The 67,706-nt window shown below is 40.2% G+C and overlaps 1 protein-coding gene across 1 annotated transcript; it reads right to left on the bottom strand.

The window, feature by feature from the left end:
- Positions 1–7,184: 7,184 nt before the first annotated feature.
- Positions 7,185–49,239, bottom strand: Casd1 (CAS1 domain containing 1). The gene is made up of 18 exons (XM_052173206.1): positions 48,635–49,239; positions 42,038–42,134; positions 41,373–41,493; positions 37,765–37,809; positions 36,289–36,351; positions 33,134–33,178; positions 32,581–32,704; positions 31,197–31,411; positions 27,933–28,355; positions 26,879–26,968; positions 21,512–21,631; positions 20,386–20,542; positions 19,020–19,099; positions 16,677–16,778; positions 14,730–14,870; positions 13,748–13,825; positions 9,506–9,598; positions 7,185–8,672 (listed from the first exon to the last, which is right to left on the bottom strand). Exons 1-18 carry the CDS (start codon positions 49,179–49,181, stop codon positions 8,406–8,408), a joined length of 2,808 nt encoding a protein of 935 aa, XP_052029166.1. The 5' UTR covers positions 49,182–49,239; the 3' UTR covers positions 7,185–8,405.
- Positions 49,240–67,706: the final 18,467 nt, after the last annotated feature.

Raw genomic sequence — 67,706 nt, 5'->3', positions numbered from 1 at the left:
ATGCATCTCTCTGCTTCCTCTGCAGATGCATTGTGGCCAGCTGCCCTGTGAGACTCCCGCTACGCCTTCTCATGGGGGTGCACAGTGCCCTCCAACTGTGAGTCAGAATAAACAGCTTCTTGATAATGTAGCTCCTTGTTATAGCAAGGAGAAGAATACCTAACTTGAAAGCCTCCTAGTTTAACATAAATACCTAATTTAAAAAATTTTATTTTAAGATCCATTTTAATAAAGTCAGTTTTAACATTGATCTATATATTATTTCATTTTTCCACACTGACATGATTGTTATTTAATATTGTGCGTAAATATCCAATTATGAATGTCTTATCCTTCTTCATTATTCTATTTAAAGATAGTCATTGACCATTTTTGTCCATGTACAATCTCTTTATGATTTCAACTTTAAATTGTGCCATCTGAGGGAGTCCTCCTGGCCTAGTTTCTATGCATAGGTGGGTGGCCTATTTGTAAATACTGGACTCAGGATTTCAAGTGAAGATTTCTCCATGGCTGATTCTCTGCAACTGAATGGAACCTGAGTTGAAGAGGAGAATGAAAAAGGACCAAAGAAGTAATGGGTACTTAGTTCTAGTTCCCTACACCAAAAATACCCACCACAGCTCTATCCTGGGTTTCTTCTCTTACACAAGGGAGGAAAATGTCAGCTCATATTAACAGTAAACCATAAAACCACAATGAATTTCAATTCTGTTTGCATAACACCGTCCACTTCAAACTCACCTTCAAACTCACTGCATAATTATACTGACTTTGGTAATATTCACCGATATGAAACTTTTAAGATTCTATTACCCCAGTTCATTAATGAACAATTGCCTGAGAAGGAACCTGATGCCAGTAGGACTTTGGATCACTCGATGGCATGAGAAAGCCCCTTGAATACATGAACAGATAACATGAACTATCTCACGCTGTTGATGTCTGGACTTGGATGAATTACCAAAGAAAATGGCACAAATCATTATCTTTTAAAAGCTCTCCCATAAGGTGGCATCCAATTATAGCATGTTGAGGGATAAAGCAGTGTTTTTGGTTAGCTTTGTTTGCAAAGGTTCATTTTTTGGCATATAATTTTCATTATAATTAATGCATAAAATGTTTTGTTGTCTTTCACTTGTTATATATGCACATAGACATTTCACAGTGTTACTATATATCTTTATTTTTTAATTTAAAATCAAGATTTGCTTTTGGCTTTTTTTAAAAACCAGTTCATTGATCTTTTCCACCTTCCTGGTATTTGCATATGCATTTCTCTACTTCAGCACTGGTTTTAGTATCACTTCCTTCACAGTGGTCTTTTAGGTAGTGTTTTTCTGATTAGCAATAAATAGTAGTTTTGGCTTTCACAAAAATCCAATCCTTAAAAAAATAGATGATGTTCTTGTTTATTTATTTATTTTCCCCCTTTCCATAGATATTTAAATTCAAAGAAATTGATTTACTACTGAAAGAAGCAATGATAAACAAGGAGGAACAGAGACTGGTAGTAACCAAGGTGGGAAGGCAAACTGTACTCTGCAGGGAGGCGGTGTTCAGTTCTGGTTGGAGTTTACCTTTGGGGACATGAAGAGCCCATCTGAATGCAACTGTCTATTTAAAACATTAAAGTAATGTAATTAACACTGCAAAAGCCAACTAGGGATCTCTTCAGTCCCTTGTCTCTGTCCCTAGGAGAAGCATCTTCTGACCTGTCTCATGATTTGCAAGTCTGTTTCCTTCCCTCAAAAATAGGGTAAGCACTTGGTGTGATGTAGCTGCATTGGCTGAGCTGTGACATTAGCAAATGGTGGGCTGAGAGAAGCAATGTCACGGCAGCTGGACAAGGGAGAGCAAATGAGAAGATAACTTCCTGTCTTCGGAAATAGGATCTAAAGGAGTCAGATACACGGTGAAGACTCAGGACACAAGTTCAATTCCCGGAACTTACATCCAAAAGCTCAGGTGGTGGTGCACGCCTGGAAGCAGACAGGCTAGTCTAGCTGTGCCAATGAACCCCAGGCCAATGAGAACCCTTCTCTCAAAACAGAGGACAAAGGGCTCTTGGGGAGTGAGTTCAGAGGGCTCTATATGCTTGCATACACTAACATGCGCATACTCACTCCCATCTCCTAGACAAGAAACTAAAATAAATAAAACCCAAACAATTTATAGACCCAAAATAATCCAGGAGAGGATTGAAGCTATTTTGGCACAGTGGTCACCCTGGGGTTGATGACAGGTAGCTGAAAGATGAATGTACTCTGAGAGAAGGCTGACGGGGAGTGTAAGATGTGTGTGAATGCGGGTATCAAAAGAGAGTTTGCATTTTTGTTATCCTTGGAGGGATGCACTTGCTATTTGCCAAGATGGGGAATGACTGGAAGGTTTGATTGGTCTGTTTCTACACGGTCAATACTAGGGATGCTTTGCTGGCTGGTTTTTTTTTTTTTTTTTTTTTTTTTTGTTGTTGTTTTGTTTGTGAGACAGGGTTTCTCTGTGTAGCCCTGGCTGTCCTGTAACTCACTCTGTAGACCAGGCTGGCCTCAAACTCAGAAATCCACCTGCCTCTGCCTCCCAAGTGCTGGGATTAAAGACGTGCTTTGCTGGCTATTTTAATGATCAGATGTCTTTCAAAACAATCAGAGAGAGCAGATGTATATGGGAGGTCTTGTTAAGGTAGAATATAAACTTTATAGTCATCAGCATACAGATGATATTCTAAGTCCAAGAAACAGAAATAAATGTCACACAGATAATAGGAAGATGGCCGCCTAGGCTCCAGGATAAGGACAGCAGTGGCCGTGGGATTTAGCAGGACAGAGGTTCTTGATTATCCTGACAAGAGCAGGTTAGACTGTGGGAAGTGAAGTGAAGACCCGGTGTTGGGTGTACAAGACCACAAGGGCAATCTTGTTTTAACATGGAAGAAATAAAGCCCAGACTTCTCAGTTGGTAGCCCTGGCTTTCTGTATCTACTTTGCTTGCTGCACCGCACATACAGAAGAGATGGCATCTTTACTGTGGAGTTGCAAGCTTTACTGAAGTACTGGGGTCTAGGAAGATAATGGGACAGAATGATTCATATTTGCATAGTTTAAAAAAGAAGAAGTATGTGGTTTCACAGAAGTGTTTAAATTTCTCTTTTTAAGAGAATCGGAGGCAGGCAAGTGAGAAGGTGCAGACAGAGCAACAAGAGGAAGATGGTGACTGTTTATGGTCTAGAATTCAGATTTTAGTGTCGGGTGGTAATGCAGAGAGCTTTGACAGTCAGCTAAAAGAAAACATTCAGTTCTTCCATGGGAGGCAATTATCATTACTGCATCTGTAATAGTTCTAGAAGAAGAAAAAAGCAACTATGTGCTTTTAATAGTATTTTTGAGATTAAACTTTAAAACAATTATCATTATTAGATAATACTCTAAAATATACATACCAGTAGAAATCCCAATATAGATGAGTTTTCAACATAATTCATCTTAAAGATTGAAATGATATACTTTTAAGTAACTACAAAATTCATATTTTTGATACATTCAGTTGTGTGTAAGTTTGTGTCTACACACACACACACACACACACACACTTTTTTAGCACAGACATAGAAGTCAGAGAACAAGCTGTGAAAGTTTGATTATTGTTCAGTCCCAGGGATCCAACTCAGGTCCGTAGGCACAGCAGCACACCTCAGCCCTGAACAGGGTTGCAAGCCCCAAGCTTCCTTTTAAAATATTGATTTATCTCATTTTTATTCTCCAAGATTTAAGTAGGCAACTTCTAATTAATCTGCTAGGGGTTTTATAATAAATAGCCTCTAACTTTTTGAGAAAAAGCTTCTTGTCTATACTTTTGCATGAATCTTCTAGGGAACTTATTAGTATTTTTAATTCATATGACACAAAACCCTAGAATAAATGTTATCGAATAAAAATGTTTACCAGGGTTTTTAAAAATGAATGTCTAAAGTTTTCATCAATCCTTATAGAAGTACTTCAAATATGACCAAGCTTTGTATGAATAACTTTTATAATAATTATCAGAATAGTTATGTAATTAGCAACTCATCAGGCTTTTTTTTGAAACAAAGAAAGCCCTCCCACTGATGCCAGACAAGGCCGTCCTCTGCTGCATGTGCAGCTGGAGCCATGGGCCCTCATTGGCTGGTGGCTTAGTCCCTGGGAGCTCTGGGGGTCTGGTTGGTTAATATGGCTGTTCTTCCTATGGGGCTGCAAACCCATTCAGCTCCTTCAGTCCTCTGCCTAACTCCTCCAATGGGGTCCCCTTGCTCAGTAGTACCATGTTTGGCTGTGAGCATCTGCATCTGTATTGGTCAGGCTCTGGAAGAGCCTCTCAGGGGACATCTATCTGGCTCCTGTCAGCAAGTACTTCTTGCCATCCACAATGGTGTCCAGGTTTCGTGGCTGCATGTGGGATGGATCCCCAGGAGGGGCAGTCTCTGGATGGCCTTCCCTTCAGTCTCTGCTCTACCCTTTGTCCCTGTACGTCCTTTAGACAGGAGTAATTCTGAATTGAAATTTTTGAGATGGGTGGGTGGCCTCATCCCTCACCCAGGTGCCGTGCCTACCTTTGGAAATGGTCTCTACAGGTTCTCTCTCCCTTTTGTTGGGTATTTCAGCTAATGTCACCCTTACTGGGTTCTGGGAGCCTCTTGCTTTCCTGGCATCTGGGACTTTCTGGTGGATATCCCCAATTCCCCATCCCCTACTGCTACACACCTCTGTTCAATTTCCTGGTGCTCTGTACATCTCCCCTGTCTCCTCCCACACCTGATCCTGCCTCCCCTTTCCCAAATCCATCCTCTTTCCCTCCCAAGTCTCTCCCTCCCTCTACCTCCTGTGATTATTTTGTTCCCTCTTCTAAGTAGGATTGAAACATCCACACTTTGGTCTTCCTTCTTCTTGAGATTCATATGGTCTGTGAGTTGTATCATGGGTATTCTGAGCTTTTTGCCTAATATCCACTTATCTGTGGGTATATACCGTGTGCGTTCTTTTGTGACTGGATTACATCACTCAGGATGATATTTTATAGTTCCATCCATTTGTCGGAGAATTTCATAAAGTACTTGTTTTTAATAGCTGAGCAGTACTCCAGGAAGCCCTTGGTCCTGTGAAGGCTCGATGCCCCAGTGTAGGGGAATGCTAGGGTAGTGAGGCAGGATTGGGTGGTTGGGTGGTTAAGCACCCTCACAGAAGCAGGGAGGAGGGTGATGGGATGGGGGTTTGCTGAGGGGAAACCAGGACAGGAAGGGGGATAACATCTGAAATGTAAATAAATAAAATAAGCAAGAACCAAGAAAGAAAGGGAGAGAGGGAGAGAGAGAGAGAGAGAGAGAGAGAGAGAGAGAGAGAGAGAGAGAGAGGAAGCTGTTAGGTTGGACAATGTAAAATTTATTTCTGTATATCAAAAATACTAGCATGTTAGCAATTTAATATTGTTCATCATAAAAATATGCCAATTTGGTTCTTCTAATATTTGCTAGATTGATAAAAATACTGAGTTACAGAGATTAGTTTCTCTGTGAGGAATTGCAAGCACTTGTTAATAGTATACCACTCATTTAGTGTCTACTACATGAAGTGTTGCTATTGTTTTTATGCAATGTGTTTATCTTCTATCTATCTATCTATCTATCTATCTATCTATCCATCTATCTATCTATCTATCTATCTATCTATCTATCTATCTATCTATCATCCATCCATCCTTCCATCTATCCATCCATCCATCATCATTATCTATCTATCTATCTATCTATCTATCTATCTATCTATCTATCTATCTATCTATCTATCTATAAAAGAATCTGTAAAAATTAAAAAGAAATACTCATATGCTATTATTAAAGTTAAGTTCATCAAGTGTAAAAGCTTCCTAGCCTTGAGATAGTAAAGGAATTGTGAAGGGAAAGAACACATCCATTAGAGGGGTGGGCATTATCTTACGATGGAGAAGTGGTATAACGAAATCATTTACTACCACCACAAAAGTGACACTGTGCTCTAACACAGGTAGAGAGAGAACAGGGGAGAAGGCAGGCTGAAATTTCAACAATTCTTTCTCAAGAAACACTAGGGGAAGATTTGACACAAGAAGCAGGAAGGAAAATTGAGTCAGCAAAGTAGCTTGAACGGGGAGGATGGTTTCCTGAGTGTGATTCCTACTAGCGAAAGTCTGAATTTAGTCTTCATGTTCTACACTCACTAGTACACAGAAGCAGCTTTTTATGGAGAATCGTGCCTGACAACAATCAGTATCTACACCATGGCAGGAATAACAATTCATTTACCAAACATAGATGCTATCCTTGTGGTAACTTGTGCAATACCCTCTTATACTCAGAGGATAGGCTAAACCAAATTAAATCTAATGGATTTCAAGTGTACATTAAACACACACACATGCTCACACACACACACACACACACACACACACACACTAGGTTTTAGTTATATTATTACATATAGTTCTATCTAAAAAAAAATTACAGCTTAATAAGGCATGCCATGAAGAAACAGGGCTTCTCACTCAAGTTTTCAGCTTGAGTTCATACAGAATAAAAAACTTAGCATTCTCTTGGGCATCATCACTGAAAGACAGTTGCCTCCAAACCGTGGAGAGAAATGGTCATCTCTCTCTTTCAATTGTTCCATCAGGAAGAGCCTTCCTCAGGTGATAAAACTTACAAGCTAAATTAAAATGCACTCTGTTCATTGGCAAGCTACACGAGCAAGAATAATGTGAGTACAGCGTTTGGAAGCTTTGATTTATAACTGTGCGACTGCCCGCTTCCAAGGCTGCTGTCTAGGAGGCGGAGCAATGAATCATTACAATTGTCTATCTGGGAAACGTCAAAAGATTAAGGAAAGGCAGGAGAAGAGAGAAAAAGAAAAGCATACTTCTGTCGAATAAATATTTCCCTGTTAATGGGAATGCATAAGTTGCATATAAGGTTTGAGAAGTATGAAACTTTAAAAGAAAGGTACAAATACACCATAATGCTCAAATTCCCTGCTTAGAAGACAGATTATCATCATAAGCCCTTAGAACTCAATTATTCCTTCCCAACTAGAACTGGGTAACTTGCCTCTACAGAATTTGATAAAGAGAGTGAAAAACAAAATTGATAAAAACCAAAACAAAAACCACACATGGCTTGATACTTTGCCAATACAAAAATAAGCATCCACTGAATGTTTATTTACTGTTTAAATTACTTCATATTGTCACACACTATGAACAGAAAATATATCTTACCACGCACAGAAGGAGAGCAAATAAGTGCAATGTTTTATACATTAAAAATCATAATCAGATCTGTACAACAGATAAATAAATGTATACCTCTAACAGTTAGCTTATAAAAAATGAACAGATCATTATTGTTCAAAATCAGCAGTTTACTTAAAATTCTACTACGGTCAGACATTTCAGTCACAGGACTTGGGACTTCACTATGCTGCGCAGGTTCAGATCCATAAATATTTTTTTTTTAAAAAAATGATGGCATAATAGGCAATACCAAATGTCTACAAAGAACCTTCCAAACATTGGAAATAATATACACTACTTAATTAGCGGCCAGCACACACTACTGGATTCCCAGGGTAGGTGTTTTTTTTTTTTTTCTTTTTGTTTTTGTTTTTGTTTTTTTTTTATCCTGGTAGAGGTTAGGAAAAAGAAATAGACTAGATTGGAAAGAAAATTTGGCCTTTTTAAAAATAAGCAACAACAACATCCACAATAACAAAACCTTGTCACAGAGCTTTAGAACAACTCTGTGAAGGGCAAAGAGCACAAAGATTTAGGCTTACATACCCGCGAACCACAGCTAGGAAAAAAATCACATCAGGAAACACACAGCGGATATGAATACATATGGGTTAAAGACATACGGTTTCTCATTCCAGAGCACTGCACATGTGACAGAAAAGAAGTCACTTCGGTACTAAGCTGTCTGTGAAGTAGTAGGTTCTGCGCACAGATGCAAATGCAATGATTACCACACAGTCAGAGGATATCAAGACACGCAGTGGTGTCACTAGGCTAATTTACTTATTTACGTAGGTTTACTAGAAAATCCATCATTCCCTGCCTTCATATGCTACCTATAATCACCTATAAATGGAGACACAGATCCGACAGAAAGTGTTTTCCACATGCACTCATATACAATGCATCCTGGTTCATTGTTTGTATGCATTTCACATTGGATAAACATAGTGCTTATATATACAATCACACAAGTTCAATGGACATCACAAAACTGTCCTGTTGCCAAATGTTTATATTTACAGTCATTAATATCTTTAGACCGGTGATTTTCTTGCCTAGGCAGATGCAAGTAAGCCCGAAGAGTTTGCTGATAGGACCTTTGGAGCCTACAGTCTTGATTTATCTTGAATGGAGGATAAGATGAGTAGTCCACCGAAGAACGCAAGTGTGCACACCAGCCTTCTGAAGAGAGATGGGCTATCTTTAGGAATAGCAACCTGTGCGAGGTCAGTGGTGATCTGAGAAATCTCATGCGCCACGCAAACGAAGATGAACGTGCTGACGATGATGTTGAGTGTCGGGTTCCCGGGGACAAGGACCAGGATGCCCCTGGTATCTGCTGCCAGCCAGATGTGGTACTGACAAATGAACAGCTAGGATGACAGAAACGCACGGTTAGGTGTGCCCAGAGCGTTAGTGAGTAAGTCATCAATGTTTCCCAGTTTAAACGTGTGATGATGCTTTACCTTGGGGGCTTTTTTGCCCATCTGATTCCCATACTGGTCCCAAAAGCCTGCTGTGCACCCTGCTGTCCTATATAATCCCTCTGCTAACTGAAACAATCAGAAGATGATTCCTGACCAGAAACCTTGGAGAAACTTACCTGCCCTATTTAAAAAAGTAACTCAACAAATCTCCTATTCTAAGAAGTTGTAACTGCATATGTTGTAACTGCAATATTGATCAGTAGAAAGCATTTTACTTTCAATAATAAAGGTCAGAGTCTGCAGAATGTGCTTCAGATCCCATGGCTTAAGTTAATTTAAAGATAATCTTATCTTTTCTAGCTCACACTATGATGAATTTGACTATCTTCCCACAGTGTCCAGTTATATCAAAGTTACATTTATAAACATTAGAGATCTCAATTCCAGCAATATTTAATTATGGAGATGAATATAAAGTCAAAATCCCCCCTGTGTGAATACATTTATATCTGATCTAATACTTTTCTTATTCGAGCATCCTAGCTGTGCTCAAAAGCTTGAAAGAGTCTGAAGAATGCACTGACAGTTACCTACTGCTAGCTATTGTGAAAAAAAGTCTTTAAAGACATTCTCAAATGCTTTATGGTGGTTCAATGTTACTGTTCTACCTAGAATGTAACTTTAATTTAAAAAAAATGTGTCAGGTTTGTACATTCACACACACACATATATGCATGTGTACACTCAGCTGTTTGTGATAAAGCAAAAAGAGTACCAACCTCTAGTGAAATTCTTCCGAACCAAGCAAAAAATGAACTGTAAATGGAACGGGCATATCCAGGGATGTTCCTTATCAGGATGAAGGCTACGATCTATCAGGGAAACCCAAAAAGGTAAATATGAACAACACATTTATTCAAAAGAATTTGAGTGAAGCCTAAAGGGTGGCTTTATCATTTATATTCTTGAATTTGATATAGACTTTTTAATTGACAAATATTGGTAAGGTATTTTTATTAGAGTGGATGTAAGCTGGGCTTCTCAACTTATGATCTATATACTGAAGAGCAGTGTGGATTGAGGTTACTAGGAGAAATGCTTTACTTTATGCATAATGAAGAACACACCATTTTAAAGTTTTGCTTCATTCATGAAGTGTCTGCCCGGTGGCCACTCTTTCTCTTTACATTCTTCGAATGCCTTGTTTAGGTTTGGATATGAAGGGTTCCTAAAATGGATTTACCCACTGATCGTTTATGGTCATCCAGATGGTCTATTGCTTGATGGGGCTGAGGCGGAGATAGCAGATCAAGGGGCCCGCCTTCGAGTACACAGATTCTCCCTGGGCCTTCCTTTCTAGTTCTGCCTCTTGGCCCTAGGGGGGAGTAGCTTTGACAGGCCACATTCACGTCAAGGTGCTCTGCACCATCACAGCCTGGATGCTCAGACTTACAAACTCCTCTGAACCCTAGCAGGTCCTGAATGAAAGCCAGCCTTTCCTCCTTGCAGTTGCTCTTCTTGATTATTTTGTCACAGTGACAGAAATTCAATGAGCCCAATCCTTCCTCCACTGACAGGGATGTTTGTGTGGGAATATGGTCAGGTTGCTGCAGCGAAGCCTCACAGATGACACCCATCTTACCCAGCATTCACATGCAGGAGCTTTCTCCTGATTTTTATTCCAACATAATCTCCAGTTCGGGGGCTTCTAACTTGTCACCCAACTCCCATATCCTTTTGTACAAGTTAGAACAACCTTCTTTGCATTTTTAAAACTTCGAATTCACAGTCTCATATCCAATAACCAGTTTATTAAGCAAAGTGCTATCCTCAGAATTCATTTTCTTTTCAAAGGAGCAAGACATTATACTTTTAAAAAAAGAGATTGTATTTTCATCATTATCTTTTCAAAACTTTCTCCTATCAAAGGGTTGGGATACCATTTAAATGCAAGAAAAGAAATTATACTGAGTGACATCTACCCCAAGCTTTGCTCACGAGATGTGATTCTCTGGGAAGCATAGTCGGTAAGGAGGTGAAAGGAGGCATGTGGCTAATCTGACTGGAAGGAACTCTTGGACCGTAGCAATGGCATCCAAGAGCTATCACCCTGTCTGTGCAAGTGTCAGAGCTTGAAGAAAGGGATTGAACATGGTCTGATTTCTCATCAACACAAACTGGGATACAGTATGAAAACTTGTGTGGGTATTTATTGAGGCAAACACTGAAGATCTATAAAGAAACTGTCTATGTAGTTAACAGCATAAGCATTACCCACTTAGAAGCAAAGATCAAGAAGGGGAGACCTATGTCTATTTATTGTGCTATTATAATTAGCAATGTACCATAGGTGTCATGTAAAATACGAGAAAGATGGCTATATATGCATGCAATCCGTTAGGCTGAGCAACACAAAATCTGGGAAAAGTATATAACAAGCCATTCCCCCTCTTTCTATCTGGGATCTACCATTTCCCTAAGTGTATTTCATCTCTTCTCATATTGAAGTCTTATGTTTTATCTTGCATTTAATAAGTAAGGGAGAGGGAAAAGTCAAAGAAATAATATCCATGGAGAGCACACTTGAATTCTGGGAGGCCATTGTTAGTTTCAAATGAACATAATGGTGTTTAAACTTGGGTTATTGTTTTAACTTTCTGGGTACTATAACAATCATTTTCTATATATTCTCTGTGTATAATAGCAGTTCTATAGCTAGTCACTGTTAGAAATTCTTATCAAGTTTGATAGGCAAAACCACAAAGTTCAGATTCAACACCTGACACTGGTTGGGGGGCACACTCAATGGTAATATGTTTGCCGAGACTGGCCAGACCGTGGGTTTGATTCCTTGCATCACTCACTCACCCACCCACTCACTCACTCACTCACCCACTCACTCACTCACTCACTCACTCACTCACACATATGCTATTCATCTATATTATACATATATCTATAAATCTGTCTCTGACTCAGCTTCTCAGGACACACACACACACACACACACACACACATATACTCTGTTCATATCTAAGAGCAAGCATGCAGTCAGGTTGGAAGGATGTGGCTATAACATTTGATGTTCTTAGATGATGTTGCCATTCACAAGGTGGAACAAATAGTCTTAAAAAGAAGCAAACATCCAGGAAAACTAATGCTTACTTTAGTTCATATTCCTTGTCCATTCTTTTGCATTACAAGGAAGAAGCTATGGTCTTCCCAACAAAGGTAACTTCAGATACATGAGCCTGTGGAGGTGGCTAAGTGGGGAAGAGTTGGTACTATTCTGCTTGCAGGCATTCTCTCTGTCTGCTCTTCCTAAATTGTTCTGTCTACTATACTGTGAGTGCTAATGTTCCCTCTCATCCTGTGAGTCACAGCAATGACATTTTATAAGTTGTACAAAGAGCTATTGGTAGGTAGTGCCATTGTCAGCAGAAGTATAAGAAATAGCATTCAGAGACATCACTGAACACTTCATTACTAATCGTGTCTAGAGAATCCTTCACTGGTTTGTTCTGCCATCCACAGAAGCTGAGAATAAACCAAACATTCCCTGCACTGAAGAATACTCAGGGCCTAGGAGACACTCCAAAAACTCTCAATGACACTCTGGGCTGAACTACTCATCCTTTAGATTTTAAGACACAACTTTCTTCAAAAACCCTGTTCTTTCATCAGTAAAAGTTAGGAAAAAAATCCATGTTTTCAAAACAATCTGTAACTACTGTTCACACACTGATGACTGTATCCTATGATGACTGCAAACCTTCTGCTTGGTAGGTCCGATCTGAGTACAACACTCTGTCCCCTTTTCGGGCACTATCCCACACATCTTTATATCTAGGCTCTCTGAGTTCCAGTTCTGGTCCCTGTGTAAAGTTCCTTGAATATGCCATGCTCCCTTTCACGATAGGGCATGCCCAACTGTTTCTTCAGTTCCTCCATTCTCAGGAGAATGATCCGTGGTCCCCGACACCATTTCCTTTGTCTTCCAGCTAGGACATATACTACCTTTTATTATATTCTCATAAGGCATGATATAGTTTTATTCATAATTATGTGATTATTATAATTTGTTACAGAGATTGTCAGCTCTATGAGGATAGAAACTGTGCTGAATCTGGTCATCACCTGAGAATCTAACATGCAGAATCAAAAGATTATTAAATGACTACAAGACACTGAGATACATGAATCAATGGATACTGGCCCACATCTCCATTAAAACATAAATTTCAGGAGAACAGATATCATATCTTGTTTAATACTGAGCCTTTTATTATTAACATGGAACTTAGCATAATAGATAATAAATACAATTAAATAAGTTCAAGCAAATATTAAAAAAGCAAATATGGGGAGAGGATGCTCAAATGTTCTGTATATGATCATATCCGAGCGTTTGTGAATGTGAGAGCTTGTGTGGGCCAGGGGTCAACAATGCTTTTCTGCTCTGTTTTCTTCTTCTGAGGTGTGCCTCTCACTGAGGATGGAGCTTACCGATGTGGCTATGCAGACTGGCCAGTGAGCCCCAGGGCTTCTCTGGTCCCTGCTGCCCCAGAGCTGGGTTCCTAGGCACATGCTGCTGCACCTCGTGCTGGGGGATCCTTGTACAGTAAACATTGTACCAACTGAGTCATCACCGAGTCCTGGGATTACCATGTGCTGAGTTCCAAATGCGTAAATGCATCATTTTCAAAGAGGAGCTCTAAGAGCCCTTTGGGGGCGATCTTAATGTCTGTGTGACTGTAGGGAAAGGCAAGGCTTCAATATTAGGTGACTTCCCTACATGTTTCAGGGTTTGAACCCTAATTGCTTTACTTCTGAATACTATATTCATACAAAAAAATTAAGTGAAAAGGTGTCTAAATCAAGATCATTCTTTGGAGCTGAGTGTGGTATGAACGCCATGATTTTATTGCCTAGGAGACTGAGGCAAGAGGCTCCTAAGCTGGAGGCCAGCCTGGGCTGCATGGTATGACGAAGTATGGAGAAAAACCATGGAAGAGAATTACCTGCACCACAGACACGGATGGGTGGAGTTCGTTACACTCTGCTTTGTTTTTACAACTGCTAGCCCAGATGGAATAGGTCTGAAATAAGAATGTGCAGTCAGATCTCAATGTAGCTGACCCTTAAGCAGACACAAACTAGTGGTTCTAGTTATAACCACGCCTTAGTGGTTCTCTTCTTTATAACATGATAGCTCACTATGCTATAAAAAGTACCATTAAAAGCTCTCCTAACAAAGGGGTATGGTAGAGGGGTGGGGCGAGAGTGGGTGGGTGGGTGGGGAAGTACCCTCTTAGAGGCAAAGGGGAGGGGGATGGGAGAGGGCTTGCAGAGGGGAGACTGGGAAGGGGGATGATAATTGAAATGTAAATAAATAAAATAAAGAAAAAAGCACTCTGGAGTTTTGTTCACGAGAGTCAGTAGCATCTACGGTCTAGGCATAGGGGGATGGGGTGAGGGAGAGGGGGAGGGGGAGCTTTGGGCACTTCTGGTAATCCGGTCATCACCACAAAGTGTTGCCTTTGCACAGTAACATGCACAGGGAGCTGGGCGGTGCCAGTGGTGGTACTGGGAAGCAGAGGCAGGGAATCTCTGCAAGTACAAGGCCGGCCTGGTCTGCAGAGGGGCTCCAGTACAGCCAGGACTACAGAGAATCCCTGTCTCGACCCCTCTAATTCCCCCAATAGATAGATTATAAATAGACGGATGGATGGATAGATAGACAGACAGATAGATAGACACATAGACAGATAGTACATGGTATAATTTTTTCCCAAATTGATTATAGCTTTTAAAATTTCTATTTTACTCTAGTCTCAGCTGTATTTGTACTTAACTTATATATGCATTCTATGTAGAACTAACATCTAATTAGAAAAGATACGGTAAAAAGTTTTAAAGTGTTCATTTAAATTACATTTCCTTTCTTTACTTCTCTATCAATTAAAAGTTGAGAAAATTAGTGGCTTATATTTGGAAACTTACCAAGAAAGACACTACTGAAACAAACAATAGAAAGTTGGAAATTTTGTTTGAAAAAAGCGGTTCACCCTTTCCTTCAGAGAGTATTTGCCGCCTCTGCAAAGCCAGATAAATAAAGGCAAACAGAACCCCATGGAAGACGACCTGAGAACAACAAAGAGAAAATTAGTTTCAAGAGTTACTTCTCAGCCAGGCATTGGTGGTACACGCCTGTAATCCCAGTACTCTGGGAGGCAGAGGCAGGCGGATTTCTGAGTTTGAGACCACCCTGGTCTCCAGAGTGAGTTCCAGGACAGCCAGGGCTACAGAGAAACCCTGTCTTGGAAAATACCAAAAACCACACACACACACACACACACACACACACACACACACACACACACACGAGTTACTTCTCAAATACTTGCAACAATTCTTAGATATTTAAAACTGTATTTATAAAAGCTTGTGGACGAGAAGTGTACGCCTTTAGAGTTGCTATGAAGAGCAGGGGCTCCTTCTCAAGGTCTCCAGGAAGGAGGGAAGGAAGACACTGATCATTTCAAGCATTGGAGATCGAACCCAGAGCCTTCCACAGAGAAGCACAAACCCCCTGCTGAGCTACATCTCCAACCGCAGCCATTTAAACATACCACACTCTTCTACACATTCTCCAGAACATTAAAACACATCTTATACCTTTCCCTTCAATCACACCAAACAGCAACACCAAATCTTATGTTCAAAATGAAACTATATATAATCAAACAATATGGTGGGGCAGAAAACATACAGCTTTTTCTCTAAAAAACAAACAAACAAACAAAAGACCCCAAAGACATAAATAACCACAATGTGATTCCTTACTGCAGTGGACCGGACATTTGTGGCCCTTCACCCCCCAAAACCCTCTCATGTTGAAAATGAATTCCCATGTGGAATTTGGAGTTTTTGAGTAGGTATGTGGGAAACGGTTAGGTCATGAGGGTGTAATCTTTATGAGCAGGGTTAGGGCCTTATAAAAGAGACCCCAGAGAGCATTCCAGTGAGGAGATGGTGGCCTGTGCTCCAGGAAGCAGCCCTCACCAGACAGTAAATCTGCCATCACCATAAACTTGGAGTTCCCGGTCTCCGGGACTATAAGCAATATGCTTTGTTGTTCGGGGGGCTATCAGGCTATCCTGTTCTGTTTTAGTTTCCCGACAGAGATAAGCACATCCCGGCAGCTTATCTGCTAAAGCTGAAAGAGGCTGGCACAAAGACATTTTATTTGTATGTGACTCAGAGATGCAATAAACTACCCTGGGAAGTAAACAGGGGCTCGAAAGCAGGGATGACACAGAAGAGCTATCAAGGCTCTGAAAGATGGTGAAGGATAGGAAGGAAAGAGCAGATGGGAAAGTAATTAGCGCTGACTGAGTGCTCTGCTAGGTGCTTTACATTTTCTTAGTCAAAGGGATCTGAACTCTTTCAGGGTACGTGTATGAAGTCACTCACTATGTTGTGGCAGCTGCTGCATTGCATGCCTATCACCAAATCTATATTGTAGAGCTTACTAAGCCCATTATAACAGTAATCTTAGGTTTGAGAGCAGACTGAAAACACTTGGTTGCTCAGAGGTATGCTTTTCTTTAATACCCACTTCCCAGTGTCAACATCTTATGAAACCCAAGACACATCATGAAACTCAATGAATATTGTTCTGAATGGTAGAGCACATATATGTGAATCATCAATAAATTACAATTGTCACTCAGAGAGCCCTTTCTAGACGACAACACTTAAGAGTATTTTCCTTGTGAGGCAGACACACTCATTTCTGCTGTAATGGGACAGGGCTCATGACAGTCTGCTTTAACTTACACTCAACAAGCTTCTTCATATGACGACTAAGCAGAAATAGACAGGCGTGCAAACAATTTCCTAACACAATAATTTGAGGCATGAAGATATCACAAAATAAATACGTACATAACGGTCTAACCTCCACCTGAACCACCATTCATACACGCTTCCTTCAAGTTCAAAACATTTGGAAAGTGGCCAGAGAGAAAAGATCTTCTCAAATGCACCCTACAAAAAAGGAATCCAGCCAGTTAGGTCAGTGCTTGCTTTGCAATTTTAAATATATGGATTATATATATGTTTGTTAAGCTACGGTTAAACAAAGACCATTCTCATTCTTAATTTTTGATCAATCCATTTGAAAACTAGGCTTCATTTGAAAAAAAGTAAATTTATTTTAGCTAAAGCCAAAAAAGTTTATTTAATACTTTTCAAATTTGTCTTTCACATGAAAATACTAAAATATAAAATTTTGAAAAAAAACCCCTAAAACCCCCTAGTAATTAGAAAACCATTCTATTGAAGAGTATAACCTAATATTAAAAAATTCTTATATTTATTAGAAACACAAAACTACCAAATACCTCAATCAATACAATACCAATATCCAAAAAATGATTAAGGTAAAAATATAATTTATTTTCCTCTAAATGCCTTTAATTATAATTATTACAGTTGAAAGAGCCCCCTGAATTACTCACTCCAATCAGCCATTCCCCAATGCAATTACTAGCCACAGTTTCAAGTTTTACTCTGTCCAGTTAGTGAATGGCACCCTCTTATTAATCTGACAGCAAGAGAATGTGAGAGCGAAGGGGTAGAAGTCGGGGGTGCATTCCTGCACACTAATGAAGCCTTTCAAAAAGAACAAGTCCTCAGTATGGACTAAAGAGTGGCTGGGAATTCTACTAAGGAATGTCCCATTGCTCAACCTACTGCAACAACATCAAAAAGGATTTCTAAAAAATAATTACTGCAGACCAAAGAAAAATATGAAGATAATACTTCAGACACCACTGAGTCCTTGTGTCAGATGAATTTCATTACTTTAAGAAAATGTAACTATTTCCATTTATCCACAACTTGAACTGTACACAAAAGAGCTGCATCAAAATTTATTCCACAGAAAATATAGGTTCCTTGTTACAAAGAGATGGAAAATAAAGTCCCCTGTGTACATATAAATTATATGTATACATGCAGACATATATATGTATATATGTATGATATATATAAAATGTGATATATATATAAAATATCTATTGAATATAAGCATATGATCTTAGCAGCTATATATGAAGAGTATCTATCAATAAATGTATTTGTAGTTTAAAATTTTATTTCTAATTGGCATTTATGTATTGTGTTAGCGATAAGGAAGCTATGCTGAGTGATGACTTTGGGTCCGAGTGCTGTACAGAGCGGGCAGTGCAGAGTGGGATGCTCTGAACTGGGTGCTGCTTGTTGTCTTGCCATGGGGTCCACACTGACCCTGACTAGGGAAGTTTTCTGTCTCACTGTTGAATGATGGGCCAGCTTCCCTCCTATTCAATTGTGCTCACAGAATGTTGGGCATTTGTCATTACTGATTTCTTTATATATTTGCTTATTTTGTTGTTTTACGTTTCTCACATGGAACAGAAAACTGGATGCCATACAGAAATAAAAATGTTTTCAATGCTTCTGAATATGAAAGTAAGTATAAAAGCCTAAAAAATGCCTTCCTCAAAGGTTCTGAATATTTAGCTCACACCCCAACCCACACATAATGAAATGTACCTAATGGACATTTACATTTGAGGCAACTTTATGCAAAATGTACCATTGCAAGTCAACGCCGCTATAGTCAAAACTATAGATGTTCAAATTAAAATATTTCATTATGAGAATCATGATATCCAAATAAAATGTCTGCCTGACGGATTTAACCAGTAGATAACAGACTGTCATTCTGCTAAATGTACAGAAAATCTCAACCATCAAAATAAAATAAAAGATATAAAAACAAAAATGACTCGTCTTATAAGTAAGTACATATGATATTCTCAAACTCTATGCAAAATAAGTTCATTTTCCTGTCTCAATTTTACTTTGTGCATTTAAAGAAAAATCAGGAAACAGTTTGATGCAATGAATAATGCACAAACTAAGCTGCAAATTCTGTCAAGAGAATTTTGATCCTCACTTAGAGCATGTCTCATAAGAGGCATTCAATAAATGTTTGATTGATCAAAGTCAAGTAAAGTGGATCTTGAACGATTGCCAGAGGAAGAGCTGAAAATTACTCCTACAACAAAAACAGTGGTAACAAAGTAGGTAGGGTCTCAAAAGAACTACACTGAGCAGCCACCCACCCATACAGTGACACTTTTATTATAGTCATTAAAAAATGAAGCTAACGAATCTCCCATACCCTAGTCGACAAACTTTAAAATATTATAAGATATAAACTGAGAAGACCATACAAACCTGAGAATATGCCAAGAAACATATGCACAGCAACAGTAAGGCTAGTTTCAACAGTAAACCGAGATACCAGAAACAATTTCCTAAAGAGAGAAAATACACAACATACAAAGTAATATAAATTTATATTAGTAAACACACTAAGGACACTCATGAATGTTTCTCAAAATAACCCTTGAATTTGCTCTCTATAAAAGTGTCTAGGGCATCAATCAAAGGTAGGGAAAAGGAAATCCGTGGAGCATTACTGTGCAGAAAGCGGCTCCAGTGTGTGACTGACAGCCCACATTCCTGCTCAGCCACTGGACATTCACACTTCCAGGTGCCTCTTGGATGCAATTATACCCATGCATTATTGAATGTTTCCACCAAGCATACAAGTAGGTAACACTGTTGCTACTTAAACATAAAGTTCAAGGAGGTGTAAGCTTCCTAGTGGACTAGGATTTAACCATAAAGCACATTAACATATGCATACTTCAAAGTACATGTTCCAAGTTTATGCATTTTCATTAATGTCCTAAGTTTTTATAGACAAACTGCACTCTAAATCTATAGACTGTCCAAAGACACTAACAAGTTTTAAAAGGGCCACATTAAAACTTTCCTGGAAACTTATGTAACATTTTAATGGAAGTCAATAAGAAAAAAATTCTTATAATTAAGATTTAAGTTGAAAGTCAAATAAAGCTTTAATATTGAACCAATTCTCTATTTTTAAAAAAAATAAAACCCAGATGATTTCATTTGAATGATATGATCATGGGGTAACTATATTAAGATAAACAGCTGTGGCCTTACTTGAACATGATTAGTAAGACCATGATGAGAAACTTGGAAATGTCAACCATATAGGTAAGGAATTGGGCTCCTTCTATCAACCTATATAAAATAGGTTGATAATAATGACTAAAGAGTTGTGCAGAGGACAAATTATAAACTCATTGATACATGAAGGCTTTGCAAGCAAATGTCCACTCAGATTCTCCACATATGTAAGAAAGAACACAAAACGGAGTTGCCTATATTGAGCACAAGGTAGGAAGAGCCTCCAGCCCACGTGGCTTTTCCTCCTCAGTTAGACCTTTGCCACACTCTGCTGTATGCAAGACAGCTTAGAAACTGCCTTCTTAGTGCAAGGGAAACACAATATGAATGCAAACTAGTGTTCTGTATTGAGCTACCTGCTATGTTCTGTAGTAAGCTATCTGGCTGCATTATTTTAGAAACAGTTTTAACGCAAAAATCTTACCCCCCCACGTTTAAATAGCCTATATCTTTTAGTGAAAAATGGATTTTTAACAACTAACAGGAAATCGAGCACAGTGACAGAATATATTTATTAACATCAGTAAGACAGTCTATTTACCATTTGCCTTTTTTTGGGTTATTTGTGGCCACAGTGCTAAAGTGACATATATGACCATGAACCACACGGTGACCAAAGGGACAAAGTAATAGAATTGATATGGTCGATCCATTACGATACATAACACCACAACCAGGAAATTGAGACGAAATAAGACCTACGAAAATGGAGAAGAAAATGGTTTTCATTCACAATATACAGGAAAAGCAAAGACAAATTTTCCTGAATACAATAATACACTTACGAGTCAAATAACAATGTTGCAATTGTATGTTATCAATCCCCAAAGCTTCATTTGCCCCACAATCATTGAAGAGGTTAATAGAAAATATTTATGTGTTTCCTAATGAAATTACATTAAAGAACCAGCTGAGCTGTCCTGTAACTACAGGCACCATCTTTTTAGAGAGAGGGAGGCAGTCACACACCACCCTCCCAGGGTTCTATTTTATAGGCAGAGGTTCAGTTGCTTCAAGCAAAGGTGTCTGTTCCATCTCCCGTTGGACGCTGATTTGACCACTAGTATCATTCAAGTTTTCAAAGGTCTTTGTGATTTCATTACAGGCGTTTCATATACCAGTTTAAATTTAGTAACCTAACAGAGCCTGTGAGCAGACTTCTTTCTATCAGTCCTGTCTGATGACTTTGTGGCTCAGGGGAGAGAGAGCTTTGAGCCACTCTGAGCCTCTGTTCCCATCTAGATCGTGAGGCTACCTCAGGGTTGCAATAGAGGGAAAGTAATGTTTAGAAACTGCTAAGCAAGAGGCAGAAAGTCAATAGGCATCAATCCTCTTCTCAGGCAGGGAAAACAATCACAATCATTTCAGGTAGCTGTGCATCTCTCTACAAAACCAAAGAAGACCAACACTGATTCTTTGAGCATTGATGCTATTATGCACGCATCTAGGTTCTGATTTTCTTCCACCACTAATAACGTATTTCAAATTACTAAACACTGAACACAAAAACTTTAAGGTGATATTACATAAATCCTAATAATCCACGATCTTAAAATGATCATATTTATTCTTTCTTAACAGACAGACAGAAAAACATGTGGAGTTGAAAGAAAAAGCGAGTAAATAACCGCATTCTTACGTAACACACTCTATAACTGCATTCTTACCTGACACACTCGATGAATTCCAAAATCTCCTTTGATCCAGAAGTAAGAGAAATGCCCGTACCCCGTCTGGAACAGATATGCGGCCACCAGAACGCGGATGTGCATGTACACAGGCAGAAACTGTTGGTGGAAATAAGCAGGGACAAAGTGTGACGGCCTAACTACTCTTGGAGTTACCCTGGATTTCATGTTTTCCTAAGACACGGAGAAGAAAACACAACAAATCTCTTACCTTTGGCAACAGCCAAAGGACTACTTATAATATTTGATTTGCTCACAAAACATCCCATTAGACACCTGGAAGCAGAACTTAGTGGTCTCTCTCCACACCCTGCTCAGGAAGGCATCTTGTTCACAACTCTGCGTCACCCTCATTGCTCTCTCCATCAGGGCCAAGCTCAGCCGTGCTCACTGCAATGCTCTCAGAGACCTCCCCTTCACAACCAAAACACCACACACTTTCATCTACACGGGCAGTCATAGGCAATGTGCCTCCTTTCCACATACTCTGTCATCTCATCTCTTAGAGTGTGGCTACCGTCTCCACAATGTAACTTAATATATGCCTTTAAAAGGTTTGCAACCACTACACGCCACTGGCTCCTATTTTACAGCCACCCGGTCACCTTGGCAACCATCCAGTCTTAATAGTGCTTAGAGTTACATAGGAAGATAATGTGAATTTCCCAAGTGATTCTTTGTAGGATAAAATAACTTAAGTGTATATCTTAATTAGACTTTCAGGCCTAGATTATATACATTTTGTAATGCATCTCCGTCCTTTACAAAGGATATTTTACTTGCGGAGGAAAAAAAACAAACAAAGAAACAAACAACAACAACAAAAAAACCCTAGCAGGACCTTTGAACCTACAATATATACATATGTCTGCATAGCCTCTACTCTAAGTAATTTGATAGAGACTCTGACTCTGAAACTAGGCAGTCGCAAGCTTCCTTGTCATATGACTTCTGTTTGATGTCAATGCATTCCCAGGATCTCCTTCTAAATGTATTTGTACTCCCGGAATCCTATTTGCAAGCCAGGAAGTGGTGGTGCCTGTAATTTCAGCATTTGTGAGGCTGAGACTGGATTAGTACAAAATCTAGGCCAGCCTGGGCTATACATAGAGTTCAAGGCCAGGAGCTTCCATAATAAGAGACTAAGAGACTATTTAAAATACCAAAGGCTAGGGCTAGCTCAGTGGTACAGTGCTAGCCTAGGATGCCCAGGGCTTTGCGATCCACCATAGGCATGCAAAAATCTCCAAATCCTATTATAATATGCATACCAGTTTTTATTAATTGCATTTCATCATTAGTGTTTTTCTTCTAATGTCTTATGTCATCATTAAATGATATACTCTAAAATGCATTAGAATCACAGATCATAGAGCAGAAAAGTGGAAATCTTGTGTTGAAAAAGTCCTTAGGAGTTAGCAAACACACATGCATCTTTGTTTACTCCACTCGAGTGGCAGCTCTGACATGATTCTACATTGGCTTTTGCGGCTGTTGTTTTTGTTTGTTTGTTTGAGACAAGAGTTGTCTGTGTAGCGCTGGCTGTCCTGAGAGATCTGCCTGCCTCTGCCCAAGTGCTGGGATTAGAGCTGTGAGCCACCAGTCTGGGCTTGAGTCTGTCTAAGGTTTTATTTTATTCTTTTTGAGACAGGGTTGTACTATGTGGTCCAGGCTGATCTTAAACTTGTAATGGATTTGTTTGTCTCAGTTTCTTAGTTGTGGCATTACAGGTGGAGACAATCACACACAGGATTAAGTATACATGTGCGAGCACACACACACACACATACATTCTTTTTAATTGTGTGTGTGTGTGTGTGTGCATTTGAGTGCAGATGCCCATGGAGATTGTAATAACTTGGATCTCTTGGAGCTAGAGTTACAGGCAGTTGTGAGCTGCCTGATATGGATGATAGGACTGAACTTGTGCCCTCCAGAAAAGCAGCGCACACTCATAACCAGGCCATCTCTCCAGACCATAAATGCTCTTTAACAGCAGAAACATATACTATTAAGGCAGTCCATTCTGTCCTAAGGTGGTTGCTAACTGCTCAACGGCCTGTGTAGTGTAAAGTTGCGGTGCAGCCATATATAAAGGCCGCAACCTCCCACTTCACAGCGGCAGACTGTCTAGTAAAGACAAAGTTCTCTAGTCATTTTTTAAACATGGCTTCTAGAATCTTTATCGGCTAAAGGAAAGAAATGAATCCAATTTTAGCAAATATATTATATTTACTTAACTAAAATATTTTAAAACTATCATTTAAACATCTTAATATAAAGGCAATAGTCTTCATTATTTCTATTTTGAAATTTTTGAGCTTAGTGTAAATGTATTATAATTAATCATACTTAATTGGCTCTCCTCTGAACAGGACATTTCAGCTCTGACTAGCTACAGTGTCAGTGGCTACTTGGCTAACAGTGGAGTCTGGCTGCAGCACCACACACTCGAGGCCCATTTCTCTTCGTCTGACAGTTCTGCAAGTATTGGAAAAAAGATGTCAAACCTGTGTTAAGCATTCTCAACTACTTTAACCACTCTCTATAAAGCTAACGTCCAAGTCCCTCAAGACTGAGGCTGGGACTACAGAGTTGGGAATGCTTATTTATATTAAGCTATACAATTCTAACACAGAACATTTCCAAGTTCTTATCAGAGTTTTAAATTTTACATAATATTTCTCCTAGCTTTTGACTCTACCATATTGCAAACCAACAGAAAAGCTACAAGAACAATCCAATGAACACCACAGACTTGACATACAATTGAACTCCTAAACATTTACCACGGATCTATAAGCTCAGCCACATTACTATTATAATGGCCAATATGGATATGAATGGTCATATGTAATATGAACAGAATAGTTTCTACTATATAATCCATATTTAAATTTCTTTGAATACTTTTGTCTGCTAACCATGGTGGTACATATCTATAATTCCAAAAGCAGAAGGAGGAGGGTGATGAATTTGGGGCCAGCCTGTGCTATAGAGAGCTCCAGAGCCACCAAGGCTGAAGAAGTAGCTTAGTGGTGGATCCTGGCCTAGAGTGGGTCAGCCTGTGAGTCTAATCCCTGATCCTGCAAACAGTGAATCAATCACACAGTGCATTTGACTGCTATAGCACTTTAGTGTCTTTAAATACATATTTCCCCTTTATCTTTCATGTATCTGTATTATGACAAAATTTCAGAGTTGAAATTATATTTGAATTTTTAACTCTGTTAAGAGCTAGGCAGACTGTCTAAATCCTCACAGTCTGTCATGAAGGTGTACAAAGGAAAGGAGACACTGCACTGCAGGGGCCAGGTTTGCAGGCTTGCACCCTCAGCACTGTAAGCACATTTGCTGTAAGCTTTATTTTAAAGGAATGTTTATGCCAGTAAGTACCATCGGCCTAGGCTATTCAACGGTTCTCTGAGATTTTCCCACACATTCCCTTATAGAACAAAAACTATGGAATGTTACATAGACATGGACATATTTTATTTAAGACAATACAACTGGACAATTAAAATACCATGGCAGTTAAGGTTTTAAATAACGTTAATTTCTCAACTACCCATGAATGAAAGTCCCAAATAACTTATAACCTATATGAACAATGCCTTTCCAGTGAGGACACAGGTAATTTTTAACAACAAAATTAAAAGAAGTGGGACACATAATTAATCATTACAAATGATCTGCTAATGAAAAGTATGTCCTTTCAGCATAGAGTTGTTGTTGTTTTATTGTAAATGAGAATGTATTGGGAGGCAGTCTAGGAAGATGTATTAAATGCTGGCTTGGTAAATGAGTAGACTAGAATGCCAAATTGCCACCATCTTTTTACGATGTAATTCCTTTCTGGAATCACTGAATTGAAGAACTTAATCTGCCATTAATTTTTTCCTACCTAATTTCTTAGATAGAAATATCACCACTTAATATGTCAGCAATTAATTACCTTTCCAAATGGCACATTCTTAAAACAAAACACCCCTCCCCCTATCACTAAGCCTTTATTCATACATCAGAGGTATTTCTAGGCTCCAATATTCACCTCTTCTTATTTCCTAGAGAATTTAGGGCTTTATGCCATGAGTTCTAAGCCATCTCCCCTGACTGGATTCTCTTCACTGTCTAAGCTTTACTCACTGTAGCTTAAACGTACAGCTGCAGGGACCAAAGGACTCTCAATGCTGTGACAAGGATATACGGCACAGGCATGGACTTCAGAAAGGACCACATTTCGTTCTTTTGCTCTCTGCCTTCGAGCAAAACATCCATAAAACCCAGAAGTTCAACAATTTTCAAAGATACAAAACAAGGAAGACTATGGTTTTAATATTCTTAGAAAAAAATCAGTAACAATAATATTTACATTGCTAATTGTTATTCTCCAAGCATTTTCTTCTTATCTGAATTTATCAAGTCAAATACTAAATATTTATACATGTATTTAGGGTAAGCAATGAAACAATAAAACAGCTTGGCACTTCACAGGTTATGTATGAGTTTCTAACTTTAAATTTTGAAGCATTTTTTCATGTGCGTATGACTGTCCACTGACAAATCTACAGGACAAGCAGCTGTTAGGTTCCCCCACAGAGGCCTGTTTTCCCTGATCAACAGCTGGAATGTTAAAGCTCAGGACAACAATAGTCTTTACCCCCCACAGCTAAGGCAACCGGACTATGTTTCCTGGAAAGAAGAAAAAAAATGAGGCCAAAAAGTTCCAAGTCTTAAAGTTTTTTAAATATAAAACTAGTAGGGGCTGGAGAGATGGCTCAGTGGTCACGAACACTTGCTGTCCTGTGGAGGACCTGGGTTTGGTGCCCACGACCCATATCAGGCTGCTCTCGACTGTCTGTGACTCTGGCTCCTGGGGATTCAATGCCTGTGGATCCACAGGTACAGACACTCATGTGCACATATCCAAATGCAGACACAAAACTAGACATGATTAAAAAGAATCTTAACATTTTAAAATATAAAACTAGTTAATCAAAGTTCTTAAAACATAGTGAAGAATAGAATATAAATTTGGTTTCTTTTGATAGTGACTAGCCTATTCTAAATCTTTGCTATTTACAAAGCTTCCTGATACTTTACATTAGCTGTTCAACAAGATTATATAAGATATTGGCTATCTCTATAGTACTAAGGACAAAGAAATATAAAATATAAAGTCAATTATTGCCTCATTCTTTTCAAAGAAAATTGATTTTGCTTTCAAAATGGTAGGTTTAAGAAAGACTTGGGGAAATACGGGAAGGCAAACAGTTGGGCAGGAGGCGAGAAGGGGGCCGTGAAGCACGTGGCTTTCCTACGTTCTGGATGGACTCCTATACTTACTGTGCTTGCTCCCGAGATGTGATAGATCAGAATCACAAGCTGCATCCAGCCTTTCCATTCATCCGTTTGTTCTCTATTTAATACTTTAGTCTGCACGAAGGAACCAAGATCTGCTTTAAAATCTACCGCAAAGTAGTTATTTGATGTATAATTTTTCTTACAGTATTTAAAGCAAAAGCTAATGTCAAAGAATCATGATTGGGGCAAACTGTCTCTATTTCTTGCTAAAAGATATGATGAAATTTTTTTAAATGTAAAATAGATTTGAAAGACAACTATAATGAGATCTTGAGGAATTCAGGTGATCCTTCTGTTTTGTTTCAAATGCCACTAAAACTATAACATATGTATATATAGATGTAAAAATAGCATCCTACAATTTTCTTTACAAAATTGTAGAATTTCAGAGTTTAAAAAAAGATCTTACAGTCCTCTTATACTTTCATTGACAGATACTGTTCTATTATTAGAATTTATTTTCCTTAGCAAACTCTTATAGAATATGAAGAACTGATTAATCATGTTCATAGAAGAGTACTTTTTTTTTGCAGAAGAGTTTGGTAATTCAAATAAGATACCCTTATAGGGAAGTTATGCAATAATTCTGAATGATGGGCACACTTCTAAATTAGGAAACTCAGATCAAGGGTAGAAGCCGCAGCATTATATAAGCTCTAATTTGTGTATACATGTCTAATAAATATATAAATATAAAATATTGCCATCATATAGAAGCATTTCTAATATAATTATATTTTTACATTTTAACTGACAATGAATAGCATCTAGTACTTGAAGGAATCATTCTATTTTCTCTAGCCTCAAGCAGTCAAAATAACGTAGGTCATCCTATACTCCCATCCATTTACCTTTTGAATGTTTTAACTGTTTTTAAAAAGAGGTGATTAAAGAGTCTACTAAGCAGAGTATAACTTCAGAACCCTTCATCCTCCTGTAGAAACATAAGTAAGTCCTAGCATAAAGCCTGTCAACAGTTTTTGAATTGACATTTTGCAGTTCATGGAATACCATGAACTAATAAAAATGATCTTACCTCTTTCGTGTTTTCATTGTAAAATACTCCCAAAACCAAGATATAGATAATTGGAATAAAGAATGATGAATGTGTATAAAATTTGTTTTCCTTCATGAACAGGTTTGCACGGTCACACATATAGAAATAAGCCATAATCAAGCCAAGTTTGCAAAAAGACTGTAAAAGTATTTCTAATGAAGACACAGGAGTATTGATAATATTCTTCTTTTCCTCTCCACTTTCCAAATCAGTACACGGCTTATTCTTCCGGTGAGCATTGCGATGAATTACATAGAATATGAAATACCCAATGATGGATACAGTAAAAAAGCAAGCAGCTAGCTTCTGAATGAGAGTAAGAGGCGGCCGAGGCTGACAACAGGAACCATCCACAGGCTTCAAGATTTTATTACAGTACACGTTCATGAGAATCATTGCACTCTGTGAATAGACAGGTTTCTTGGTTATTATCTTGTCAGTGATGTGTTCCACATCACATTTTCTCCTGTGACTACTGTCGAGATTTTGACACTGAAACCAAATGCTCTTGTATCTCTTGCACCCACTTCCTAGACACCCATGTGAATGATAGTATTCCTGCACTTGGTAACAGCTAGTTTGGGTATCTCAAATTTCTTGGATGTTGCTCACAAGAAGTTTATTTTAGAATGTGATCTAAGACACACCGGAAAGTGATACCTCCTTCCTACTTAGAATGTACTGATATTGTTCTATTATTTTAGAAAATAACAACGAAAGAACAGCAAAAAAAAAAAAGTAGTAAAAACCTCATAGCTGCTAATACATCAGCTAAAACAAACAAACAAACAAACAAACACAATCCAGAGAGATGTCAAAGACCAAAGAATTTTAATTAGCAGACTTCCAAATACTGCAATATAGCTACCACTGAAAAATTAATAATTCTTAGCTAACAATGTTGATAATGTACCTTTAATTTAATTCATAGCTTATAGATAATTTCTGAGTATAATATTAAGATATCTATCTATTGTTACATGAAATGTGGAGTGCTCAACATAGTTTGACTATATTATACTTATTTTAGGCAAGTTGTCTAGAGTCTGTCTAGTTGAAGATTTGCTCAAACTCTAGACTTTGAAATCTACAATTTGGGTATCTGTTGGATGGTGATGGGATTACTTGACCATTGGTTTTCAAAGTACTCAATCAACCATTGAGAAAATCCTGTCATCATAGCCCTTAGATTGAGGAAGTTCTTGGGCCAACATTCTTACAAACCCTCATCCACAGATGTTCTGACAAGGTCCTTAACTATGCCCTGGAGTCTTCAAAACCCATTATATATACAGAGAGCAGGTATACAAGCAAAGACATTTTCCTGTAGGTGAGGAACTTTTATATGAACCCTTTTTGCAACCTAAATCCTAAAGAAAAGACTTTATAGCCATACTACTTGATCCATCCAGTTTGTGGTCTAATACAAGTAACATGAGTTCCCCTTTTCCTTAAAATTTAAGTTCCTCCTTATAAACACATTTAAGCTTATAGAATTCCTTGCTGAATCTTGCTATAATAAAATAAACATTCAATGGCAAAACTTTTAAATGGTTAGACTATGATCAGACACTTATGTGATTAATTCTCCTATATGAGTGTGAGCACCCCTCTCTCTCTCTTCTCCCCCTCCCTCTTTCTTTTAGAAAGTTAAAAAGCTCCATTGCTGTAGACACTATGTACTTAGGACATAGTCCTTAGTTCTACCTACCTATAACATCTATGATCTATAACAATGACCAGCATGCCAAGACAAGATGTCTGTAACGGTGTATAAAAGCATTCACATGTTGGTGGTAGCCGACAACTGTCTAATTGAATGTAAAACCCTTTTAACAGAAGAAATCATGACTGGGACTGAAATCTAGTCAGTTTTCCAAAGCTAGTGAGATCATGGACCTTTAAAAAGAATCTATTACCACCCCTTTGCAAGACCAGCAATAATTCCTTACTGATTCTAAATCTTATTCGTATACCCACAGATCAGTACAGCTATAACCCTTCATTAAAGAAGCCTCTCTTTACTATAAACAGAAATCCATAAGTGGACATGATTCAGAGATGAATGGGTCATGGGGAAATACAGCTCCAGTGGACATATTTACATCACAGCCCTACAACCATGGCTAAGGGAACAATGAGGATGAAGGAGTAGAAAGATTCTAAGAGACAGAATAGCAGGAAGTCTGCTGTGCAATGCTCATCTAGAAATGGCTGCATAAACAAGCCTGGAACAATGGAGGTATCAATGGGCATGCTAAATTGGAAGGGGGAAACCTCATGGGGTCCCACAACTAGACAAAGAACTACAGACAATTAGTGACTGCTGGGAGAAGGAGATATAGGTCTTTCCCAGGGATGAGCTTTCTTATTGGCTGTTCAGCCCTGAAACCATATACACATACATAGAAACAAGAAAAACAGACCTAGCAGGTTCTATTTATAGGTTTGTGCATATATGTCCATACATTTCTATATAATGATGATAATAATAACAATAAATAATAAAAGAAAAAAGAGACTATCAACTTTAAAGTGGGACGGATGTGGGATCGGCTGGAGGATGGGAACCTATGAGGGGCTGCAGGAAAGAAAGGGAAGAAGGAAACTGATATAATTCTTTTTCAACTGAAGATATGTTTTCAAAAAGCCCTCTAATTATTTTCTTCTAGCCTGCAAAGTGTTTACTCATGAAGTTTTACTTCACACTTAACACAAAGTCTTTCCATCTGTCACTCTAATCTGTACCTTGAAACTGCAGTGTAGGAACCATAAGGCTATAAAAATGCTTTTTTTGTTTTATCTTGCAGTGCGGGCTCGTCATTGTAGCTGTGTCCTGAACAAGGGACGGACAACATAAAGTAGTCCTCTGGGCGAGCTAAGAACTCAGAGGCTTCTCGATGGTGACAGGCACTTTAGATGGCAGTTCATTTCTCCCCCGCAGCTGCGGCTACATGGAGTTTTGAGTATAAGGACTTTCTAATGGGACTTGTGGGGAGTGGGGACCCAGAAAAGGGGAAATCATTTGATATGTAAATAAAAAATATATCAGTTAAAAAAAGAACTTTCTTACTTAGTCCAGCCTCAGTTAGGGGGCAGAAAGCAATCTTCTTTCTACATGTACATTTAGAGGGAATGAGTAACTGGGACTGTAATGAGACAAAAGGACTGGCATCCCGTCGTGACTGGCGGCTATTGGCAAGTGAACTCAGCCTGCCCCCACTGGCACACAAGAACACTTACAGTCTCTCTGCTTGACTCAGGAAGGTGTAAGCCATCCAAAGACTCCATGATGGTTTCCTGGGCAATGAGTTTGGAAACACTGAACAACTTGACGTTGGACTTGGAGGTCCTGGTGCTACTGTTCAGGATGCTGACTGCAGCCTCATTGTAGGCGTCTATCTTCTCATTGGTAATCATTTTCCTATTTTCACTTAAGAGATCCTCATAAACTGGGTCTGCACATTGAAAATACACTTAAAATAAAGGTCCAAGCTTCTGACTGGTAAAAGCATGCTCACACATGTTGGTTAATCCACATTTCATAGTTTGTTCTTGGACTAGAGGTGACACCAGATATTGAATAAAATACTTCTACAAAAAGCTGGATGACGTTGGCAATGGTTTCCTATTTTACACTTGACTTATGAGCCAATTTCTCCCTCAAATTTAAAGAACTTTCATCACTTTCTCATGTATACTGTTTAGGGGAAATGCTGCAGCATACCCCATGAATTTAAAATCCTTGATGCTGATTGTAACAAATTACAACAGGACCATGGAAGAATGTCTCTGAAGGAGCAATGAGCAATCTGCTTTTCTGACGCTCCTGTGCAGCTCTGGGAAGAGTATTCAGATAATCTGGACATAATACTCAGGGCCCAAGTCTGCCTATTCTCATCAACTATTATATGTATATATAACTATTATATGTATATATAACTATTATATGTATATATTTTTTTTCCTAAGAGAAAGGTTAACCATGAGTCTACGAATTGAGCAGAAATGGTGCAACAGATTCTCACTCCCTTTCTTATTCCTTCCAACTTGGAAATAATTTTAAGAGTTTTTGACAAACATATTGAATTGCTAAAATATCCAAGGCATTTCATATTGTGTGGCACTTTCAATAATGGGCATTCAATAAATTCCTGAATGAGCTGACTTAATGTGAGCTTCACACCCAGGATAAACTAGATGGGTGCTGATTTAAACATTGGTGTCACCTGCAAGTATATTTATTTCTAATGATTCTGAATTTATACAAAGTGTGGTTAATATCTATCTTCACTGCCTTCCCTGAGCACAGTGAATATACTCTGCAAAAAGTGAAGCAGTTGGAGGTGAATGTTTTTGCCTTTAGGGTTTATGTCTTCACTGTATTTTGCAGCCATTCTGCTGCTTGGTGGATATTTTCTATTTATTTTATGTTTGCTGTATTTATTAGTTTGTTCCTTAAATTTAAAAAAGAAAGCAAGTTCCACTAGTTTATTCTAATCTTGCAAACACTATTTCTAAATTTATTCTCATAAAGCAATAATTTTGTTTTTTGAAACATGGTATAATAAAAACCTATATCTTAAAATTTATATAAAATGACATTTTTTCATTACTCAGTCCTTACCTTGTAAGACCCAATAAACATCACTAGTCTTGGCCAGTTTTTCTAAGAGCGGTGCTATGGCGGTGATGTTCATTTTATACTGCGACAGCGCTTCCTCGCTGCCATTATGAATCTTGATGGACCACTAAGAAATGGTGAGTGAGAAGCATTAATTCAGCACTCAGCATGGAAAAGGAACCTATATAACGCACCTAATGTAGCAGGGTAATTTTAACACAGTTCTAATTTTAGTTAATACTAGAATAACTGTAGTCAAATTATTTAATGAAATGCATGCTCACAATTATAAAAAGCCACGATAAAATAGTTTTTGAATGTAAAACACTCAAGAATATAATTCTAGGTATAAAATAATACTGAGATTTAACACGAAATTTATTTAGTTCATTCAGGCCCTGTTATTAAAGTTTATCACTCTGGTTACTTATACCCAAGAAGGAAATTAAAATATAAAACAATCAAGAATTCTATTTAATAAAAATTAACTTTTTTCTTGGCATGTCCTTAAGAATGAAACAAAGATCAGTCTGTTAAAATGCAGACAGGAACTTACCGTGGCGGCTCCTGCTACAATCACATGGGGCTTTGAAACCGAGTCCTAAAGGAAGAAAAGCCTTATAGCCAAGCTACATCCAGATGGAAGACTGAACACAAGCAACAGCAGTCACATCGTTCCTACATGGATTGTTCTTGACAAATGTACTCTAAGTTTATAGATCCCTTCCTAGATTCTTTTTACAATAAGATAGTTCAAAGCTTACACGGCTACAGGGTTACAGTGCATGGCAAGACACGTGTGCAGTTAATTCTCTAGTATTCTTACACACACACACACACACCTGAAATCGAACACGACCTACTATTACTCTGAATTCTGTGTAAATTGCTTAGAGTAAAGCTCCAGTGTATTGTGTCAGTCAATTAAGAGGTATTCATGGAGGCCTACAGGGTACACAGTGTAAGAGTTAAGCAAAATACAGGATCAGTGTCCTAAGGAAGGCTAAATCTAACATATAGTTAACAAAATATACTGGTAATTATTAAAGACCACATGTGGGGGGAAAAAAAAGAAAAGTCTCTAGAAGTGTTCACCAGTTGCAAGGTGCACTATTTCTAACTCAGATATTAGTGCACAGGATTTATAACATTTACATAGTACTGAGTTTTTCGAATCTTCTTCTAAAATGTCTCATTTTAAAATATATTGCTACTGCCTTGTGAGATAGGCAGGGGTGATGTCAACTTGTTCAAGTAAGGACCATCCCGACAAACAGTACGGTATTCCTCAGCCTGGCAGAACAGTCAAAATGCCAATAACCTAAGCCCTGACCAGAAGACCTGATGCTGCAATTGTGTGAAAAGAAACAAAAATAAGCACTGCATTTAATTGAAAAACCCCACTGACCTAAATCTTAATTGACAGCTGTTACTTCTCATCATAAAGGTGACCTGTGCTGACCGTTGTCCATTTCTTTTCAGCTGGATGACACTTCAGCTTATAGCACCATACTTATTAAAACTATTCTCTTCCCTCATCCCTCGGTAGCTTCCTCTCTCGTTCCTCAGAGCAGTGATTTCAAGTCTTACATTCCCTCAGCAGGTCTGCTTGCCCTCCTCCCGCTGAGGCTGACCCATTAACTTCATACAGAAACAAGATCTGAGACAGGGCATGCGCTCTGCCCTCCCACACGCACGCCTCCCACTTCATCTCCATACTCGGTCAGTCGCCTATCTTCCTCTAACAAGAAATGGACTCCATACCTCAGTCAGTCCTAGCCCCAAACTCTTTTCTCGACTTCCGCTTTCATATCTGCAGTTCTGATCCATATGTCTTCTCTTCCAAAGCTCCTAATATCGAGCCAGTCAGGTTCTCTCTAGTTCTTCTTTCAACCTAAACGTACTAGCTGATCTTTATTTTCAAACCTGACTTTGACTTAGGAGCAAAAGCTTACTTGGATGAATATTCTGTGTTCTGTGCCCGTTTCTCTTTCTCAAGTCTAGGCCTCATTTTCCCAGGCTTTCAGTTTGGATGTAAGTCATCTATTTAAACAGTCCTCGTAGCGCCCACTAATGAACCCTGAGTTGCCAATCCCAGAGGTTCAGTCATCTTACCTAGGTAATGTCACATCACCGGCCCATCCTCCACTAAAGATGCCTTCTCTGTGCACAGGGACAGCTCTGCCCCTCCACTCCTTCCCGTTCTGCTGCCATGTCTAGATAATTCAATTCCTCTCTAATCCCTAAATTCTGACTCATTCAAGCTTTTCTATGCAAATCCCTTCTAAATGTCATCTATACCAAACTCACCAAATTTACCAAAGTAGCTTCGGCTTGATTTGCACCCACCTACCAAACCCAACATCCGCAGCTGGTGTCTTCGCAGGTGAGCGGGCTCAAGGTCCTCTCTCTTCTCTGCTCCACCCTGTCATTCTTCTCCTTACCAGTTTCACTAGATGTCTACCACCCTCAAAATACAAAATACATCCAACCTAATGTCCTTTAGGAAATCCACTCTAAAGTATCTAGACGTATAGGTAAATAAAACTAATGTCGTTCAGACTACATCCTGGCATGTAGTTATCCTATACATTATCAAGTCTCCCCCAAATAAAAAGAACCAAAACCAAAGTGTGATCTGCAGACACACTCAGACTTCTGCTGGTCCTCTGAGAAGGCTGCGTCTGTTCTCCACTGTGGTCCATACATTTGAACACATAGCTCAAACAAATGAATTATAAATGGAGGCTATGTTTCAATGCGACCCTAAAATGCTTATTTATTCCATGATGTGGTTCAGTTTTAAACATTTATTATAAGTCAAGGAGGTTATTTTTGGTGTAAAAATGTCATTATGCAAAACTGTCAATATAGTTAAACATTGCTTTATTCATGACAAATGTAAATGCCTCTAGGGAAAAAAAAATACAGGCTTCCTCCAAAACCTGATGAAAAGCTTTGTGGAGACCACTGTAGAGACTGAAGGTGGACTTATAAGAGCCTAGGAATCTTCTGACATCAAGGACACACTCACTGTTCTAATTTATCTCCACAGATTATATGTTGGAACTTACTAGTCCTGTCTACTAGGTCATACATGCAATGAGACAACCAAAGAAAGTCAAAAAAGTAAATCCAAGAAACTTCCTTAGTCCCTGCTTATAAATACGAAAACCTCAGAAAGATATCAGGGAAACCTGTTTGGCTGGAAGATTATTTGTGCTTATTTAAGATAGGGGTTTACTCAGCCTTGCACCAAATCAATCAACCAATCATCAACCAATCAACCAACCAACCAACCAATCAATTGATCTCTCTCTCTTCTTTCTTCACTTCTTACCTTCCCCTCCCCTTCCTTTTCCCCCTTCCCTCTCCCCCTTCCCTTCCCCCTCCACCAACAAACACCACCTGAACTCAGGGCCTGATGCACACGCTAGGCAAGTTCTACACCTGGCCTCACCCCAACCCTTCTTTCTTATGTGTTTCACAGCATGTCTGAATTCCCTGGTGTGACAGCAGCAGGTGAGGATCTCACACATGGAGAGTCTAAGCATCATCCTCATGGTGATAACAGGAAGAGATATTTAATAGCACTTACTCATCTCAGCCAAGGACTAGAATCAATCTCACATACATTAGGGAAAAAAACCAGTTTCTCATTTGCTTGTTAAACTTGGTTGCACACACCAAAGCCTGTTTTCAGATACAGACCTCAGTCCACACCTTGATACATTGTTTCATAGAACCATTAACTTCTGGATGCCAAAGAAAATCCTGGGAGAAATGTTAGAAATAAACAAAAAGTAAAAAAAGAAGTACTTTAGTTTCATTATTCAAAATAAATATTACCATTTTTCTAGAGATGGCTTAAAAGTAAAATACCTAAGACATCTTCATTTGTCATCTCAATTTGGCCAAGAATCTTGTGGCAGTTCTGCTATCTACTCGTCTTCTCCATGTCCCACATTTGAGCGGAGCGATCCCTACTCAAACCCTGTAACTGTCCTCAGAATAGACTCCCGGAGCTTGCCTAGGAGATGCATGTGCCTGGTGCGCCTGGCCTGTGCGGCTGCCTTCCCTTCTGCTTCTTCACCTTGCTCGCTCTCTAGGTTTCTGCTCACTTTGCCCTCAGTATTTGTGGATTCATCCTGAGCTTGGTGCATCCTCCTTACCCTTAAGGCCTTGATGAAAGCACCATTTGGTCACAGGGGAAACCACTGTCCGTTTCTTCCTCGGTCTATCGCTTCTGCCCTGCTCTCTTCGCACTCATCTGACCCCACTTAACACTTGGGCAGGACTACAGTGTCCTGGGACTTCTTTAGGCTAAGAACATTTTTTTCTTGACTCTCCAGGGATTGCTCAGCATGATTAAGAATTCAGAAAATGTAGATATATTCTTAATTATTTGACATTAATAATTTATTATTATATTAAATTACATAGCAAACTATACTAAAGGTAACTCGTTGCCTTCTTTCAAGCATTTCTGTTTTGTTAGAGGCAAGGTCTTCCTCCTCTGGGAGGCTATCTTTGGATTAATTCATCCTCTATCAGTTCGGGATCACAAGCATGAGCCAGGAGACTGGCTTCCAGAGTTTCCTGTTATTTATATTTTGAAACAGATACACTTTATTTTCAAAGCTCAGTGTAGCAAGATACATTTTCAAAAAGTGGCCTCAATAATTTTGGGTATACACTGTCTCTGACAATTTTTCTGATCCATGTAAACGCTGAGCCTCTGACCGTCTCTCTGAAGCTGACTCTCAACTCTTATGGAGTATGATAGAGGCAATTTTCTGGAATTTTCCCCCTTTTATTAAAAAAAGTTTCTTTTCCTTACTTAATATATCCTGATTAGCTTCTGCTTCCTCTCCTCCTCCCAAGCCCTCCCTGCCTCCCTGCACATGATCTTGAACGGACATCAATCCTGAACTCACACTGGTTTCAAATTACTATACAAGATTATTGCTTCCTGCATAAAAATTTGAGAGCCCAATATTTTTTATTTTATTTCATAAAAATTTTTAATAGACATTAATTCTATTACTTTGCTCTCTATATAGACTCAGAAAGAATGCACTGAAATCTAGTTATTATGAATAAAATATAGAGTATTAGCTGGTCTACAAATCAATTTACCTTTGGATATTATCTTCAACATTTGACTTATTAGTACAATGAACTTACCACTTTAACTGATGCAACCTTGTCTTCAAAAGGAATGTTTTCATGCTAGCATACGAAGGAGACAACAGAGAAGCTTTAGTTTATAAATGTTTCCATGGTATAAACTCATAATCTTACTATCTTTCCAGTGAGCATTTTTTCTTAGGTATAGAACTTTCCCCTGCATTAGCTTAATAAAGATATTATCTTATTTTTTTTCAAAAAGCTTCAAAGTTTTGACCATTTGAAATTTGCCTACAAATTATTGTATTCGATGATGCAAGGTAGGGATCTCAATTTACCTCATGCATATTATCAAGTGCTTCAGCAAAGTTAACTAACAGACCTGCCTTCACCCAGGACTCTTCAGTAGTACGTGCATGTGGATGAGCTTGTGTATGTGGTGTGTGTGTGTGTGTGTGCACATGTGTGTGTGTCTTTTTAGAACTCCCTGTTTTAGTAATTTGGCTTCCTTGTTTAGCCTATTCCATCACTTCATTACCTTTATAACAACAGGTAAGAAAAATCTTTATATTGTATAACAGATCCTTATTCTAAAGATTTACTGGACTTACTGATGGTGTATTGCCTTTCCTCATAAAATATAAGATAAAGCCAACCGTTGACAACGCATTCTGTTAGGACTTTACTGGAGTTATATTGAACCTATGGGCCAATCTGGGTTTAACTAACTTCTTTACAATGTTGAGTCATTTTACCAAGGACATATCTACTACTGAGCTCCATCATTTTAAACTGTCTTTCAGCCAAGTTTTGCATAGTTCTTGTGCATGCAGACACACCATCTTTACTGGTTGCTATCCCCCGCCCCTTCTCTTTATAGTTCAGTAAAACTTTTAAAGTTTTGATTCCATATTACTATGGCAGAGACTGTAACTGAATTTAACACCTTTATTTTAGTTGTTCACGTAATGTTTATATGTCCATCTTATGATCAGCTACTCTCCTTTTCCAAGAACATAATTGTAATATGTAGACTCCTGAGTCTCCTTCTCTCCAAACCTTACATCTTTACAGTTTTTTTCAAATAGTCTAATAAAATGATGAAGAGAAGCAGCAATATTGAACACCATTGATTCTCTCCTGATTTGAATGAAGTTGCTTCTCACATTTCACCATTAAGAAATTTTCTGTAGGCTTCTAGAACTATTATATAGTTAAGTTCAAACATAAATGGCCTAACAGAAAGAATGATGCCTGCTTTCTGACATAATTAAGACATGCTTGCTCATGGAGTACTATGTGGTGAAAACACCCCACAGGCTCCAAGTGCGATCAGTCAACTCTTCGCAGTTACCCTCCACCAAGCTAGGCTGCAGGGCCACGAATGGCCATAGCCTAGCCACATTTGCCAGTTTTATTTGCTTGCCTCTCCTTCTCTGAGAGCAACAGGAAAGTTCTCCACTAATTTGTCAATGCTTTGTCATGTTAATCTTCACTAATCTCAGTGTTAAGGGTAAAATCTTCTCAGTGATTTGAGCATTTGTCATTAGAAAGCAACTTTCTGTGGTAATAATGCTTTTACCTCAGCATCTATTTGTCTTATATTAATAGACCTTCCTTTACTTCAGCAGGAATTTGCTCACTACTCTTTTCCTTATTAAAACCTTCATGTATTTTATTTTAGGGACACTTTCCTAAGTAGGAAAGTGTTCTTTTCGAAAGAAATTTGGAAAATCTGTACTTAGCTTAAATTTTTACGTTACTTGTGTTTATTTTTATTTTAAATAGTTCTGCCATCTTGCTTGGTTTGTACATTCTGAAGATATTATTTTTACAAATGTACAATCTTTGTAAAAACATATTTTACATATAGGCATAAATAATATAGATGCATATGCTGTATATAGGTATATACAAACACATATGTATATAAGATACATTCTTGACATCAGATTTACAGGGTGTTCTTTAATTTTTTTCTCATCTGTTTGGAATTTGCACCTTTAAATTCTATTCAACAACAACTGAAACAGAATAGGCAATATCGCCGTTCATGGTGTATGGAAAGAGAGAATATATAAAATAGAATTTATCAAATGTCTGATCAGCAGTTGGGAAGAATGAGACCATTTCTTAGTATATGTAACTTTAAAAATGTGTCACACTGTCTTTTCTTGTTTCTTTTTAAAATGTATTTGTTAAAATGTATCTTGTTTGATAATTTGCAGGATGACTGAAAATTGCTACAAACTTAGGTATTCCACTAGGTCTTAAAACATTATCTATAAATAGATAGATTGATGGATGGATAGATGATAGATAGATAGATAGATAGATAGATAGATAGATAGATAGATAATTAGAGTAACATATACTGTAAACCAATATGGCTTTTTCAACTAACAATTGCCAAACTCATTATATTAATTTCCAGAAGGAATTCTACGCCTATAAATATTAAACTGTTTCTTTGTGATCAAAGTTTTGTGTATATTAATGGGATGTATGTTTACAAACACCATATATAGCCAACATCACTATTTTCTATCATCCTTCTGACGCTCAGTCCCTAAGGATGCAGGGCTCACTATCATCAGCACTGCCTTCATAGCTGCTTACTGCAGGGTACCCCATTTCCCAGCTCCTCATCACAGGTGACCTCATGTGGCAGGCAGATTTCCACTCTAGACTCATGAGTTATTCCTGCAACTCTGCACTCTGAGTCTCCACTTTCTACCCTTTGCCACTCCCTATCTGTAAGCACAGGCACTTTGAAGACAGGATTAGAAGATGTATAAAAAGGAAGGCTATGATGAGATAGACCACTCCCTGCAAATTAACTAATTAACACATATTAAGCTTTGTTACTTTTCACCTCCCCAGGTCCCCACTGTCCCTCAGCTCACACCTCCCCAGGTCCCCACTGTCCCTCAGCTCACACCTCCCCAGGTCCCCACTGTCCCTCAGCTCACACCTCCCCAGGTCCCCACTGTCCCTCAGCTCACACCTCCCCAGGTCCCCACTGTCCCTCAGCTCACACCTCCCCAGGTCCCCACTGTCCCTCAGCTCACACCTCCCCAGGTCCCCACTGTCCCTCAGCTCACACCTCCCCAGGTCCCCACTGTCCCTCAGCTCACACCTCCCCAGGTCCCCACTGTCCCTCAGCTCACACCTCCCCAGGTCCCCACTGTCCCTCAGCTCACACCTCCCCAGGTCCCCACTGTCCCTCAGCTCACACCTCCCCAGGTCCCCACTGTCCCTCAGCTCACACCTCCCCAGGTCCCCACTGTCCCTCAGCTCACACTACCTTAGGTCCCACTGTCCCTCAGCTCACACTACCTTAGGTCCCACTGTCCCTCAGCTCACACTACCTTAGGTCCCACTGCCCCTCAGCTCACACTACCTTAGGTCCCACTGTCCCTCAGCTCACACTACCTTAGGTCCCACTGTCCCTCAGCTCACACTACCTTAGGTCCCACTGTCCCTCAGCTCACACTACCTTAGGTCCCACTGTCCCTCAGTTCACACTACCTTAGGTCCCACTGTCCCTCAGCTCACACCTCCCCAGGTCCCCACTTGATCAGTGCTATTTCAGCATAGTGGGTAAGGGATGGCTGGGGCTGGGGCTGGGGGTGGGGGTGAGGGATTGGGCAAGACTACTTTACCTTATTTCCTTCTTCTTTAAATTGGGGGTTAATGATTTTTACAAAAGAATAAAATAATTGACGGATCCTGGAATCTCCAATAAATGCAATGCGTTTATCTACAAGGCAAGTCTTTGCTTCACTGAAATTTAAAAAAAAATTAATTAAAATAAATAAAGCCAACATAATTAAAATAGAAAGAACATAGCTTAATAATATTAAGTTTTAAAAAGGACAAAACAGTACAAACTGTTAGACAGCCAATCACGCAGCTTTAGAATGAGGTGGCCAGGTCTGTTTGACGTACTACTTATTGTCAACTAAGTCAGGACCAGCACCCAATGCATTAAGCGTTGAAGTCCTGCCTGAATTGTACTGTCCTTTATGCCATTACTCAGCGTGCTTGAGGGGCCAGGAATCCAGGTTACAGAACAGAACACGTCCTCCTTATATCCTGTCCTGCTTACCTGCTACCTGAGTTGTTTTGTCAAAGGGCTTCCTCTAAAGCTTCAGGGCAACAACCTACACTTGGAATCAGCTCCAGTCCAGTCCAGCCCAGGCCAGCCCAGCCCAGCTTTCTATCAGGAAGTTTCCACCCTGCTACCATCCTATACAGAAAAATACTCTGCCTCTCACTACATATTAAGATTTATGCTAGGAGAGAAAACAAAATGAAGATATTTTACCTTATTTTGTATTTATGCATCATACAACTGTGAGGTTGCCAAACTTTTTCTCCAAGAAATCTGCCACTTGAGAGAAGGTATTCGCATGAATCATTGCCTACAACAGTAAAATGCCGTGGTGTTGTAAATATTAGTACTTAGTTACTTTTATATTTTGCTTATCCTGTCCTATTTAGTGTCTGTGAGATCAGGAAGTAAAGTTTTCTAGACTTCCTTATGCTTTCCAGATGCACGCAAACCTTTCAAGAGAACCAGGGTTCACATCAACGCACTGTCATGTTTCCACTTTACCCTGTAGGGACTTCTGTTTTAATTAAAAATAGATTCTTCTCTCATACAGTAAATCTCAGCCATAGTTTCCCCTCACTCCACTCCTCCGGGCCCACCCACCTCCCCTCACCCCACGCCCATCCCCTCCCTCTCTGTTCCTTCTTCAGAAAGGAGCAGGCCTCCAAGTGATGACAGTCAAAACAAGACAAAGCAAGACAGGGTAAAAGCCCTCAGATAGAGGCTGGAAAAGCCAACACCACAGAAGGAAGAGAGTCTCGAGAGCAGGCAAAGAGTCAGAGATACTCACTCCACTTTTAGACGCCTCGCAAGAACTCTAAGCCAACAGCCATAACATACATGCCAAGAACCTGGTGCAGACTCACACAGGCTCCATGTTTGTGCTTGCTGCGGCCGTGTCTGCCAGCCCCGGGGAGCCCTGCTCTAGGTGATTAAGTGGGCCATGTTCCCCTGGTCTCCTCCAGTGCGTGTAGGAGAGACTCATACAGTCTTTCCTCCCCATCATCTTTGGACCCCCTGACCGCAGAGGGAGGGACCAAATGAAGACCTGCACTTTAGACTCCCTCTCCACATAATGTCTGGCTGTGTCTCTGAAGCAAGCTTTTATGGCATTTTGTCAATCCTGTTTCTGAGTGAGAACACCAGAAGTATAAGAGCTACCAGAAGGACCTTGGGAAGGACCTCTGAGCAGCCACATGTGTGCTCTAATGCATGTATGCACGAGCGTATCTAGAAACATGGTTTTAAACCAAGTTGTAGAGCTGCTTGGCTAGGAACTCCCTCTAGCTCTGTATAAACTGGGAGAGCCATTCTATCCTTTGGTCATTTTATTTTACATTAGCCAAATACACAGGAACAAAATGATGAAATGCAAGATGTTTGCATTAACTGCATATTGTAGTAAAGTAGATGTCCAAGTTAACCTCTAGTTCCTTATTAACAGTTACAAGCAACATAATTTGGTTCATAGTTACTTCAGGTTGTACTAAGGGGTCTGGTTAAAGGCTCACAGCAAAACTGACACTCAACCAGTACTGAGGAACTGGAGTAACTCCAAGCTGGCTGCTGTTTCCATCTGCCAGGATGCTAGGTCCATGCCAGGGCCCCCTGAACAGTGCAGGAGCAGTCCAGCATGGACCACAACCTCAGTGTCACACCGATGCAGAGCAGTCCACCACAGACCACAGCCTCAGCGTCACACCAATGCAGGGCAGTCCAGCATGGAGCACAGCCTCAGCGTCACACCCTTTTTTTTTCTGAGTCTAGATATACATATATCTGCCCTGACATAGTCCATATGAGAAGAATAAATCTGTAAGGCAGGATGGGCCAACACAGAAGTGCTACTGTCTCAGTATCCCAAATAAAACGCAAGGGAAAATTCACAACACTTCACCATCTTGCTGGAGAGAAGCTGTCTAACAAATGCAGGACACCATGATTAAAATTTATAGTTATAAATGTATCCTAAGCAAGTTGTTTTTATTTCAAAGATTTTAATAAGCTATCTCTAAATATAAATGGTTCTTAATTCTTTCCAATCTTTAAAACCTAATTCTAGCTCTAAAAAACAAAATTAAGGCACAAAAACAACCAAAGATGAATAAAGGAGGGATTGCAGTAAAACTCAATGCATTTATTTTCCTAAAAAACAACACCTTTGCAAGTACTCTTTTATGATAGCAAAATCCCTATTATAAATTAGAGTAAGTTTAAAGTGAGAAAGAAAATTTGGTACCTATTGCAGTCCTATCTTTTTAGATACGCATATAAAATCAACTTAGAAGTTAGTAGCAACTAGTTTTTAAAGAAATATGAGTTGCAAAAGCGAGGTTTTAAGCTTGTGCTGTATTTCTGCCCTATTACTATAATTTAATAAAAGCCTAAAGAAACACATTCTAATTGTCTCTATGCGGAGATAGACGCACCATGCCCATAGCTTAAAATAGTCATTTCTTCTGCTGAAAGGCTTGACATGCAAAGTTCTTTCATTCTTGGTACTACTGTCCACACCTGGCTCCTCAGGTCATCTACTGAAAAAAACAACGGGTCTAATGTCCTGAACCCATTTCAGGAAAATCCTACAGCAAAGGGGACTTGAAGAGATCAGTAAGTAAGCTCTACCGCTATAGTAATTTAGAGTCAAATGCTCTCTCTGAGAACCAACTTCTTTCTTATGCAAGCTGATTGGTGATAACTTTGATTAATATATAAGAGTAGCCTTTTCACATTTAGCAAAATATAAATAACAGGAATAAGTACTTGTATAATCTAATTAAAAATAACATGATTTACAAAAATTTCTAAAGTTTCATATTCTAAACAGGTTCTCTTTTCTTAGCAAGGAAATACTTTTAGATCAAATCACTAAATGTGTATCTGGTTGTAAAGACAATGTACACATCATTTTAAAATTATGTGTACTATATGAAATCCTTTCCAACTATATCAAGACAAAACAAAGAAATCTCCGGTTGCTATTTTTAACTGTCTAATATAAATTGGAAAGTTACTTTAATATAACCAACTCATGCTGCAAAGTATTCAGATAAATCCAACTAGGAACACAACTTATAAAAGGCAATTCTAAAAAGGCTGGCTTCAACACTCAGGTCATCTAGATGCATGATCACTTCTTCCTTATTCTATTATTACTAGAATAATAATCTTTCTAGTTAGTGGCTGTAGATGTTTGGATTTTATGCATGACAGGTTTTTTTTTGCAACAATAGAAAGAATAAAGCAAATAAACAAGCAAAGCAGGAAACTGAAAACATGCTAGCCACAACTAAAGACAGCCTCCAACGTCCTTCAGAAGTTACAAGCTGCATTTTCCTTTGAACAAAATATCACTAGACACTTACTGCCTTTAGACTGAGTCACCCTACTAAAATTGTATTGCCTACTGCCAGCCATGAAAACACCACGCCATACAGTGTACGTATAATGTGACCCACAGAAGACTATGTCTAAGACTCAGCAGGTCCATTCTGGGCTGAAAACCGTCACGTAGATGTTCCTTTAGAAAGCTGAGCGTATCCAGGATCTCTAACACCTTCATGCAGCAATACATGTAAGCAAAACACCACTGCACATAAGAAATAGAAGAGTTTACAAAAACAAACAAATAAGAAGGCTGAGCACAGTAATCCTAACATTTGGGAGCAGAGGCAGGAGCACTAGCATTTGCTTAGTGATAGAAAGGAAACCAGTTTCAAGTAAGTTTGAAAGAAGTTAGCTTTACCATTGTAAAAATCTGCTTAAGGGTTCAGATACTAGCCTCTAGCCAAAAGTCATGTTTTACTCAATAATCACACTCAGAGATTTTTTTTAAGAAGGCATTTTAAAGCTCATTCTAACATATTATATGAAATACTAATAATTCAAAAAAAAAACCCTCTTCTTCCTAAAATTGAGATTAGAACACAAAATTCACCTAGAATCACAATCAAAGCAAAAATAATTTGTACATCCACTCACCCAGTAGGTATCTATGGAGTTCCTACTGTGTGTTAGGCTCAGGCTATTTAAAAATGGCTAAGATCCACTTGGAAGCCCACTGCGCATATGTGGAAGACAACAAGACCCATTCTTCCGAGCACAATATGGTAAGCATGGACAAGTTGCTTTGGCAGACACTGAGTTGCTCACTCCCACTCTATGAAGGCAGCATTTGAGTCAAGCATTAAGAGAGACAGAGAGAGAGAGAGAGAGAGAGAGAGAGAGAGAGAGAGAGAGAGAGAGAGAGCTGGAGCAATTTCTTTCAAGGGAAGAGAGAATGTTGTAGGCAGAGGAAAGCAGAAAAGGCGTAAGTGTAAGTGTTTGCACACTGTAAGCTCAATGCTTAGGAAGACGGAGAGGGAAGCTAGGTACCAAAAAAATGCTGCTGTGGCTTTAAGTTCTATACATGCGCCCTCTAGAAAATTATCTCTTGGTCTGAAAGTAAATGGGACCTAGCTTTACTGGTAGTAAATTAGCAGTTCTAAAGTATCAAGCATTAGTAATTAAGTTCATCTTCCATAGGGCTTCCATCCAGCTCAAAGAAAGGCAGTCTATAACATAATGGCACCAGGCACACTGACACTGACTGGTGCTAAATCATAGCTCAGCCACTGACTAGCTGTATATTCTTAGGCAATTTACTTAACCTTTCTGGCTTCATCTTTAAAATGTAAATAATTCTCTAATTCACTGAATCTAAGACACATCATTATTTTTTCATAGCAGGAAAAAAATGTTACCAATTAAACTTTGACATGCAATCAAAGTTTTAAAGACTCTTCTTGATTACAGAAATGTTAAAGGGGGGGTAGATGAAATACTGTACCTCATAGAGGCTCTAAAGACGGAATGAAATATGAAATGCCCTTAATACAGTAAGTTATCCTAATGTTTAGTGTACTTTCCACTGCTCATCCAAGACAGAAAGTCCATTCCTGTTCCAAGTATTACTTCTATGTGATTCAAGGGTATGTTTGTCTGTGAAAGGCATTGCACCTGGCATGGCTTGGCACTGCCAGGGCTAAAATGTTCCGGGTAAGATGTTTAGTTTTCCCTGCACAGCCTCTGGTTAAAGTTCTTGATATTCAATCTGGGCAAGTACACATGACAGGTGTGCTGCTTCACACTCAGGGCACTGAAGTACCTTTGGAAACTGATGACTCCCTTCTGGAGGAGGCTTCACAACCCGAGACTGCTACACTGACTCATAAGGCCCCATCTGACATTCTATCCCCCCCCCACACCCAATGGTGACAGACCTTGGTAAGATGCAAAATATAATCTAAATTTAAAAATTAGTATTCCAAGCTTAGCAAAAGACAAGCACAATAAAAAGACAAGTAGGCAGGGCAGATGTTTACATTTGGGACAACAATGCAGTTATAAACTTTAGCTACATTGACATCACAAAGAGTTGAGTTAGATGACAGCCATCTCATATCAAACTAGCATAAAAAGATTAATCACATTTAAAAGAAACATGTTCTCTGAGTTATCAAAAGTTGGTGCATCAGTACTGCTAATTGTGATAGATATATATATATATATATATATATATATATATATATATATATATATATGAAAATGTAGGCTTTTGATAGCAGCTGTAGAAGCAATGAATCTATAGAGGACTGGAAGAGAAATAGCCACAAGGATTTAAAGACTCTATCTTTTTAGTTCAATGAAGTAATTTTTAAGATAATATATTTGTAATATTCAGTTATGAAACTAAGGATCTGGAAAACTCAAGAGTAGGCAGAAAGAAAGCATCGAGTTTGACTAAAATGGCCTCCATTTTGAGCATCACATGAAATGGGAAGACAGCTCAGATTCTAGTACTCTGGTGACTGGGTTGCACAGTAAAAATGGGCCCAGTGCTAATGTGCACATGGCCATCACGTTTGTCTAATTATCTCATAGTCACCAAGAGCTGTCTGGATAATGACTCTGATGATACCAAAGGTCAAACCCAAAAGATCCTATCATCATCATTTCCCTCCTACTGTCAGTGACTGTCCTGGTTCAGTGACTGTCCTGGTGGCATTTTTCGTAAGGGAAGGGGGGGATCAATCAAAAAGACAAGCAAATATCTCTTGATAACTGAAGGATAATTCCTTCTGAGAAGAGGTCACGGTTCCTTTCCAGGTTCCCAACCAGCATGTAAACTCATATTGAAGGCCAGCTTTCAAAAGGCATACTACTCCCTTTGCCCGCCCACGTCTACTCCTGTCAACTCCTTAACTTCTTTAAGAAACAAACAAAAGCTAACACCTTGCCTCAGTGCCTTTATTTGTAAAAAACTGTGCAACCCAAACTCTTGAAAAGTGTTTGAAAGGTTGGTGGCACCTCCTTCACGGGAGGGAGGTGGGCCATGGGCAACTTTAGCCAAGAGTGGCCCTTCTGGCAAAGGCAAACAGGGCTGCCCGAGTGGCTGTCCAACCGTCGGGCCCAGAAGTGGCAGGGCAGGAGGCAGACCCCTCGGGCGGGCGCAGTGGGCGACCCCAGCGTCCAGGAGGCGGTGCCGCGGGCTGCCCCCCGGGGGCCTCTGGTCCGAACTCCTGCCTGGGAGCGCGGGCCGGGCGCGGCTCCAGAGCCCTGCTCCAGCAGGAGGTGGACCCGAGGGCGGGAGGCTGGGGGCCGAGGGCCGCACCGCCCGGCCCGCTGGGGTCGGTCGGGGCACGTGGGGCGCCGCGGGGCCGCGGGAGGCCACGGGCGCGTGGGCGTGCTGCGGCGGGGGGCGGCCTCCCGCGCTCGGGGCCGCGGCGCCGCCTCCCCCGGCCGGCCCGGGCAGGGGGAGGGCCCGCTCACCTCGGTAGCGGCGGGACGCGAGGTGGCACGCTGCGAGCAGCAGCACGGCCACCAGCGCCAGCACCTTGGCGCTCCTTACGCTGAAGTAGTGGTTGATCTCCCGCTTGCCCAGGTTGTAGGCCAGAGCCGCCATCTTGGTTCCTCCATGACAACAGTGCGCGGCGGAGCGGGGAAGGGGCGCCGCGCAGGGGCAGCTCTGGGGCGGCCGGCGCAGTAGCCAGCCGAGGAGCAGCCGCCAGCTCCCTTGCCCGTCGCCCGTCCCGTCGGCCGAGGAGCCCCAGCCCGCGGCCTCGGTGCCGCCGGCCTTCCCCGTGCCCTCGTCGGCCTCCCCCCAGCCCCGCCGCCGTTGCTCCGCCGTGCCGGTGCCCCAGGCACCCTGGCCGCCTGTCTCCTCCCCTTCCTCCTCCCCGGTAGCCTCCTGCCTTAATAGCGGCTGCGCCTCTGACGGGGGTCCGGATGCCCGGGGCTCCGGGGTCACCGGGCCCAGACGGGCCTCCGGGGTCACCGGGTCACAGGCGGCAGTGGACGGCGACGGCTGCACAGGCATGGGGGCTGTGGGGGAAAGGGCCAGGGCCTGCAGCCCGGCCCAGATGCCAGCTCTGGGGCTATGTCCTAGTGGACTGACTGCTACCTGAGCCCAGGTTAGGGCAAACAAAACTACTGTTCCGGAAGAAAGTACACTCCCTGCTTCCCTATCACACCCTTTCTGAACTTTGTGCTCTCCCACGGTTGTGGGGGCTTAAAGGGAGGACACCCACGGCCTATCTGGCAAGTTCCTCTGCACCTAAGGTGCTGGCCAGGTCTTGGGGTGGCTGTAAATCCAAACACTCTACTCAAGAGTAAGGCCCACGTTGTTCACCCTTTACTATTCAACTGCCTGGTGTCCTTTTTGTCCAGTTGCAGTGGGTGGAGATGCATCCAGTACCTGACAGAGGCCTAAGTTGGCGCTGACCGGACATCAGTACAAGAACCCCATTCTCTTTTGTGTTTACACAAAAGCTTTGTTGACATGAAGGCTGGCCAGGATAGCAGATTGGTTGCCTGTGGCAATCCTAAAACTTGGTTAATGTTTTGTGATTATCAATAGACCCAGTACTACTCTGTGTCCTTTGAAAAATTGGTCTTGAAATGCCTTGTAGTCCAGTATATCTATTAACATTGTGGTTAGAAGGAGTCATTGTTGAGTTGGAGCTGTTTGCAAGCGTTCTTTGCAACTATGAGCTGTCTCCAAGAGTGGGCTTCTAGGCCCTTCTCAACGTTCTAGAATGTTAGAGAGAAGGGACTTACAGATCCTGTCCAGTCATTCCTGTCCTCTCCACTGAAGGATTTCTTAAAATTATGTTTCCAGCCACAAGCGTCATATCATGAAAGATTCTTGTCGCTTAAATGAAATCACATACATCACTGTCATAGATATAATGCTAATAAGCAATAAAGTTAAATAAGTGTACAAACACTTAGGCTCCGTTCCCTGCAAATGGCGGCTTTCTCATCTGAGGCTGATCACATCCTGGCAGAATTGAATCAGATACGGCAACAACCAGATAACCAGGAGAACAATATGTGGCCTGCCAATCAAATCCTAGACAAATTCTATGACATCAACAGCAAATTAGAATTTCTGATCCACCTTCAATAACCAGCGCTCACCCCCAGGGCTGGCATAATGCTTGCCAAAAATAAAGAAACCTACCATTGTACTTAGTTGTGCTTTCTAGAAGGCTTTCTGAGATACCAGGAACTTCCTGGAACCATCTTTGTCCTTTTCTCTGTGTTAAAGCTAACCCCTTTACCTATTTCTGCCTTTCCTGGTAGATATTGCCACCTTAATAAGATGGCCCCTTCCTGTGTCATCTATAAAATGGTCCCTCTCTAAGCTGTTTGCCTTCCCAATGATAAGTGTCCCTTTTTAATTAAAACCACCACTGGATTCTGTGTTCCAATGTGTTTGCCTCTTTTGTTTCTTTTAGAAAGAAAGAGTAGTTACTTGAAAGTTTCACTTGCTTGGTTTCCATTCTGTCCTGAAGAACCAAATGGTTCTTTGCTGGTGCTAATGGGAAGAATTTCTTGTAAAATTCAAAGGATACTTTTTTATTTAACTTTGGGATTTTTTGTTTTTGTTTTTGTTGGGTTTTTTGTTTTCATTTGTTTGTTTGTTTTGTACCTTCAGATGCTGTTGATTACTCTGTCTTATTTGGTGTTTGCCCATCAAGTTTTCTTCCTTCTCTAGTCCTGTTCATTAGCCTCTTCCCCAGGGCACTAGCCAGGTACCAGTGGTCGGGCTGCTTCTGGTGGTTCCTGGTAGTCCCACCCTCACCACCACATCCTCTTTAAGAGATCAGTGACTTTCTATTCACACACTTACACCAGACTGTGTTAGGCCATATTCATGTGTTTATACAGTCCCCGTAGAGCTGACCTCTGCTTCTCCCCAGTAGGACAGCTTTTAGTTAGCTAATTGTTGGCATTTCTGATTTCAAATCACCCATGGTCTTCTACTATCTATGTTTAACCTACAAATCTCATCTTTCTACGTGATTATTCAAGCCGATGTTTACACCATCTTTAGTCTCTTCTAAATAGTTCTCAAGTCTGTTGCCCACCCCTCCCCCATCTTCTAGACTTTGCTTTAGTTAAATGTGTCTTTTCTTTTTGCTGAATGCTAAAATCATGAAATTTATTAGTCTCCTGCTTATTTGTCTAACCCTAAGGGATCTAGAATGTTTAATTCATAGCTAGTTACTTCTTTTTTAATAACATTAAGGAGGAGCGACATGAAGAGAGAATGTGTGTGTGTGTGTGTGTGTAGGGGGAGCATCTGATGTTTCTTTCAACTGTATATACTTTAAAACAAGTTACCAAAGTTCTCTCTCTATTTCTCTCTATTTATTTCTCTCTATTTCTCTCTCTCTCTCTCTCTCTCTCTCTCTCTCTCTCTCTCTCCATTCAGGCTCAAAGAAAATGTCCCCATTCCCCATTCCCGAAGATTTGTGTCCATGTCCCTCTTATGATTTGCCAAACGCTTCCCATCTTCAGATACTCCTTACTATACCACACAGTCTTTTCTCTTAGCAACCAGACTTCTGAGAGGAACACACTATGATTGTTCTCTTTGGGACTACTTGTTGCTTTTGTGGGTGGAGAGTAGACAGGATCTCAACATACAGTACCTGCTGTATTGACTAGTTACCCTACTACCTCAGTCTCCCAGAGGCAAGAGTTATGAGCATGTACCATACATCACACCTGGTTTTGCATATTTAAACAGAGGCACTCTCCCCTGGCCTCTGTGGATACACTCAAGCATACACAGACATATACAAATAAATGTTTTAAAAAGGAATATCTGTATATCTAATGTAACATACTATATATGTTTTATGTATACATGTATGTATATATAATGGTTAGTAAAATCTCTTAAGAAATCAGCAATAATGAAATTATCAAAACTATTTGAAATAAGAATTTACATCTACTCATTGCTAAGGATGGTTCCTTAGTAAGTATGAAGTGTTTGGTATGAGATCCCTCTACTGACATGAGGTCATCAAAATTAAGACATTTAGAAACTGAGCATTGTAAACATGGATGAACAGATTTCCTGCTCTTTGAGCATGCACGAATGCCTCAAATCATGTAGTCATGTGAGGACATTGCTTGGACCGTACATAATTTATAGATAAGTATGTACCAGTTGCAAGGATGCAAGCTCAACTCTTTAAGTGAATGAGTACACTGTTTAAGAAGATGGACTTAATTATGAGACACCATGTTGTGCTCTCTCTGCCTTCCCCAAAGCCTGTGCTTTCTCTTCAGAACCCGCCCCTAGGTTAGGGTCCAGCCTTTCCTGGCCCCTATCTGATTTCTCACCTTTCCCTCTTCTACTCTCTCTCCTCCTTCCCTGCTTCTCTCTTCCTTCTCCCTCTCTCCTCTTCCTTTAATTGCTACAAGGCCTATTTGACATGGCTGATATTGTCACGTCCCTGCTTTAAAACCTGGGCAGCTCTTCCGGGGAACCATCTAACATGTCTAAGACAGTCTGTGGTCAGACTCTAGCTTGTAGTTTATCTAGTTATGCTAGGCTGCGTATGACGAGCAACATGGCCTGTCCCAGGACATTTCTCCTTCTGTCCCTGTGAAAGTTTAAATGCGAAATGCTCTGCCCAGGCTCGTGTGCTTGAACACCCATCCAAAAGTGACAGGGCTGCTTCAGGAGGCTGCCAGTCGTTTAGACGGGGCCTTAGCCAGGCTGCCTCGCACTATAGAAGGATGGTAGGTTGTCTTCATTTTAGACTCAACCATTATGTCGTTATCCTCAGTGATGTGGTCAAGCAGCCTCACAAGCCTGCTGCCACTGTCTGCCCTGTCACACTGCACTGCATCCCTGAACCTGAGTCAAAAGAAGTGCTTAAGAATTTGTCATAGCAATGAGAACAATAGTAACTAATTCAATAACCCTGGCTTGAATTATTTCTTTTTCTTTCCACCAACATGTTTATTTTACTTATTTAAAAATCTCTAAGGTTTTGCTTCTTCTATTTGTTTGTCCGAGAGATCCTAAGAGAATATAGATCTTTCCCTCTCCAGATCTGTCATAGCACTTTCTTCATGTCTGTTCTTTATGTCTGTGTGGCTGTTTTGCAGAAAGGCCAAGCCAATAAGAACTCCCATCTCCCTTGCCTGCCATACTGCAGTCATGGAGACACCATCAATTCTGTTTGGAGGGAGAACTTTCCAGTGCACCTGTGAATTACCCAGTTTCTGTGTTCATCTCCGTCATCACTTCCTTTGCTTGATTTCATATGTTAGATCACAACAAATTAGTTCTTTCATGTTATTTTAAGGGAAAACATGTAAAAGACTCACAAATAGATGAAAATACTATCATCAATTTCAATGGGAGATTGAACATAGGTTCTATGCAGCCTTTTCTTGTCCTTTAGTTATTTTACATTGTTGTAAATTACACTAATTACTAATAACAATGCAAATGGCTCATCCATATAAATCCACGTTGAACATCATTTGGGACTCAACTTGATTATTGCATGTGCCTTTTCATGATTGTGCATGTGCACGTGGGGGCCATGGGACAGCCTCTAGTCCTACAACTCAGGAGTGGTCCATCTTATTTCTTGAGACAGTGTCTCTCTCTAGCTTGGAACTCAGTAAATAGAACTAAGCTGGCAGCCTGATAAACCCAGAGGTCAGCGTGACTCCACCTCTCTAGTGCTGGGACTAAAATGTGTTTCACAGTGGTTGGCATTTAAAGAATGATTTTTAATGTGGGTTCTGGGAACTCACCCTATATTCACACATTTACTATTTGTTATTGATTGCCACTGCCTCTTTCTTTCTACCCAATGCTCCGGTTCTCCCAGGCATTGTTTGCCTGCCTCTCTTCCTTTTTGCCTCTTGCTTCTACTACCAGTATAGGGAATACAAAATAATCTGTGTCTTCTCCAAACCGCACATGTGTCTGGTGGCATAAGTTTGTTTGGACAGCATGGCAATAAAGTAGCCAAAAAAAATAAACCGCTTAGAGTGGACGGTTAAAGACAAAGATTACAAGGAAAACTGACAAACTGGGCCTACAGGATGCGTTTGGATGAGATTCAAGGATCCTGAGGATCGTGACAATGTCTGTGTCTGGCTTGAGAGACTGGGAAGGAGTGTTGTGTGATGAGCTGGGGAAAAATTCTTATAATATTGCTTTTAAAAATTGTTGATTACATTGTTGATTTATATTGAAAGTTAAATGGGAAAATACCCAGAACGTATTCATGTATGAAAGTCTGCCTAAAGTTACCACCCTTTCCTCACCCAGAAGTCCACAGAAGACATCCACTTGCAGCCATTCTTTTAAGCACAATCAGCAGGTTTTTTTCCCCACCAGTGAGTCTGTTTTGTTTTGTTTACAAACTGGAAAGAAAGACATGGTGGCCCAACAGTTACTATGCCCCTCGTAGTATCTCCCTCGTAGACTAAGGAAAATTCTTTCTGTGGAGTATTTGGTTTCAAATGGCTGGAAATTTACAGGCCACTGTATCTTAAAAGGCACATTGTCCCTTGGAGAAGGGACTATCCCCCATTGTTTCTAAGGTAGAAGACATATAACCATTGATTGGATCAGAGTGTGGCGACTGAAATCTGGAAAAGAAAATTTTAAATGACTTGCCTGTCTTCACAGCCTCTTGGCCAAATGGCAGGGGCATTATCATTGAGCAGGTTAAGGACAGGTGATGGCGGTTAATTGAGTTATAGTTGTTGCAGCTGAAATGTCCAAACTGTGCGAGGCCTCAGGAAAGTCTAATGCTGTTAGTTAGGTGCATCCTGCTCTTCCACTGTATAATAGAATACCTGGAAATGTCTGTAAACAAATTAGGATTGCTTTTTGTGTGGGACTGTATAGCTCACAGGGACATGCGAAATGTATTTGATAATGTCTGTAAAGCACTTGAAATGTTTTTTTTTTCCTTTAGCCACTTTTCCTCAGGGAAACTTTGTCTCCCATATTTCTAATTCCAACTGATAAAGAATAATTGTCAATTCTACACTTAGTGGGCTGCACAGGATGACTCACGAAGCTTTTTACGACGCATCCAGAACTCACGATTACATCTCTCATCATGAAGATCTGCCTTTCTAACTTGTGACATTTAGATACTACTTTCGGCTTACAGGAGTGGCAGCTGTAACTTCATGGTCCGTAGGGAAAAACTTTACTATGGGGGTAGAAGAATGTCATAAAAAGGAGCGTAGGTTTTTGAAAGAACATTTGGTACCTGACACCTGGCTCTCACATTTATGAGCTACACAATCTGGCAAATCACTTTACCTCTCGGACTCCAGCTCTCTTACCTGGAAAATGAAGACAATAGCACCTGCCACTCAAGGCTGTTTGTGTGTCTCGGTGAGTAATGTATAGTTCTTGACAGTTTAATGATGCCCAATGAAACCTCCTTCTTCCTTCAAAATTCATTGCAATTAGTCAACTCAAGAGCAATTGTTCTTAAATCGTCCCTCTGTCTATGCAGGTCAACTCAGAGATTGATATTATTGAAAAAAAAAAAAGCCATATCCAACACACATACATTCACATAGATCATTAAATAGTTCTTGACTGAACCTTAAAAAAATAAAATAAAATACATTAAAGGTCTCATCTTTTGACACTTTACTTTAAAAATCTTATTTCTTAGTTTTAAGTACATTTGCTTAACAATCTAAATAAACTCTTGAGATTATGTCATGTGCATTGTGTGTGTGAGAGAGACAGACAGAGAAAGACACACACACACACACACACACACACACACACACACAGAGAGAGAGAGAGAGAGAGAGAGAGAGAGAGAGAGAGAGAGAGAGAGAGAGAGACTGACTATGCAGGGCCTTCTGCAAACCAGAAAAGGTTTCTAGCATTGAACTATATCCCACTTCATAGGAACTGTTCGTGATCACACACAGACAAGTGCATGGGCAGGTACACATAGAGGCTCAATATATTTTGCCTGGTTGTTTACAAAATTCAGCAAGAGATACTAACTAATGAGATGTGCTTCCTTAAGCAGTCAGTATCGATTCACTATAGAGGCCAAACAATTAAACTCTGCCAGGTAATTTCATTAAAGAATATTGGATTGGTGATTTAAATGTCTCTATTGTTTTCCCATCTATCCAAAGACCAGGAAAGCAGGCCCCATCAAGATTTTGCCTTCATTACTTTTAGATTCTGGAAAATTCTCTCTTTCTCTTGAAGTATCCAAACAAGTCAAAGTACTCAGCTGACGACCAAATGATGTTGCTTCTCACTGTGAAATTTTACCTATAAAATTCTCAGGTGACATTGGTAGGTATTGTCCTAAATGATAAGCTCTCCAAATCTGATTAAATGTCATTTATTCTCAAATCTGACTCCAAGTATAATCTTTTGAAGTTTTTTTTGTGTGAATTACATCATTTTAGAGGGTTTTTTATTATTTTTTAGTGTGTGTGTGTGCATGCATACATGTGTCCATACTCATCAGAATTTTGCCAAGCTTTCTATTTCCTTGTTTCTTTTCCCACTCGTTATTTGCAGTAGAAGAAAACACTCTTTTTCTGCACATCTGTAACTCTCTATGTCTATTAGGTCTTGCATGACACAATCTTTCTAAAATACATGTTGGAAACCTCAGAACTTTTACTTCAATGTAGTACCCTATTTTGAGATGGTATCTTCCTATGTGTTCCAAGCCTCAAACTTGGACTCTGCCTGCTTCAGCATCATAAGTTCTGGGGTTACCCTGAGTATCATGTGACACCCGAGTATCTTCATTCCCTGGAATTTAAAAATACGCTTTGAGCTTTGTATTGTTAGCTGTATTTTTCTTTTTTCTAAGATTTATTTATTTGTGTGTGTGTCTATGTGGAGTATATCCATATGATTTCACATGCCCTTGGAGGCTGGAAAAGCGTCTCGCCCCCCCCGGAACTGGAATTAAAATGGTAGGAGCCACGAGGTGTGGATACTGGGATCCAAACCCAGTTCCTCAGCAAGTGCAGTCAGTGCTTTTACCAGTGGCACCATCTTTTCAACCCCTAGTTGTACTTTGCTAGTGTGGCTTTCGTATAGCCTTTGGTCATGCATGCAGAAGATAGCTTTAAGACAAATCAGTTTCTGTTTCAGAGAGAAAATCCCCAGTTCAAGAAATTCCTTTTCTATACAGTCTGCAAATTCAGTGAAACCCATGAATAAGCAAATAATTCCTTAGAGTCTCAAACATCCATTTGTCAAATGTTTGCAAAGTAAGCACAATAATTAATATGGCCAATTACCAAGAAGAAAGAAAATATATTTTGAAATTTGTTGTTGACCAAATTTTAGATTTTTTTTTGCCTAAAAATTGCCCCATGTTCAAGATCGTTATTGAATCATTTAGTTGTTCAAAGGTCAGTTTTTGGACCATGTGTTCCTAAATGCATCATTAAACTTCCTCAGAAGTACCTACCTCCTTCTGTCCTACAGAAAATGGCTATAAATATCTCTAAATATGTTGCGCAGGTGGGTAACCATCTCCCCATGGTACTTTCCCATGTTGTGATCCTTTGTCCATTAGTAAGTGTGTATAGCTTTTCTCCTAAAGACAAACGACAACCGAATAGTACAAACTTTTAGCGCCAAATACAGATGTTGCTTAAGTTGGAAAGCCTCACCATAGAAAATCACAGATCAGCACAGTACCATTAGCGTGATGGTGAGACTGAAATGTATATCCTTCAGGTAAGTTTTTTCTTTCATTTTTCGATATTATATCAATTTGATTGAATTATTTACTTTAAGTTTTATCTAGGAATATGAAGCTGTATACCAGTAAGTAACATCACAGTTTCCACCAGAAAAAAAAAAAAGTTAAATAGTTATTGCTAGATATAGTTAGAACATCTGGCCAAAGGGTTTCCTATAAAAACAACAGACTGCTAATTTATCCAAATAGTATTTAATTTGAAAATTTAATTAATTAATTAATTATCAAACTTACAGAAGACTAGCTATTAAATTGGTTCAACTTTAATAATGATTAAAACAAAAACAACAACAACAAAGACTCAATCAATGGTACATATGAATGCACATTGATTGTGGCAGCTTGTGTGCGAGCCATGTAAGCCTAAACTAGTCGGAATCCCAGTGTGAATCCCAGTGTGGAGAGGGGCATTCACTATGACGTTCCACCCATAACAGAGTTTTTTGCTATCCTTATCCTCTGAAAGAGGAAAGGTCCGTTTTCTCTTAAACTTTAGTTCCTTATAAGTCCATCACACTCAGATGAAGGCTACATATCCAAGAATATTTCGACAGCACAACTTGGTCTTGATGAGCAAAAGGAAAAAAAAAAAAAGCATGGGGGCCCCTGAAGTTGGATGAGAAAGGCAGGGACTGAATTTGGGAAGGTGACTGTGATCAAACACACTGTATGAGATTCTTAAAAGAACTGACAAGAAAAGTCATGTCCAGGACCTGGCTCTCTCTGTCTCTCAGTCCTCAGTGATGGTGGCCTAGCCTGTCCTCTACTCAGTTGCGTCCTCTTTCCGTGACCCTGCTGTAACTGCTTATCCAGCCCCAGGACTCAGGCCTTGCATTCCTCCTGTCTTCCCATTTAGAGGATCCCTCGAATGATGTTTTCTCGACTGTCGCCTATGTAACACATTTAGTGTTGTCTTACCAACAGGATCTGAGAGTTAAGAACCATTTGCTGTGTTGAGTAGTGTGTGATAATGTTCTGCAGCAACAGGAAGTGAATTCAACCACATCTTAAAGCAGAGAAGACTTATACAGTTGTTCTCAACCCAAGAGTTATCAGTCGGGCCCAGTCTGCAATAGAGTCAGTGTTACTGTGAGAACTTGTGTTTTTTCTACATACCCACTTAGGATATTGAAGTTTCCCTGAGAATTCTCTTTTTAGAAAAAACTTTTCAATATTTTTGACTTATTTAATGTGCATTGGTGTTTTGCCTGCATGTATGTCTGTGCAAGAGTTATCAGATCTTGGAGTTACAGTTGTGAGCTCCCATGTGGATGCTGGGAGTTGAACCCCAGTCCTGTGGAAGAGTAGTCAGTGCTCTTAACTGCTGAGCCATCTCTCCAGTCATCCCTAAGTGTTCTCTAAGTCTAGTTTTATGTGCCCACTTTATCAACTTCCTAGGAAACTCATGAACCCCACTTACAAGCACACTTTTCTTTATGAACCAATGAGAATACAGTTCTTTAAAAGGGATTATTCATTTCCAGGTTTCATGTGAGAGATAGAAAAAAATTTAAATTTATGTGATGAAAGTGAAGATTTTCCACAACCAAAGACAAGCACACCTACTGAGGAGCTGCTGTCGTGCCACAGACTCATCCAGGTTATTAATGGAAGCCCTGTGAAAACCCTGTGGTGTACAGCACAGAGATGTGGAGCTCTCAGGGAACACTAAATACTGTCTTGGCATGACTTGTGCTCACAAACAGAAGGACAAATAAACTAGAAAAAGGCTGAAAAACTAGATTTTTCACGATCTCTCGTCCAATAGAAACTGATTCATAGTATTTCCTGGGAGACAATGCCCAACAAAGCTAGATCCTTAAACACTGCATCATCGCAGAGGAGTTAGTTGTTCACATCAGAGCCAAACTTGCAAGAGGTGCTCTACTGACTCTGAAGCTAAGACTGTCCTTGGCCTTTGACATTTCTATCCTCTTCTCACTGAATCCAACTATGGTTCCAGAACACAGGAACATTTGAAGACCCTTAGGTAAGAACTAGAGAAAATCAGCATTCTCACAGAATCCTGGGGGAAAGTGATTCTGGCTATTTAAATCTGACTTTAACCGAGGAATGGAATATCCAAGAGGACATGACGATATGTCACTGTTAAGTATGTCCAAAAAAGGATTCTGGCAATGGAAAATGACTACTGAAATTTATAACTTAGTTGTAGAGCATGTGCTCAGTACAGGTGGAGGCCTGATTGAGTTCCATCACCACATAAAAACAAGAAAGATAAATTCATAATCAAAAAAAGAAAGAAAATTCATAAAGATCTCTTTAACTTGAGGGAAAAGGTGAAGTGTTATGTGTTCAATGAAGATTTTTTTAAAAAGATGGTAAGTCAGGAATGTTTAAATAAATGTGTAAATAAAAGTAAAACTGGTTCCTAAAAAGGACAGGTGGAAAGTGAAAACCCACCAGCTGGCTCTCCATCATACAGGGTTTAGTCACCCACAGATGTCATTGCGCAACCAGTTAACCACGGTCTTCAGCTGTGCAAAGGCTGCAAGGTCAGTGGAAGGGGCATCAGACACTAAAGGGCCGTAATAACAATTATTTGTAGTAGCATTTACTAAGCCACAGTTGTTTCCCTATATTGAGCTGGAGTTGCTTTGGGATAGGAAGTGGTAAAACGGATTGTAAAGCTTCTTCAGATTAGAAATTACGCAGATTGGTAATTTTGTGGATGTAGTAACCATGAAATATGTTTTAAAGATAATTCATGGCCAAAGTAGCCAGAGTCTTGGTAGGCTGCTTCATGTGATCTGGACTTACATGGTGTTGGGGATAATACAGGGAGAGGTTTGAGACATGCCAAGCAGGATCATTTGAAAAGAGAGTCTGACGCTGAAACAGGTCTCTTGGCTGGGTGTTGCCGTCCACTCCGTCAGTATAGGTCCCTTCTTCTGATGGCCACCACAGCTGCTGTGCCCCTGGATACGTCTCCTGGATTCCCCTTCAGAACTGACTGAGAATATACCTCCTGTACGATACGTCAAAGTTGCTTATCTCATGAGAAGATTGAGAAGGAATTCAGGGAGGTTTTAACGTGGACCACAGCAGTCACTGTATAAATTTGACATGTGAATATTCCAAGTTTACAAAATTAGTTGAGAAAAGTGTAGGAAATATTAAAAATATTAAACTAGGTTTGAAAGTTTTAGAGATAAGAAAACGATGTATCCAAGAATCCTCTCATAGTAGTGATTTAGATAACATCAGATTATTTTTTATAGTTAAGTTGCTGTTTTGTCTACTTTAATATCACTTGAAAAACGATTACCAATTTGATCAGATTATTGTAAACTAGTCAACTTGCTGTTCTGGCAATCCAAAATTGCAATATTTTGACTTAAGAAAATTTTTACCATTTTAATTAATAATTCATGTTTAATAATATTCAATACTTGTTAACTATAACTATATAAATAGAAATTACATACAGGCCAATGTTATGTATTTAATAATATTTAAATAGTAATTAATATTTAAAATAATAATTCATATGTGAATGTTGGATGCTACTTTTTGTGCCTTGTGAAAAAAGAAAGAGGGGATGGAGGAAGAAAGAAGGAAGTTGGAGAAGAATGAGTAGCACAAGGAAGCTTGGAGAAGAGAGAGCATTATGCACAGTTGAAGCAAACAGAGCCAGGGCGAGGAGCGGCGGGAGCAGCGGTCGGTCGGTTGGTCGGTCGGTTGGCGCCACTGCAGCTCCGCTGTGGTTTCTCATGCCCGGTGGAAGAGTAAGTCTGATCACTCTCAGTCCCAGGTCCCTCCTCTCTGTCCTTCTTCATTCTTTTCTTATCCATTGAGAAGTGATGAAATCCTCAGCCTCACTCATCTGGGAACAGAAGCCAACTGCTAAGGGCAGCCACGCCCTCGTGGTTGCTTTGCTGGTGATGGCCAACTTCAGGCCAGCTCACCTGGCTTCACCCCCTTCGCAGAGAGGGGGAAAGGAGGGCACTGCATGGACTGAGGAACCGGTATCCAATTCTCCTCCTTGGTCTGAGTTGGAGAAATGCCTTCCTCAGAGTCAACCGAGCATTTGTTCGTGCCCCAAATCGGATGAGGGGAACTGTAAGACCCAGAGACTGGGGGCAGCTGCAGGAGGGAGCAGAGCCTGTCACCTAGAGAACCACCGGCTCGTGCTTGTGCTTGTGGAGCTGCCTCTGCGGCACCAGGGGAAGAAGAGACCTGAAAAGAGTGAGAAGAGAGGGAGAAGAGACTCTATCCTTCACCTTGGGATGGCCAGGATGGGAACGTTCCCCAATGCTTAACAGACACCACAGGCTATAGGTAGAGTTGAGCTGACCTCGGGTGTGCCCCACTTGATGAGTAAGGCACATTGGGCTAGGCACTACTGCAAGTGGGAAACAAGCCAGAAGGAGGTCTTTATGTGGGGATTCTCAACGTCCTCTCAAGAAGCACCATTTAAGAACGGCTGCTTCAAGGGAATATCAAAGACTAGGGGAGTTCCCAGTGAGAGAAGTCTCAGTGACCAGAGAGAACCACTGACAAATAGTTCTCTAAGATATGGGCCATGTTCCATATTATTTCTCTCTCTCTCTCTCTCTCTCTCTCTCTCTCTCTCTCTCTCTCTCAAATATTTAATATTTAAAGGAATGGCAAAGATGTGAAGGAGAAGATGGGGAAGAAGCAATCTGTGAGGGAGAACTCTACTGCGGTTTACAAATGAAATAGTCTGGAATTTGACTAAGAGACTCAACAGGCTTGATTGTTGCTGGAGTTACCGTTAAGAGGCAGGAAGAAAAATCATGTTGTTCAAGGGCAGTGACCAGGAATATGTAAAACAATTATTTTGTGTTTGTTCCTCCATAAAGACCGAACTATAAATAAAGCCATGTAGAATGTTTTTGTCTTGTGCTAATTGTATGAAGCAGGAGTCATGAGCAGAGAGTACTGTGAGAAGGGTGTGTGTGGGGGAGGCTACTCTGGAAAAGCGGCAGGGCATCTTTGGGCTAGAAGCATCCATGGGAAGAGCTTCTCATTCCAAACTGTAGGCCAAGTACAAGAGGGTTTCTATCTTAAGACTGAAAATGTGGAGATGGAGTGTGGTTCCAAGGAAGTATTAGTACCAGAAAGACTTTAAGGCCATGGTCTCAAAATGTCTTCAGGCATTTCCTTGGTCTATGCAATTTTATAGAGAATTCTGAACTTACTAATCTTATTTTATTGAGTGTATAACATAGATTATAAATGTATTAAATATTGTGGCCTCAAGCCTAAGAAATCACCAAGAGCTCATCTTTGTTTCTTTATGATTTCTTAGGTTCTAAACCACCTGAAGAATAAGGCAAAATTGTTTATGCTATTCTGATTTTTTATTTCAGGGCTCCATACCCAAGGATTAAACCCTTGCCACAATGAGTGTGTGCATACCCAGGGAGCTGCGGTGGAGGCTCAGAGCTAGGATGGTATATAGTTCCTCCACGGAAATAAAACAGCAAGCCGGTGTTGTCCTGAGAACATGTGTTAATCATGTTGACAGGGACAGCTTCTCCGCAGACATGAGGATAATGAACGGTGAGCATCGGCAACACACAGTCCAAAAGTTTCCATGTCGTAGTCATGGTGTAAAGCCCGGAATCAGAAGCCTTTTCTCCTTAGCTTTAAACTGCAGAGATAGAATTCTTTTTTTTTTTTTCGATATATTTTTTATTTAGTCGGGAGCTGTGCTGCCCCTTCATTTGAGCACAGCTCCGTAACCACAGTAAAGAATGCACAGACCGCCGGGGACGTGAGCTTAGCTCCCCTGCACCAATGTTCCCGGCTTCTTCTCTAATGTGAATTACAGTCAGCTCGGCACAATCCCTACATCTCTTCTGGATACACTTATGCAAATAGTCACTCCAAATCCAACATGACACCTTTTAGTTAATCCCGGAACATTAGGCATTGTAGCTGTCTGGTGGAAGAAACAGAAAGAAAAAAAAATTCTGTTCGATATGGAAATAACTACAAAGCACGTGATAAACGGAGGCTTATGAATAGTATATCAGTTATTGCCGTCATCATTATAGCAGTATATTTCTTTGGGTTCTTGTGGGAAATTACTTTCTTTGGCACATTCTTGGGAATTATTTCCTGTGTTCCATTAGCATCCCAGGATGACATCTTAAAATGACAGATGCAGATCTATTGTTTTCTTAGAGTACTCTGTAGCTACTCTCGGGGTTCCTTGTCTGAATGAATATTATATTCTCTTTGAATATTACCTGAGAACATGATTCATAGTTTAGTCTTAATTTTTTTTAAATCACAGTGACTAAGAAGGAAGCCTGTTCTGGAAGGAAGAGTAGTAATACACCATGGGCCAGGCAATCCTCGTTCCCAAGCTCACCGTGCAGTTCTCTGGTAATGTCCTTTGGCTATGGCATCTGCTTCTGTAACTCACTTTCACACTCCTTTTCTGGGTAATGTTTCTAACGGAACTCCTCCGTCATTACCAAATAGTACCTAGGTAGCTTAAAGTTCTGTGGGTGAGGCAAAACATAGATACAAAAGGAATGTTTGGAATAGAATATACCAGTCAGGACACCGCTGCTCTGTTGGTCACTGTGGTGTGCGTCAGCCATAGAAGTTGCCCCTGTCTTGCCTGCTGAGGCTCACTGTGTAGAATGGGTGTGCCCAGAGGGCTGGAGCAAGGTCAAGGCAGGCACCTCCAGTCACTCGCCAACTGTTTTCTTTTTTTAAATATATTTTTTATTAGATATTTTCTTTATTTACATTTCAAATGCTATCCCTTTTCCTCGTTTCCCCTCTGAAAACCCCCGTCCCATCCCCTCTCTCCCCTGCTCACTAACCCACCCACTCCTGCTTCCAAGACTTGGCATTCTCTTAGCCTGGACCAATGAGTCTTGACTGGTCCAAGGGCCTCTCCTCTCATTGATGGCCCACCAGGCCATCCTCTCTTATCCATGAGACTGGAGCCAAGGGTCCCTCCATGTGTACTCTTGGGTTATTGGTTTAGTCCCTGGGAGCTCTGGGGGTACTCTTGGTTCATATTGTTGTTCCTTCTATGGGACTGTAAACCCCTTCAGCTCCTTGGGTCCTTTCTCTAGCTCCTCAGTTGGGGACCCTGTGCTCAGTTCAATGATTAGTTGAGAGTGTCCCCCTCTGTATTTGCCAGGCACTGGCAGAACCTCTCAGGAGACAGCTGTATCAGGCTCCTGTCAGCAAGCGATTGTTGGCATCCACAGTAGTGTCTGGGTTTGGTAACGGTGTATGGGATGGATCCCCAGGTGGGGCTGTCCAACTGCGTTCATATGCAGAGCATATAATTTTGTTCATTATGCAGAGCATGTCGTTTTCGTAGAACCAGCTAGAGCACAAAGCTGTAGCAATGACTGCCGAGCTCGAGGCCTCTGAAACTAGAGAGGCAGCGCGCTTTGGAATCACAGAGAGATCTTAGGAATGGACTATAGACACTGAGACAAGATTAATAGAATGGAAATAAAATCCCTACAGTGAAGAAAGAAGAAAGGAGTGGGGAGGGGATGGGGAGGGAGCAAGCAAGTGGGCAAGGAAAGAAATCCAATACAAATGTTTGTTTGGGCCAAATGTTTGGTTGGTGGTGGTGCGTGCCTTTAATCCCAGCACTTCGGAGGCAGAGGCAGGTGGATTTCTGAGTTCGAGGCCAGCCTGTTTTACAGAGTGAGTTCCAGGACAGCCAGGGCTATACAGAGAAACCCTGTCTCAAAAAAAAACAAAAAATTAAAAAAAAAATGTTTGGTTGTTTTTGTTTTTGTTTTAGTTTTTTTGGGGATGGGGTTTCTCTGTGTGTTTCCCTGGCCATACTGAAATTCCCTCTGTAGACCAGGCTGGACTCAAATTCAGAGATCTCCTCCTTCTCCCTCCTGAGTGCTGGGATTAAAGGCACGTGGCACCATCTCCCAGCTTGTATTTATATGGTTTAAACTCAGCCGGTGGAACTTTCTATCCTCCCCGTCGTCCTCTCAAATGGCCCCCGGGTCTGTGAGATTTTAGTGGTGGATTTAGACAGAGTGGCTAGCTCAGGAATCTTTCATATAGTTTGCAGCCATAGAAACAGACTTTTATTTCTAGACTATAAACAGCAACGGCTGTCTCTTCAATATTTGTTTCCAAGGACAATTCGAGGACTTCTGTGGCTGACACATTTGAGTCAACTTTCAATTGTCTTACCCATTGTATAGTAAAAACCGAGGCCTTCAGATGTTATCTCATAGAGACACTCCAACTATTTTCAATTTAAAATGTAGCGTTCTCATGACTGTAAACTTAAGAATGCTTATGAGCTAACAACCCAATAAATTCAGCTTGATTTCTTCCTGACTGTCAGGAAATCATATAACCATTGTTATATGCACAGCTCTCGTCCCCCTCCTCTCCTCCCGTTCCTGCCCCCCAAAAAAGTAGTAGGAGAGGCAAGCGGTGCTCAGTGTAACACAAGGAGACAAGAACCAAGTGCATTTGCAGTATTTCACCTTGAGGACTTTGTAAATCCATTTTCAGATGTTTAAGACATAGGGGAAAAATGCACAGGAAGAAAAAAAAAACTGCATCATCAAAGCCAGCAAAAGATAATAGCAACTTGCAGAATGTGTGTGCGCCAGGTTCCGCGTGGGCGCTTGAGTGGCTGAGTGGCTAGCGGGGGCGGGGGAGGGGCATGAGATCAGTGACTTTCCCAACTTTAACGCTTTTCTCACCAAATATGACAATTGACAGAAGGTGGGATGAGAAGCCACAAAAATGGATTTTCACCCCAATTAGATGTGAACAATATGTTCTCTGTGTGGTAAATTCCTGTGCATACGGCCGACGAGGCTGCCAGCAATTAATAGGGCGCTGTGGTTAACACTGTTCCTTCGAAGTGGTGGAAATGTCAAGTCAGACCCTGACTGTGAGTGGGATGTCACCAGGGCCAGGCCAGCAGCTGGTTGTCTTGACACCTCACAGAACCCCGCGAGGAGCCTTTGCTTGGGTGAATTCATCCCAGAAAATGATCTGGCTCCGAGCGCGTGTAAGTTTGGAACTCTAAAGTCTTTATCAGCTCAGAAGAATAGATGTGCTTCACAGGGGCAGATCAACATAAATCAAACTCACGAAGTGGATGTCTAAAACTGAATGCTGATTTATTGATTTTTAGTCAGAAATACAATTGCCTCACTGCCCAAAAAACTATCATCTATATCCAGCCCTTTCTTCCTTTATAGACACGTAAGATGTCAAATTATCGCCTGAAACTTAACTGATGAACATGAAATCAGAAGAGTTAAATAGATAGTCCTAAACTATGAATGTGTCTCAAGGCAGTGAGTCGTGCAGGTATAGAACCTTTGCTTGTGTTTCTTTGTTTCTGTGCCTTCCTGGTCACTGTATGTGAAGACTAATTTAACTTCCATGTTTCCTTGTCTCAGTCTTAAGGAAGACCATCATCTTCATATGAAGAGTATAGGAGAGTTTTACTTTTAACTTCTGTTCTAATGAGATACAATTTATAAAATACAGAATAAAGAAGAACGGGGTTCTTAAGTACAGATTCATCACCATGTGAATAGGCAGTAGTAAAAGCCACAAGGAGCCTTTGGGGAGGTACAGAGATGAATGAAATTGAGTAACGTCATAGAGAGGAGGGAAGTGAGCTGCCCTCTGTCCAGTTTCATACAAGGGGAGGTGTCCACATATGGAGGCCTAAAATCATTCTGAGACTGAGAAAAAACTTAGAGATACAGAGATATCATCATCATCATCATCGTCATCATCGTCGTCGT

Source organism: Apodemus sylvaticus, chromosome 2 (genome assembly GCF_947179515.1).
Source record: "Apodemus sylvaticus chromosome 2, mApoSyl1.1, whole genome shotgun sequence".
In the NCBI taxonomy this organism is placed as follows: Eukaryota; Metazoa; Chordata; class Mammalia; order Rodentia; family Muridae; genus Apodemus; species Apodemus sylvaticus.
This window is presented reverse-complemented; position numbering and strand designations above follow the sequence as displayed.

Bases quoted from the DNA above. Each gene is read 5' to 3' on its own strand.
- Casd1 (XM_052173206.1), bottom strand. From the start codon at position 49,181: ATGCCTGTGCAGCCGTCGCCGTCCACTGCCGCCTGTGACCCGGTGACC. The intron at 20,543-21,511 runs GTAAGAATGCAG...CCATTTTCGTAG, and splicing joins GAATTCATCGAGTGTGTCAG to GTCTTATTTCGTCTCAATTT. The intron at 16,779-19,019 runs GTTTGTATGGTC...CCTTTTTTGTAG, and splicing joins GTTTCTTGGCATATTCTCAG to GGTGCATTTGAGAAGATCTT.